Source organism: Opisthocomus hoazin, chromosome 23 (genome assembly GCF_030867145.1).
Source record: "Opisthocomus hoazin isolate bOpiHoa1 chromosome 23, bOpiHoa1.hap1, whole genome shotgun sequence".
Classification (NCBI taxonomy): domain Eukaryota; kingdom Metazoa; phylum Chordata; class Aves; order Opisthocomiformes; family Opisthocomidae; genus Opisthocomus; species Opisthocomus hoazin.
In genome coordinates, this window is record NC_134436.1 from 3787484 (window position 1) to 3857244 (window position 69761).

General features: G+C 59.7%; 1 protein-coding gene across 5 annotated transcripts; it reads right to left on the bottom strand.

The window, feature by feature from the left end:
- Positions 1-1001: 1001 nt before the first annotated feature.
- CXXC5 (CXXC finger protein 5) lies at positions 1002-40867 on the bottom strand. Of its 5 annotated transcripts, none has more exons than XM_075441944.1 (3): positions 40665-40867; positions 7207-8249; positions 1002-2020 (listed from the first exon to the last, which is right to left on the bottom strand). In XM_075441944.1, the coding sequence occupies exons 2-3, from the start codon at positions 7990-7992 to the stop codon at positions 1976-1978; spliced, it is 831 nt and encodes a 276-aa protein (XP_075298059.1). In that variant the 5' UTR covers positions 7993-8249; positions 40665-40867; the 3' UTR covers positions 1002-1975. The 5 variants fall into 5 exon arrangements, with proteins under 5 accessions (XP_075298059.1, XP_075298062.1, XP_075298058.1 ...); XM_075441947.1 differs by lacking the exon at positions 40665-40867 and adding an exon at positions 39881-39981 and having other exon boundaries at positions 1002-2017; XM_075441943.1 differs by lacking the exon at positions 40665-40867 and adding an exon at positions 39881-39981.
- Positions 40868-69761: the final 28894 nt, after the last annotated feature.

The window sequence follows — 69761 nt, forward strand, 5'->3', positions numbered from 1 at the left end:
CCCCGGGCCGGGCTCCAAACCACGCGTGAGCTGCTCGGGCGGCCGGGTGGAAGGCTGCTGGTGTTCCGGGCGGTTTTCCCCAGGGATCCTCAGAGCGCTTTCTGCTCAGTCCCAGCAGGTCGCTGCCCAGCAGGGATGGAGCCCATGCATGGCCGTCACAGCCCCCCTCCTCCAGGTGCACATCTGGTCAACAGATGCGGGCCCAAACGCTGGCTGGAGCCAGGGACAAAGGCTCTGGCTACCTCCTCCCAGCAAGGCAGAGCCGGTGCTGCCAGCTGCAGGCAGACCTGCCTCTTTCCTCAGGCTGGGATGACCCTGCCTGCGCAGCCAGAAGACCCTTCCGGGGGCTGGAAGGGGACATGCAGCCCACCTGCCTGGCACGATGCTGAGCACAGCACCCCAAGCACCAGCAGCAGCCCTGCTGGTTTGTCCACAGCTGAGCCCATCCAACAGCCCTTCCACCCCAGACGGCTCTCCCTTACCCAGAGCCAGCACGAGGCCAGCTTGGAAAACCCTCCATCGGCTGCACCAGACGCTCAGCCTCCTGAGCCCACTCACCTTTGGGAGCTCATTTTGGACTTGTCTTGATAAAACGAGCCCCACTGCGGTTCTTCACGGAACATTGATGATATTGTTTTACCAAAACAAATGGCGTTGTGCTACCCGGTAAAAGTCCAGGCAGGTCAAGCTGGGAAATATCCCTGGGAGGAGCCGGGGCTGGCTTAGCCCAGCCACTGCCGGGATTAACCATGCGGATTTAGCAGCCAGGGTGACTCCAGCTCGGCTCATCGCACAGTCCCGCCTGGGCCAGCTGCCGCCACGCTCCGGCATCGTCACCGGCGAGGTCCCCCGGCAGCTGGCAGGACCACATCTGGCAGCCGGTGGCAGCGGTGGGGACGGGGCGCGCGGGCAGGCGAAGGCAGGGGGGGACCGGCCGCTGTCGGCATTGGGTGCCCGGATGGCTGGAAAGAGGGGTGGGAGAGAAATAACAAAGCTGTAAATCATGACACAAAACATGCATTCATTTTATTCACAAAAACAGCCTGGATCGCTAAAACATTACAAACAGCATTTCAATTTAATGATGTAGAGAGAGCTGGAGACGGGGATTTGAACAGAAGAGAAATATCACTTTTCGTAACTGCTTCAGCACAGGTCCTGCAATATTATTTTTATTTTGATTTTAACTTCAGTAAGTTTACAAAAATTACTTCTAGGAGTAAACCATTGCAATTAGGAGGTTTTTCTTTACGCAGTGTTTCTTGTTCTATATTAATAAACTAACAATGACTTTTTTTTTCCTTTTTTTTTTCTTTTATTCTTTTTTCCTTTTTTGAAGACTGCCAGTTGTGTAGCAATTGTTTTCTTTCACCTTTTATACCAAACCTCTTGCGGGTTAAACTTACATGGGTGAATGGCTAGGAAAAGGGATACTACATCGCTTTAAACATATTCTCATTTATAAACATGAAGTTGAGGCATTCTAGAAACTATCCACTCTATTGTATGATGGGAAAGAATCAAATAAAAAGTATAAATGAGGGTGCAATTAAACAACTGTGCTAAATTACAGTAGTGCTTATTAGTAACTAGATTTTAAAAGGTTACTGTAAATTTACATTCCCTACACAAGTACTGCATCTTTCACACATAAACAACATCAACACCAAAACACAGAAAGAAACTGATTGTCCATACTCTGTCTATTAAGTCTTGGTACTTTACAGATCCATTGTTTTTTTCTTTTAATTATTTTTATTTGAAAAGCAGTTAAATGTCTGACTAGGACTTGAAGATGTTAAAACGAACGCAAAAAAAAAATTATAAAAACAGGAATGAGATTTGCGAGAAAATATTTTTGGTTCTAAAGAGACACAGGTGCATCCATTCATTTCAGCCAAAAATCCCTTGCCTGAGACAACACAAGCAAGCAGTGACATTGCACTTGGATGACAGAGCTTTGGGATTCCCGTTCCTACTGGAACCATCTGAACGCGGCTCCTGTAGGAAGCATCACCTTCTGGAAAGGAAGAGAGACAGGGAGGGGGGACAGAAGAAGAAGGGAGAAGGCATTAGGTCGGGTCCGGCACAGCTGCGCAGCACCAGGGTTGTGCACCCACGCTCGCCTCCCCGTCCCCATCCCAGCATCCCGGGCACCAGCCTCGGGATGGATCCAGCCCAGGCTCAGCATCCCCTGGACATGGCCGCGCATCCCAAGGTTTCCAGCCCACCAGCAAACGCTGGGATGCCAGTCGGAGGGAGATGGTGGAGCCCCCACCGCTGCCCCCCCCCCCCCCCCCAGCAGGGCACCCGGCACAGCAGCTCGGCCATTGTTCCCATGTCGCTGTGCCGCGCCGGCACAATGGCGCGGCCCCCGACTTCCCCTCCAGTCGATAGCGAGCACAATGGCCGGGCAGCAGTGAGCCGGCATGGCCCAGCGCGGTGGCCCCTCACTGCCAGGCCCCACCTCCCCTGTTACGGACAGAAGGACAGCGCAGCCAACAGATGGGTTTAGGAGGGCATCTGGGGGGAAAATGAGGCCGGGAGTGAGCTGGGCTGCTTGGGGACACCAGACCTGGGAGCTGCTTGGGACACAAGGGACATCACCCCACTGCCACCCAGCCATGATGAACAACATTGTCCCAAACAGAGCAGCCCCAGAGACGGCCCAGCAGGGACCTCTCAGCATCTCGCAGGAGAAGAGGGATGAGTCTCACCAGGCTGAATCACACACACAACAAAGTGCCTGACAATGGATGAGACCTCTCTGAAGCCATCTCCAGGAAAGGTGGTAGGGTAAAGGCCTCAACAGCTCTGCGGTCCTCTGGAAGGAGAACCTGGGATGTTTCCCAGCTGGATGGGGTGGGCAGCCCACACAATGTTGCTAAGACCATGGGTGGAGTATGCAAGGACCACAATGCATCTCGATGTCAACAGCCCCCATCAAGGCCAAGCTACGCTAGCCAGCAGATAGGGCCACACGATCACCAAGAGGACATGCCTCAGGGAGCCCTTCATCTTCTGCATCTCCAAAGCAAGGGACACCAATGGGAAGCAAGCCACAGGCTTTTGCGACGGGCATGGGGCAGCAGGCCAGGCTGCAACAGGGCTGTGGTGGGGACAGCCAGCCCCAGCACCAGCTCCCGGTGTTGAGCCCGTGTGTAGGGCTAGGGCACCTCATATGTTGTCCCAAGAGTCAAAGCCATGCCACATTCAGGTCCCTAACCCTGCACAGGAGCCAGCTGGCTTTCATCAGGTCATTCTCTTGGATCAAGACACCCACCAAGCTTCAATGAGTAGCCAGGGCAGCATTTCCCCCCTGCCCCTGAGGGAGGGTCCCCAATGTGTTCACTTCCACAGGTACCATGAGCCAAACATAGGCCTTGGGCAAGAGGAGGGGGACAAAAGGTGAGAATGAGCAAGAGATGGTGGTGCTCAGCTAGGCTGCTGACAGATTGCACCTTTTGCAGAATCGGTGGGGCAGAGCCTGGTGGGCTTGCCATCAAAGGCCGTCTACTCAGATACATCATTCCAGGAGAGAGAAACGAGGGGAGACCGGACTCCTAATGGATCTGGAAGGAGATGTCTGCCACAGGTCACCCTAAACACCTCTGCCCCTTCATTATTAAAGGAAGATGGACAACCAGCTCTAATGCGGTTGCCCTGGACAGATCTCCCCTTGTTCTCACAGTCATAGAATCACAGAATCACTTGGGTTGGAAAGGACCTTCACAGACCACCCAGTCCAACCCCTCTGCTGTGCGCAGGGAGATCTTTCACTAGATCAGGTTCCTCAAAGCCCCATCCAACCTGACCTTGAACCCTTCCAGTGATGGGGCATCCACAACTGCTCTGGGCAACCTGTCCCAGTGTCTCACCACCCTCATCACAAAACATTTCTTCCTTATGTCCAAAGTAACGCTGCCCTGCACCAGTTTAAAACCGTTGCTCCTGTCACAACAGGCCTTTGTGAAAAGTCTCTCTCCGTGAGACGTGAAGGTGGCAGTGGCTAGCTGAGGCACCAAGGCACTTCACCAGAGCTTCTCCAGATGGAAGAGAGCTCTGTTGAGTGAAATCGCGACTATTCATGACCTTCGTGTGACCTACAGCTCTAGAGACAAGCCCAGCGTGACCTGTCCAGGGCTGGCCACCAGTCCCCACGGTATTACCCAGTGTCATCGGGGCTGACAGAGCCCAGAGGAGCCTGGTCAGTGCAGGGACATGCTGCTGCCTGTTCTGACCATCCGATCTGCCTCATCAGCCTTAGAGCCTCAGCCAGCCACCACTGCACCAGGACACCAGTGGAAACTGGTTATTTGGGCTATGTAGATGTGCAGATAAAGCTTATCGATGGCAGAAGGATTTAGTCCTTTTTTTTTTTTGCTGCCATAAAGGTTTAATTGTATTTGTTTTTACTGCTTGTTTTTAGATCAACATTTAATCACAGCTGTAGCCCCGGACGGCCTCTCTGAGGACGTTCCTCTGGATACACCGGGCTGGCAGACCAGAGTCACTGCCAGCTGCTCTTCTCCTGGGCAATGGCACAGCTCCCTGCAGAGGGGGATGATGCTTCACAAAGCCCTGTGAATTTTTCAGCCCCATATAAAGTGTCACTGAATGGCCTCTCCTGTCCCAGTAACAAGCACTACGGTGTGATGGCACCCCACCAGGGCTAGTGGTCCATGGAGCTGCCAAGGGCAGCAGCTCTGCAACCTGGCCACCACCACCTCAAGACAGGTCTCCACCTCAAGGCAGGTGCTAGGGGTTGCCCTAGGGCTGGCCCAGTGCAACACATTACCAAGGCTGGTTGACATAGGGTGAGCTTTAACAACCCAGTCCTTGACCCAGTTGACTTTGGGACATCAGCCAGGGTCCCAGCGTCCCTGCCCCAGCCACATGTGGCCACACTCTTGTTCAACCCTATTAAGGTCAACACATGGCACAAGTGGATATCCTGAGAGAGGGGAGGATCTGCTCTGAAAAGGGGAATCATAGAATCATAGAATCACAGAATGCTTTGGGTTGGAAGGGACCTGTAGAGGTCATCTAGCCCACCCCCCCTGCAGTGAGCAGGGATATCTTTAACTAGACCAGGTTGCTCAGAGCCCCATCCAACCTGGCCTTGAATGTTTCCAGGGATGGGGCCTCCACTACCTCTCTGGGCAATCTGTTCCTGTGTTTCACTACCCTTATGGTAAAAAATTTCTTCCTTATATCCAGTCTAAATCTACCCTCCCTTAGTTTAAAGCCATTACTCCTTGTCCTATCACAACAAGCCCTGCTGAAAATATTTTCCCCATCTTTCCTGTAGGCCCCCTTCAGATGCTGAAAGGCTGCTATAAGGTCTCCCCTCACCCTTCTCTTCTCCAGGTGATACCCTGGAGCAACCCACATCTGCCCAGGCATTCGTTCCCCCCAGCACAACTTCTCTTTTCAGATTCAATGCATCTATGGTCACGCCCTGGAGGGATGAGGACCCACCTTTGGTGGGACCCAACTCTATTACATGGAGAGCCTTATTTCAGTGGCTCCAATTTCTCAGCCAGTCGCAGGATGGGGAAACCAATCAAGGGGGTGACTGTTTCATGGGTTCCTCATGCCATTTATCATCCACAGACACAGCACGGCGCTGGGAGAAGGGAGCGACTCCTCCTCCTGCTGCGAGCTCCGAGTCTATTGACCCGCTTTAGGACTCTTTGGAAGAGATGAACTTTTTTTTTTTTCCCTTTCTCCCTTTTTCCAGATCACTGACTCAGCAAATTAGAACAAGAATATAATTTAGCAATACAGCAGTTTTTGAAAGACACAGTCCCCCTCTCCTCATCCCCACCACCCAAACAGCTTTTTCTTTTCCCCTTCACTATTCGTTCAGAGCTGATGCTAATTGAAAAATCTAGAACTTGGCTGGATTGTCTCTTTGGGATGACCAGAGGATGGGCAATGCCATCGTGCCATGATGTGCAATCCAGCTGATGTTTGGGTCACTTTTCAGGCTTTGCTGGCTCTGGGGATGTGTTCACTGGCACAAGGAGCATGCCGGCACAGCTGACGGTGGGATCAGCCCCGGAAAAATCAAACCCGCATTAAGCACAACACGTGGGGGACCTGGCAGACAGGTGCCGGCCCAGAGCATCCATGGGTGTGCAGCAAGAGGTAGGCTCTGCTGGAGCAACATGCCCACGCACCACCCCGGCACCGCATCCTAGCACTGACGGCACCCAGCCCTCACCCACACCACGTCACGCCATGCCACACCATGCCACGCCAGCAGCAGCTGCCCGTGGGCTGAATTTCAGACCCAAACGATGACCCATCACCAGACTCTTCCTGCACTCCCCATGCAAATATCGCACCTTCCCGGCAGATTTGGCAAGGTGGCACCCCAGCCCAACGGCAGCCTGCAGCTGCTCTCCTCCGAGGCCAAGGGCAACACCCATGGGTGGACCGTGGTGGGCAGTAACAGCCCAAGTAGCACCCTAAAGCCTCACATCAAGGGGATCCGAGCATCCCCATGCTCAGCAGGAGCAGGGGTGCTCCCGGCTCAGTCGGGTGCCAAAGCACGCGCACTGCCTGTGAGGACTGCAGCTCAGCTGCCACCGGGAAATCTGGCTCATGCCTTATGGACTCATCCTGACCGCCCCAGACAGACGTTGGCCCAGGGAGATCCGGCATGGCCACAGCACATGAAACACTGCCCAGTGCACAGTGCAGCTGTTTACCACCCAAAACCAGGGACCGCTGTGCTCCTGCTCAGAGTGAAGAGTGAGCTAAGGGGCTGGGCTCCAGCTGCACCACAGCCATGGGTCTCACCATCATCGATTACCCCCAAGCTCTGCCCCGAAAAGCCACCTCCTGCCTCCCCATCCTCTGACCTGATCACTGGGTTAGAAGCCACTCCCTGGCTTGCGGAGCTGCAGCCCACCCAGGACAAGAGATGCTGGCACTGAAACTCAAGCAGAGACCCGCGGCTGCCTGTGCAGAGAGAACCCAGCCCTCCTCCCCAAACCAATCACCGTCAGTACATAAGGGGTACTGGGTGGGCACTGGGGGCACTGGGCCAAGCACACATCTTACAGTGAGAACTGTTAATGGAAAAGGGAAAAATAAAAAAGTAAGAAGTACCAGGTGTTTTATTATCTAGGGCAAGATCCAAACCCAGGAGCGCAGCCCGAGGAGGGGTTAGGGTGCCTGAGAGGGGCCGGTTACCTCCAGTGCTGCAGAAGGCTTCTTTTTGAGTTCTTCACATTTTCGGAATTTGCAAATCTGGTGGCCAGTTTTGCGATTCCTACAACTGCTGCACTGCTCGCAGTTTATCCGTCTTCGGCAGGGCGGGCACATGCCACATCTTTTCCGTTTCTTTTTCCCCGAATTGATGGCAGATGCCAACTCATTCTGCATGGGATACTCTGCCAAGCCAGCCATATGGAGCGCGCTCTCTGCCAGAAACACGCCGGCAGGGGTCATAATGAAAAGGCCTGGGTTGATGGGAAAAGCCCCCAGGTAAGGAAAATCAGAGGGGCCGTTCATTGTCTCTGCAGCTGAGACTGCCTCCATGTCAGAGATACCAGTCCCGTGGTCGCTTGCTAGAGGAAGATGCTCCTGTACCACTCTTTTGAGCATTTCTGTTGACTGAGCAAACTGTTGTAGGGCGGTCTGTCCTTCTGAGGAGATCTCCGACACCCGGTCTAATTTGCTCAGCATACTAGAGATGTTTTTGTGCTTTGAGGTAGAATGACTTTTATCCACAGTCGCTTCGCTGCCATTAGCTAAGTGGTTGCCTTTCTCCGAATGTTCGCTTACCGAGCTGCTGCTACCAAAGGTGGAATAGTGGGAGAGTGGACGGGACTTCTTAAGACTTTTGTTCAAAGGTTCACTTATTATTCCACTTTTGTTCCTCCTCTCGGAGTTGACAGGGGGTTGAGAGTCATCTTGGTTATTTTTTTCCGTCTCTGGCTTGTTCCCAGTGTCTTGATGGGAGCCCGAATTTGACATGGTGCCCGGAGCACAACAACAAGACCAAATCCAAAATTAAAAAAAAAAAAAAAAAACAACCCCCAAAAACCCACCCCCAACACCAAAGCAAAGGACCCCCAAAGCCCTTCTGGTAGCACCAGCCCGCCAGCCACCAGGAAAAGCTCAGACGGGAATGCTCATCAACGGGGCGTCTCCTCCAGTGTCGGCTGCAGAGGACTTCAGTCCGATCTCAGTGCAAAGACATACTCTGCGGCTCTGGTACACAACATGCGGCTCTGGAAGTAGAAAACAAAAGACAGTTAGCACTGGCAAGAGCCAACAGGCTTTTCGAAGCGGCTCCCCCTGCCATGAAAGTCTCAGTGCTGAGAACAAAGAAACTCCAGGGAACGGACCTTGGTGGAGATCCGTTCCACTGCTCTTTAAAAGGGTCACCATCCAGACAGAAACGGGGGGTCACTAGGGAAGTCCTGGCCTGGTAGCAACGGCACTCTGATGCTTAAAGGCTCTCTGTGCCTAGCTTTCCTCCCCCAGGGACTGCTGCCCCAAGGAAGTCATGGGGTTCATCTCCTGCTCCATTCTACCAGCATGCAGCCCCCACGCCGGATGGGACCATGGGCGCCCACAGGATGCCCCCTGTCCAGCAGCTGGAGCTCACACGAGGGGCACCCGGTCCCCAGGCTGCAGCCGCTCATGTCCCCCCAGCTGGGTGCCACGGAGGCAGCAGGTTGCAGGGCTGCGTCCCAGGTCCCACAGTTCCACATCCCTGGATGATGCTGCTCACCCAGCTCAGGCTAGGTTGCACCCCTCACCCTCCTCCTCCTCCTCGACCCTTGTCCCCAGGCCAGCACCGAACACCAGTGCTGGGCAGGGGAAGGAAGCCACACAGGCAGCTGCAAGCATCTACCTCCAAGCCACACAGGGAGCCACAGTGTCCACCTCCAAACCACACCAAGAGCTGCAGTGTCCACCTTCAAGTCCCATACAGAGCTGCAGCATCCACCTCTGAGCCCCTGTAGCATCCACCTCCAAACCCCACAGGGAGCTGCAACACCCACTTCCAAGCTCCATGAGGAGCCGCAGTGTCCACCTTTGGACCCCACAGGGAGCCACAGCCTCCACCTCCACAAGCCCCAGTGCTGACCTCCTGCCATGCCCTGGTATGCCCTGCCCTCACGCCCACCGCCTGCAGGCTCTGGCAGAGGCAGGGGCTCAGCAGCAATGGCAAGACACCCCCCTTGGCATCGTTCCCTGAAGAAGGGGCGATGCCACTGTCCCTGGGGCAGCTCTGGGGCAGCTGGGCCCAGTGTGGCTGCAACCACTTGTTGTGAAATTCCTCCTCCTCCCTCCTGAGCACGCACCCAGCACGCACGCACGCACAGGCACCGCCGGAGTAATCAGGCTTTAGAGGAGAAAAGCTGCAGGGCTTAGTGGAGCAGGAACCCGCGTCCCCACCCCAGCAGCAGCTGGGGGAGGGCAGTGCTGGGGGGACGCCCCTTGCCTACCCTGTCCCTCCAGCTCAGCTGTCCCGGCAGCCTCCTCTCCAACGTCCAGGCAGGGATGTGGCCACACGCAGAAAGCTCTGCTGGAACCCTTGCTCCTGCCCAGGGGTGACGCAGCGAGCGAGGGGCATCGCTGCACCCTCTGTACCCCGCTCCCGCCCATGCGCCACTGTTCATGTCCTCTTTGTCACAGCCAAGCCACGATGCAACCCCAGCAACCCCACTACAGCCCAGGACCCCTCCCCACAAACACATCTCTGCAGCCAAGCTGCGGGCATCGCTGCTAAAATGCTGACGGGGGCAAGGTCCCCGCGCCAACCACCACGGTACTGGCAGAGGAAGTCAGCCCGTCTCACCCCGGTGCCAGAGCCGGCTCGCCTGTGGAGAAACCCCCCCGCCCTCACGCTAAAAACCGCTTGCTTCAGCTGCTGCGGGATTTAAGATGCAGCGTGGATCGATGCAGGGCTCGGGTTCCAGCCTGGAGCTTGCCAGGCCACGTGGGGAGGGAGGGCTGCAGCAGCAGGACAGACTGCCCTTCCCTGACCATCGTGGTCCACACCAGGCAGGGTGATGTTGGGTGGTGGCGAGGCTGGGGTGCACCCTAAATGGGTGCTGGGGTGCTGGAAGGGTGGGTGAGCCGCTGTTGTGCAGCTGGGGCACCCATCCTCAGCTGCCAGAGAGGCCGGGGACCCATCCCTGGAGGCGTTAGGACAGGTCACACCTTAACGCCAAAAGCAACGGGTGCTGGGGCCGGAGCGGGGAGCGCGGCAGGAAAAGCACCGGACGGGAGGATGTGAGATAAAGCTGCCCGGCGGCATTATCTCGCGCCCGCCTGCGGCTGCCTTTCCTGCGGCCCTGCGCCTCTTCCGCCCCGCGGTGCAGCAGCCCTGCTCAGCCACCGAGCAGGGAGCCAAGCGCCGGGCTGCATCACCCCAGCCTCACGTCGCAACCCCTGAGCCGCAGTGCTGCTGTGGTGTTAACCGGGGGTCTCCAGACACGACCGGGACTGCGCCTCGCATCGCTCTGACAAAGAGCCCGAGTCGTGCCTGCGTGAGCTCGCTGCCACCCAAGGGGTCCCCCCCAGCCCCATGGCACAGGACATCAGAGTCCGGGTGCCGAAGAGGGGAGGACACCGGCTGGTGGCATGCCGTGACTGCCATCTCCATCAGTTCACATCTCCCTCCGTAACCAGCCACACCGGCCAGCCTTCCCCAGCTGGCTTGGGCAGGCAGCTTCCCACTGGTCCCACCCTGCCACATGAACTGGGTGCCAGCAGCCCCGAGCCCCTGCCAGTCACAGTCTCCTCCGACCGGGGCTAATGGCCACAGAGCCTGGAGCACGGACCCCCGGCACCCATTGCTGCGGGGGGTGGCACTGCGGGACAAGGCCACCCCGGCACACCCGGTGCAGCTGGGGTGTCAGCCATGGGGACAAGGGGCACACCACCGTGTCCTCTCTCAGCGCCAGTGGCGCAAGGCAGTGCCCAGCTGCCAGCACCGGGTGCTGTGCCGAGCCGTGCCGCCACCGCACAATCCCGCCATTGTCCCGGCCGCCGCTCTGCCTCCGCCAGCTCCCACCATCTGCAACCGCCCGGCGCTGCCCTCCGGCCCCCCGGGGCCACGCTCCGCCGCAGCGGCAGGTACCAGGCACCACTGCCACGCCAGGAGGGACGGGTCTGTCCCCACGCTGTCTTCCCTCCAGGGACTCCAGTACTTGCTTGCTGTGGGTTGCTGGGCTAATCTGCGCAAAGGGGGTGCCACCCCCCGACCCTGACACCGTGGGACCACGCAGCGCAGCAGACATCTCAGCTGCTCCTCGCCAGCCTCTGCCCGGCCGCGTCGCTAATTGCAAGCAGGGGGAGGAATTAATGATCTTAATCCCTTCTTTATGATTGACCTGAGTAAAGACCGTGAGGGCCCCCCCCGTCCCATTTCTGCCCCTTTTCCGGCCCCCATCCCCTGGGGAAGGCGCTGAGCAGCGTCACCTGGGTCCCTGTCAGAAGGTGCTTAGTCCCGGCCGTGGCATTACGGGGCACGTGATGGGCTCCCTCGCCCGGGTCTTTGCACCGGGCAGCTTAGCAGCCTGGAGGGATGCCAGGGTTCAAGGGGACACCACAAGGTCGGGAGGCCCCAACCCACACCCAAGGGGTTCCCAGCCCTTTACAGAACCCTGGTCCTCCCCCTGCAGCCTCCCTGGCAGGTACAGGCTGAGCCCACAGAGTCTGAAAGCTGGGTGCCCCAGGGGCTCAAGTGACCAGTGAGCTACAGCACACACGCAAGGGTGTCACCCGCTTCGCCCTTCCCGCTCCCACCAAGACCCATTTCCATGGGTCACCCTAAAAACCTGCCCCTGCCAGCCCGGGATGCTCAGCTGGGGAGAGGCAGCAGGGCTCTCCCGTGGTCTGGGGGGTAGAAAGGGAGCCCGACCCAGCCCCAGGGCTCTCCGCTTCCCAGTACCCCCCCCCAGGAGCTCAGCCCAGAACCGCCCTGCATCCCCCTTCTCTCTGCCCCGGGGCTCCCTGCATCCCAGCACACAGGCTGACCTCAGGGACCATGCTGCAATAGTCCTAACAACTCCAAAAACAACAAAGGTTGCAAAAGGATCTCTGGTGGTCCAGCACTTGCAGAAACCATTGCCAGCTGATGGACTGAGAGTCTCCCTGATTGCGGGCACCATTTACCGTCAGAGGGGAGCAGGAGAGAAGCTTTGCTTCTCGTAAAAAAATGACAAGCTGCGATTTCCAGCCCGCTCCTCTGTGTTATTTCACTGCATCGCTGGAAAGCCATCAGCTCCTGCCGACGTAAAAAGTCTCATCTTCGAGAAAGAACTTCTGCTTTCCTTTAATTTTAAATAAATCACCCTCCTCCCAGAAAAGCCGCCGGTCGGTCAGCCATGCACAGACACAGCCATAAAGGGAGAAGAAAGAAGCAAAGCCAAAGCTGAGCTGCTCCCAGGCTCCGAAGACAAAGGGAGAAAATAAAAGTTCAGCTTTTTTCTAATCCCTGGGTGCTGGGTGGGCACCGGGGGCAGTGGCTTTGTCTGCCCGGAGCAGACAGAGGACGAGGACGGAAGGGACCCCGGCATCTTTTCAGCCTCGAGAAAGGAGGTAATTGTCCCCTACTCTGGGTTTTTGTCCCTGCTTCCTCCTCCTCGCCACATGGCCGCCCACCCAGCACAGCCCCCCCCTCCCCAGCAAAGCCCTGGTGATGGACGGACAAACAGATGGACAGATGGACAGACTCAACTGCGCCACAGGCAGACCTAAGGAGGACACCCACCACTGGTACTTGCTCCTCTCCAAGGCATCCCAGGAAGGGTGTAGGTCAAGGGAGGCCGCAGCTGGATGTACCTTCCCAGCTGGAGGTACCACTCGCAGCTCCAGAGGGGGGCCAGAGGTGGGCCCCATGCTCCTCAACCACCCTGGCCAACAGCCATGGACAGGACCTCGGGATGGCCAGGACTGCAGGGCCATGGGTGGTGCGAGTGATGCCTGGGGAGTCCCAAGACACCCTCGAAGCATCCTGGTGTCTGAAACACACCCTGGGATGAGAAAAATCAGCAACTAGAACAGGACCACTGCCCTGTAAGCATCATCATGGGTCAGAGGGTCCAGCTGCAACCCAGGATAAAGGCTCAGGAGAACAAGCACCACCAGAACAGGGTTCAAAGCAGCTCCAACCCCAGGGCCACAACACCCAACTCTGCTCCCAGGTACCCAGTTTCCACAGCTCAGTCAAACCTGCTGCTCCCTCCACCAGGTGACACAGGTCAACTGAAAGTTGATGGTGATGTCTGATCACAGCCTCATGGACCAGCAGTCAGGCAGCAGGCATCAGACCAAAGGGCTACTGGACCTCTCCAACCATACAAGGAAGCACAATCAAGTCTTGAGCTGCTGGGGACTCAGCCAGGCAAGACAGGGACTGCTGGCAGGGCAGAGACCCATGGCACCATCACCCCTGGACTGCTGCTTCTGCCAAAGCCACATGGCGAAACAAGGTGAAACAAGACAGAAATCCAGCCACAACCTCCCAAGGCTGAATATCCCTGCAGGACACCCATTCAGTGAGAACACGGTGCCTGATAACCAGGCACAGGCACCCTGAGGCAAAGACAAGGACATCCTTCACCTATGTTGTTTGCAAGCCATCATCTCTGTCAACCCAACAGCCCCCAAGCTCTGCTCTTCGAATTCATCCTCCCCAAAACTGGTCCAGCCAGAAGATCGACTCCAGGATGATCCATGGAAGTTACCATCACCCACTACATTTTCTCCAGACATCAACAGAGGACGCCCAGGCCTGGGGGAGGTTCAGGCAGTGTTGTAAATGCTAAGCATCACCCTGGGCGTTTGCAGGTTAACAAGTCAGAGGAATGACGGGTCGCCAGATGGGCAACTCGCATGGAGATAGTTCATCTCCCGTGCTCCAGAACATCCTTCAAAGGGCCAGTTGTGGCAGCCGCTCTGCTCATCTCTGCTGCCGAGATGGCACTGAGGGACGTTAAGAAGCCAACTCCTGAATTAAAAAGGCTATGGAAGATTAAATCCAGCATCTGGAGTTAGCCCTGGAAGCAGATGGCGAATCATCATGGCACGCAGTGTGGCTTTCACCCGTCTCCTCCTTGCAGGCAGCCACTCTGCTCTGGTGGAGCAGCTCTGGACACACACACAGCCTGGCCAGCAAGGGCCAGAGCCAAGCCCTGCCAGGCACATCCTCCACGGACAGTGAGATGGGGCCATGCCACCATTCTGCAGACGTCCAACTGAGTAGGCAGAAGGTGATGGCACCTCCCCAGGTGGGCTCCCTATGCCAGGGCTGCAGCAAAGGCTGTGGGCTTCCCAACCCACCAGCACACCGTGCCAGCACGGCACAGCCATGCAGGGATGCCTGATTCGGGCAAACGCACCCATGCAAGGCAGAGCCTATCACCAACGTGCCCTGGACTTCCAAGGAGGTCACCACCGCAGAGAGGACAAGGATGTCCCCACGGACACCACCGCCTCCATGCATATTCTGAAACCTCACCCTGCAGCTGGCCCCGTGCACACCCTGCCTTGCTGGCGAGCTGCGGTGCCAGCACCGCCAGAGCCACCACCATGGGGACCAACCTGCGCCAGGCCATCCCACACCACCGAGCTGGGAAACGTGGCTGCGTCGTGCCTCCGCGGGGTGGTGGTGACGGATTAAGGAGTCTTAAATGTCAGACGACCAGGCGCTCCCTGGAAATCCACTTATCTCCGCTGCCACTCGGAGCGGCCGGAGCCGGGCGGTTATGGAGATAACGCGATTTGAAGCGTCCACCCGAGCATTGCAGCGCTGCGGGTGCCCTGCGGACAATGCCAGGCACCTCCTCCCCTCCTCCGCTCGCCCAGCTGCTGCCCAGAGAGCCGGGTGACGGCCACGCTGCTCAGCCCGGGGGCTGCACCCACCTGCGCCACCCCCACCCCCCCCCAGTTCGCCGGGACGAGGGAAGCTTGGCAGCGTCACCTCCCCGTGCTCATCCATCCCCCTTGTGCCAAAGCTGTGCCAATTCGCTGCCCAAATCCTAAAACGACTGTAACTAAAACCCACCAGATTGAGCCTCGGGAAGGCCCCCCCCTCCTCCCCGCTTCTCCCCCCCCCTCCAAATGGGATTGAACAGATCTGTGTTCGCACGAGCCCAGCTCGCAGCCAAGCAGCATCTGACATTCACGCGCCGTGGCATGGCTCTCTGCCGCTCGCCCACTCCCCCCCGGCTTGGCATCGCCCTGCCAAACGCTGCCCTCCTGTAGATGAGGTATCACTCACAGCCCAGCAGAATCCCCCTGCCCTCTCCAAAGCCCCCCCAGATCCTCCCGGAGGGACCCCAGCTCTTTGGGCCAGCCAGTCCCCAGTGTGTCTCCCACCGAGGGAGGTCCCCAAGGTGATTTCATGGCTGTGACGTTCGGGAGACAGGCTTAATGACCCAAGGGCATTGGGGCCAGGTGGACGGGGGGGCAGGAGCTGCCCAGGAGCACATGCCAGCAGCAACAGGCATCCCAGCAAGAGCCCTGAGAGCCACCACAAAAGGCTGCAGGGGACCCAGGCAAGGCTTTGCCCCAGAAGACCCACAGACAGCGTGCTGAGGCCGAGCTAAAGACGTGTGAATTGCTCCTGTTAACAGATGGGGCGATTACAGTGTAAATTACTTGGGGTCTAAGCAATAACCAGGTCATGGAGAGGCCGATCAACAGGCACAGAGCCCTGAGAAGTTAATTAAAAATAAGAAAAAAGTTGTAGGCACAACTGCATGGGAATATTTGATGGCGAAGAGCCCCAAATCCATCAGTGCCACCTCCAAGTGCCACCTCCAGTGGCGCACAAATCCATTAGTGCCACCTCCAGGAGCCGCCCCAGCTCAGAGAGTTCCCCTCGTGCTCCCAGCTCTCTCAAAGTGCCATCCCTCCACATCTCACCAAGCAACTCCGCGGTGGCAGAGCACAAACCAGGCGGCTGCCCCGGATCTCAGAAGAGCTGGCAGTGGGAAGGGCCAGTGCACCCATGCCAGCACTTATGTTGTCGTCACCACCGGTGAGTAAGAAGCACGCTGGCAGTGGGAGCGCGTACTCGAGAGCGCTGGTGCCAGCTCACTGCATTTGAGTTTGGTCATTAGTGGGTGCTGGGACCTCATGGTCCTTAGTGATGAGACCACCCCACCTGCAGGGTGGCTAGCACCTCGATGCCTGTGCCTCATGGACCAAGCGAGCGCAGGGAAGCAAGGTAGGACTGTGCAAGCGAGGGTGCGGCGAGAACCCAGCTTGGCCACTCACCCCTGTCCAGGCTGCAGAAGATACTGGCATGCGAGAAGCATCTTTGCTACTCACACCAAGAACACCCCAGAGGGCTGGGTCCCTGCTGCTTCCACACTGGTGGGATTAAGGTGTGTGATGCCCCCCAAGCCCCCCACGAGTGCCCGCTCCTGAAGGCAGCTGCTTTGAAGGAATCGCTTTTACTGCCAGAAAGGCAGCGGCACCATCGGAAAGCCGCTGGGGTCTGCAAATGGCAGCTATTGACAGATGTCTAAGAGGACAGCAAATAATCCCGTCTTCCTCTGGGAGGATTCGGGTCGCCCTCGCCCTCGCCAGGGGTTTATCCATTGTCTAGATCTGTCGGCGGTTGTTATTTTTGGTCAGCACCACATTTTTCTTGGCCTCATTGGTAGGGGAAAAATAGGAGGAAGAAGAAAAAGGGGAGGAAGGCTGCTTGGCCAGGGCTTGGCGGCGGGAAGAAGACCAGTTCACCTTTGGGAAGGGGCAGTGGGCAGCCCTCAGGACTCTGGGTCGATCTCCTCCCAGTCCCACAGCCTTGCTGAGCACAGCCAAAACTTGCCGCAGCGATGGCGCTTGCTGGCCCAGGCATCCCAGCCTCCTCTGGTGCCTAGGGGAACTGCTCCCACTAAGCCCAGTGGACCAGAGAGGTTTGAGAGGTTTTGAGGGACAGGTCTTGCTACCCAGCTGCCAGCACCCTCCTCTGCATGCAGCAGTCGGGGTTGTCTCCAGCAGCAAATGAAAGCACAGGGGAGTTCCGGCAGCAACGGGCAAACCCTCCCCGCTGCCAGCACCATCCCAAGCCCTGTCTGCAGACCCACACGTTCCTCAAGTCCATCTATATGGGCCGAAAAAACACTGAGGAGCCTCATAAAGGCAGGTGTGTGAACTGCCCTGACCCTCCTGGACTGTGGACCCCCATCCCTCACACTTCATCCCCAGCACTGTGGTATCCCAGGCAGCAGGCAATCCCCTCTGGCAGGTTCCATTCTCCTCGATGGCTTGGGCTCACCAGCGCGGCAGGACGCGGCTCAGCCAACCACCGGGATCCGCACCCATCCCTCCAAGCCGGGTACAACAGGAGGTGTGGGCAGAGCTGGGGTAAGAGACATTCAAGAGTTCCTAGGGAGAAGATGCACAGCCATGCCCACAGACTTTGCATGTCTCCCCATCTACCCGGCAGCGACTCGGGGAGCATCCCTGCTCACCGGCAAGGCAGGGCTTGCCATCCTTCTGTGCATCGCCTTTCCACCGACGCTCGGTCTGCCTGTGAAGCTCAAAGACAATAAAAAGCTGCCTCCCGCTCAACGAGCTTTCGCTCCTGCAAGAGATGGAGGGCATGTTGCACAAAACCACCTCTCCTGAGCTTTCCCCGCACTCAGCGCCGCTTGTCATTCAAGCAAACCCCGTGGCCTTTAAGCTGCCAAGGTACCAGAGCTGCTCCGGAATCGGAGTTCGCTCGGCTCCTGCCCTGGAGCAAGGAATCTGAAACACTGCCACTGGAAACGAAACAGAGCATCCGTCATTTTACTTGCCAGGAATATATCCAGCCCCCAAAAAAAGAAATACTGCCTGCTAAAGAGCCAGCAACAAAAACCCTCAATTTCACCGGTGAAGCAGAGCCCAGCATTTCCACTTGGGTCTGATTCTCTGCCGAATTCAAAATCACCCGAAATAAAGCAAGCAGCAGACTTGAGTCAAGGCCGGAGGGGCCGGAGCTGCATCGGGGCCAGGAGGAGGGCGCCGGGTCAGGATGGATGGTGGGGACCAGCGGAGCCTGCCCACGATGCTATGAGGAAAACCCATGGGTTGGGGAAAAAAGGAGGCAGGTGGCAGAGACAGGGCTGGAGGGGACAAGACCTCCCTTCTGCCATTGCCAAACCAGCGCATCCAAGCACAGCCAGCCCTGCTGCAGAGGGTGCCCTCGGGAAGCCACCCTGCCCGAGGCCGTTGCCAGCATCCTGCCCGCAAGCAGCCCCCAGCCAGGCGAGCCATCACCCCCCAGCCTTTCCCAGTCCATCCCCAGGAAAAGGAGCAGCGCGTTCCCAGCCAGCCCAGCCCCCAGCCCAGGCACGCCAACCCAAATATCTGCAAGAGGCGCTCCCCTCCATGGGAACGGCCACTCGACACAGAGTTCACATGCCCCAGCAATGCCTGATTAAACTCCCAAACTCCAAGGGAATACCCCTGAGGCTGTCTGAAGATAAGCAAGGAGCTAGACTGCTCTCAGGAAATGCAGGAACTGGGAAAGAGCAATCACTTTTTTCCTTTTAAATCCAGAATAATAAAGAGCAAACCCCAGCACACTCTAGCTCAGACAAAAGCACTCGCCCAAGCTTGCTGCCGTGCACCCCGGGTGCTTCCCATTTCCCGGCACGACCACGAGGTCATGGGTGACCCCAGCACCGAGCCAGATCCTGCCAGAGGCAGTGGGGATGGAACTGGAGAGCCCAGGACAACTCCAGGTAGCACAGGCAAGCTGAGCGTGACCTACCCAGCTCTGCATGCCAGGATGCCAGACGCTGAGCAAGAGGACATTGCTGGAGACCTGGGCAGAGGGAAGGCTGCCACCGCAAGGCCAGCAGGTACCAGAGGACTGGGACACTTGCTGCCGACACTTCCAGGACCTGTGATGCTCTGCAGGTGCTCTGTTATTTCGGTTCACCCTGGCGAACACCGCAGACACTGGTTCCATCAATCCTCAGGTCTCCTGTGACCCTCACCGTCTTTCTCCTTCCCTTTGGCTTCTCCATGACATGTAGTTGTAGCACTAGATCCAGATCTCCCAAGCCATCCGCATGCTCAAGAGCAATGGAAGTCAAGGAGACGATGCTGATGCAGCGCGTGATGCAATGGGCGAGCTGGAGCATTCCAGGACAAAGAATAAGGAGATGATGATGCTCCCTTTCATACCTGATGGAGCCCTGGGACCAACCAGCTCCTTGTCCTCTGGGAGAGCAGAGCCACAAGGAGGGTTTGCATCATGTCCTGGGTATCAGCGAGCCCTAGCGCTGGGGCACCCCAGGGCAAATGAGCAAGAACAGCCCTGTCCTGGCTGCCAGGGCTTCGATGGCAATCAAACGTGATGTCATAAGTGAGAAGTTCTACCTTCAACCAGGACCAGAGCCAGGAAAGCAATCTGTGCCGAATGCATGCCGTGCTCTCAAATGGGCAAAGGCGTCTGAGGTCAGAGGAGCACAAGTGATGCACCAACCCCACACCAAGCTCTCCTTCGGAGATGTTAAACGGCTCTCTTGGTTCTTGAAGCTTCTTCAAGAATCAGCCCAAGCGGAAGGGTGACTTCCTTCCCTGAGGAAGCATGGAGGAACAGCAGTCCTGGGCAAACTGATGGGAAGAGTCATCAGGAAAACAGTTCCCAGCAAACTGCTGGGAGAAGATGTCCTGCCTCAGACATGTGGTGGCAGGGTAGGGAGGGGTTGTACCAACAAGGCCCAGCTTCTGTCTGTGACTGGATACCATTTTGGCTGCAGAAAGCAACCAGATCACTACGAAACACATTTTCACTGGATGTCTTGCACACAGCCACAAGACCTTTCCATGTACGAAGGAGGCTTACAAGAAAGATGGGGACAGACTTTTACCAGGCCTGTCATGACAGGACAAGGGACAACGGTTTTAAATTGAAAGAGGGCAGGGTTAGGCTGGACATCAGGAAGAAATGTTTTACAATGAGGGTGATGAGACACTGGAACAGGTTGCCCAGAGAAGTTGGGGATGCCCCATCCCTGGAAGTGTTGAAGGTCATGCTGGATGGGGCTTTGAGCAACCTGATCCAGTGGAAGATGTCCCTGCTCACGACAGGGGGGTTGGACTGGATGATCTTTGAAAATCCCTTCCAACCCAAACTATTCGCTGATTCTATGGCAATTTAACCACCAGCACTGTGTCTTATCAAAAAAAGCACAAATGAGACAGGTGAAGCTCGAGATCTCAAAGAACCAGCCACAACACAGTTGGAAAGCAGAGCTGTGGCCCTGGGAAGGAGGAAGGGGCCACCACCACCACCAGCCATGACATGAGTCAGGACGGGGGAACCCTCAGATGAAAGAGCTGCAGGAGACACAGTAAGAAAGAGAGGGGTTTGCTCTGCATGTGGCCTCATGGAATAATCCATCTCTCAAGAAGTCGCAACATGGAAGAAGATGGGGAAGAGCCACAAGACTGAGCTTTGAGCACGAAGGAAACGCCACATGGTGTGAGCCAGAAAGGTCTTGATGTGCTTATCACACTGGAGACGTGCTTTGAGGATACTTGATTACAGGGTGTAAGGATCCTTCTGGAAACACTTGTCCTTTTTGGTCCGAAGCTCTGAGAGTCTACAACTAAAACTAGAGTTGCTTCTTCAATGCTTCTGCCTTTTCTCACTTCCCCAAAAGCTGAGGAACAAGGTGGTAAGCTGGAATGGCAGGGAACAATTTGGATGTGGTTGCCACAGCCAGCATCTGCCACATGGTTGTCCACCCCTTCCCCAGCCAGTCCAGGGAGAGTAAAGAGCCCCCAGCCTCTCTCCAGGGACCTGGCACTCGATTGGTGACCCCTGCAAGAGAACTGTCTTCCTTCACTCGTGCAGAATGTTTGATCCCATGCCCTCCTGAAACCCATCTCTGGACAGGTCCTCCTGCCACAGTGCCAGCAAGCCCCCAAGACGGGAGGAACGAGGCCTCCAGAGCACAGGGCACCAACCCAAAGGGTTGACGTCCCCACTGCCTGTTCTCAGCTTCCACGATGGACAACCTCCTCCAGCTGCTGCTTCCTCCAGCTGCTGCTTCCTCCAGCCTACTCCATCTCCTCCTCCTCCTCCTCCTTCTTCCTCACATTGGCACCTCCACACCACAGACTCACACACATTGCCCCTGGTGACTTGCTCCACGGCGGCAGAGCCAAAGGGAGCTTGGGAGTTGAGCAGGGACTGTGGGGGCAAGCTGGGCAGGGAGTCCCAACAGCCTCCATCTCTCAGCGAGCAGGATCAGTCCTGCAGGCGGTGGATTGGGCAGAAAGAAACTTGTCCCTGCCACTAGGATGAGCCACCAGCATTTTAAGGACTGTCCATGCCACCTTCCTTGAGTCTTCTGGCAGGTGGTCAGCAAATCCAAGGCATGACTGAGGACAGGGTGTGGGGAACACTGCACTCACAAAGCGAAGGAAGGCACATTACCATCCCAAGTGCTCCACAAAGACCCATCCTTGGGGTCTTAACATTCAGGTTAAGAGCAGGAAAAAATCCCCAGCACTTCCTGACCAGGTTCTCCTTGATCAGGGTGGTTTCCCCATCCTCACGTAGCCCAGATGGACCCATGTGGCCTCTCCACACCTTTCTCCTATGTGATATGAAGCTGAATCTCGATACTGGGAGGGGAAATATCCTCCTTAAGGATTCTGCAGAAAAAGAGGTAATTTTCTTACCCAAATGATGCATTTTAATGATGCATCAAAGCCAAAACCCCATGCCAGGGCACTCCCAGGGCTGCGGCCCACACCATCCCTCACGGCCGAGGGAAGCAGCCAGCACCCATGGGGGATTCGGGATGGGCATCTCCAGAGGATGACCATGGACATCCTCGTGTCCCCACAGCGGGCGGCCCCGCTTTGGCTCAAGGGGTTTAAGCTGAACTAGTGCAAGTCCCTCCTGCAGACCCCCGAGGCGTAAGGCTCCCTGAGCTCTTAATGGGCTTACAGAGCTGCTGGGACCAGAGCAGCTCCCCCAGCACAGGGGCTGGGGGGACTTAAAGGCGCCGCCAGCCAGCAGCCCCCTGCGGCACCGCCGACACCGGCTGTCCCTGGCACGGCGGGGGCCACCCGCCAGCCCCGACCGAGCGGGGCTATCGCCGACAGCGCCGAGCACTCAGCCTGCTCCCATCCCGCTCCAAATCCCACACTCCCTCCTCCAGGCAGGTGTCCCCTGCTCAGCCCAGGACAAAGGCAGATGCGTGTCCCCCCTGGCTGCCCTGCCCCTACAGCAGCTCCAGTCCCCCCCCAGTCCATGCCACATTTCACCCCACATCTCACCCCACTGCTGAGCCCATGCAGCAGGACCATGGGCTACCTGGCACTGGGACAGGATTGGGGCAGGACCACCTACAGGCTCCCCTCTGTCCAGGGGGCTCAGACCCCCCCCAAACTCAGGCCGGGGGTGAGAAGACCATGTGTCACCCACCACCCTGCCCAGTGAGGATGGAGGGGCCAGAACGTCATCCCACGCCGCCCCGGGGAAATCCCATTTTTCTGGGCTGGCATCAAGCACAGGGGACCGGGAATGACAACCAGCAGGAGTGGGGGTGTCCAGGGAAAATCCTGCTGGAAAGCAGCAAAACCCCATCCCCAACAAGCTGGACCAGCACTGCTACGGCAGCCCCTCGCCAGCCCCTCGTCAGCCCCTTGTCAGCCTGCCGTGCTCCAGCTCTGCCTTCCTGCTTCAACATATTTTGGGGGCTTGGACTCCAGCATGTAGGCTTATGCCTTCAGGTATTTTCAGAGGGGAAATATATAACAAAAAGGCAAAAAATTCCAAAAAATCTTGGCCACGCAACTGAGCTCCTGTGATTTCCATATCAGCTGCTGTACACGCACACGGCATAGAAAAATCCTTAGGAAATTTCTACAAAAAAAACAAACAAAAAAATAAAGGAAAACCCACAGAAGGCTGAGCTCACCGGACACAGCACGCCAGGAGGGGCTGACAGAGCTGTTATGGTCTATTGGGCCAATAATCCACAAACTAAGATGGATTTATTGTACATGGCAGATCGTAACAGCTCCAAAGAAACCATCACTGTCTCCCGGTGCTTAAAATTCACTTTCTTGGGGGAAAAAAAAGGGCCAAAATATGGCTTTACGAGATAAGATGCGTGGTTGTACCATCCTGTGACAGACAGAAGCCTGTGCAAACACATATATGAGGTTTTTTTCTTGATATATAAATAAATAAAATATCTCCTCTTCCAAGGCGTGCACGACTGCATTACCCGGCTTGGAGCGCTGTCGTTACCACCGGATTACCCAGCTTGGTTTCACCTCTGTTAGCAAGATGGATTTGCAGGGACCTTGTTTCCGCCCCAATATTACCACCCGAATGCATGAGAAGATAAAAATTAAATTAATTAAAGCCAACTTGAACCTCTGCATCCATCTAGCTTGCTGGGATCCATGCATTTGGGTCCTCTCTCTTTGGAAGGTGTAAGCCTCTGAGAAGCGAGATGCCAGAGCAGAAAGCAGGCTTTACCCACCGGCACGACACCGTGCTGGCAAGCCCGGGATAGGGGGATACTTAGGAACAAAAATAATAATAATGAAAAAAACCAACAATGAAGGATAGAGATAGTGCTCTCCTTCGCAGCTTTGTTTCTGGGCAGACAGGAGTCCCAGTCAGCACGGAGGAGCAGGACCAGGAGCGGGACCAGCCTGACCCCGGCGGTAATTGCGGCGTCTGTTCGAATCGCTGCGACGCTGGAAATCACGCTGGGCCCGGCTGAGAGCTTACCGGCCGGCTGATCATATCAGACGGGGATCAAAGAGGCTCAGCTAACGGGTTTAGTGCGCGGCTCGTCCCAGCCGGCGCTGCCGCCAAGGGGGAGGCCGGGCTCCTGCTCGCCCCGGGTGGGCTGCGCGCCCGGGATGCCCGCGGGAAGCCTGGAGGGTGTGCGTGGGAGCAAGCATCCCTCGGTGGGCGATGCCCAGGGGGATGCCTGGTGAGGCAGCCAGCCCTGAAGCCCCCCAGCATCGCGCCTGGATGATGGCAACGCCATGTGCTCGCACTGCCAGCACCCACCAGCCCCCCCAGCTGCACCCCAAAACCATCCCGGGGAGGGTGGGTGACCAGTGGGATGATGGAGCAGGCGACCAGGAGAGCAGCCTTCCGCTGTGCTCGGAGACTCGGAGCGATGCCCGGGGGCAGGGATGGGTGCAGGGAGGGAGTTTGCACGGGGTGCCTCGGCTCCAGCCCCCCCAGCAAGCAGAGCAGCCGGGCTGCGGGGAGCGATGTGCCAGGACTGGCCGGGCGGCTCCAGGGAGGGAGTCGAGCCGAGTAATTAGAGCAGGAGGCTGTGAGTCAGCAAACGATGCGTAACCTCGCTGAGGTTGACAATGAGGCAAAAGATGGCAGTTTCGACCGAGAGCGCCTGCTGAAAGGGCACATTTAGATATGCAAGAAGCAGCAACTCCCAACAATTGCAGGGCTGGCGACCCGCTCTGCAAACCACACTGCTCCACAGTCACCGTCTGGCTGCCAAATATTCGACGCCCTTCTCCAAAATCATTGCAAATAGAGACGCAGCTGGGCACAGCCCAAACCCTACAGGAGCTAGGTGTTGGGGACCGCTTCCAAAAAGCCAGTGTTCAAGAGGGAGAGGCTGGACAGCCTCTCCTCCAGCAGCCCAGGCTGCCTGGGGAGCGAGCTACGGCCGGGCTCCGCAGCTGACCCTGCTCCGGATGCCCTGGAGAGCAGAGCAGGCGGCAGCGGCGATGCTCCCGGCACATCCGCCACGCTCCACGACAGATGGGGCTGAGGTTTGGCTTGGAAGCAAACCCCAGCTCCAGCCACAAGCTCACCCCCTACTCTTTTGGGGGGGTCCGTCAGGGCTGCAGGCAGGTAGGGCCCTGCTGCACCGCAGCCCTCAGCGAGGAGAGTTTAATTAACCCCAGAAAGCAATCGTTAAACGGCCAGCCCGGGTAATCGATGCGGAAGGGGCAGCTTGCTGCCGAGGGACCATCTGCTCCGGGGAGGGATGGCAGCTCGTCACCACCCCCCACCCCCCACCATCCTTCGCCCCGCGCCTGTCGGGAAGCCGCCGCGGGGCAGCTGGTTTGGGTGCCCGATCCTGAGCTACACACTGGCCGAGCTGGCCCCGGGTGGGATGAGAGCTGCCCAGCGTGGGTCCCTCCGCCCCTCGCCTCGACCCTTGCTTCCAGTAAATCCCTAGGTCCCCGAGCCACGTGATTTCCTATGCATCACAGCCCCCTCAGCACAAAGCCCAGCCAGGGGCCCCCACCGGAGGGTCCCTCCAGAGTAAGGCAGCCCCTGTAGCCAGGATGCTGCTGAAGCAGAGCTGGGCAGGGATGCAGCCAAGCATCCCTCGCACGCCGCAGCTATTTTCACCCATGAGATGAATTTCGGGCAGTCTTAGCCTTGAGGGCACGGGGGAGGGGGTGTGTGTGTCTTCCAGATTGCCCGCCCCGCCACCCCCCACCCCCAACAGCCAGACTCCCAGGGGAGTACTCAAAGGGATGCTCTCGGTATCCCAGCATCACCCAGGGTACCAGCTGCCCTGCCCTGGGGCACTGCATTCCTTCCCATCCCTGCCTGCACAGGAGGCTGCAGGGAGACCCCTGCAAGAGCTGCACTGCTGGAGGGAAACTGAGGCAGGGAAGGGCTGGGATGCAGCCATGCTACGGGATCCAGATTCGGTTTCTCATGCTACTCCCCATCCCGTGGCCATCCCACTACAAGCGTGCACAGGGCGGGACATGGAAAAAAGAGGTTTTGCTCTGTCCAGCAAAAAAGCTGGTTGCATTGTGCCGTGCCTGCCTGCACTCCAGCAACAGCCTCCGGCCCCCCAGCACCCACCCGCACCTTCAAACTCCACGGGCAGCCCTGGGCCCTCCTCTAATCCTGTACTTCCAAGTTTCCCCTTAATTGCTTTTATCTCCACCTGATAAATGATGCCGCGTGCTCAGGGGCAGCAGGGCCAGGTGGGTGGCATCCACTCCTGAGTGACCCAGGAGCTGCTCCCCGCTCCAGGGCACTGACTCCAGCTCCAGGATGGGGTCCCTGGGCAAGTCTGGGATGGGCGCAGGGAGACCCCTGGCTTCTCACCCCATGGTTATCCCCCAGGAGAGCAGGGGCAGGGGGAGGTGCAGCCAACAGCATTGTCCCAGGGCAAAGCCAGCTGGAGGCGCAGAAGGGCAGCATTTTGTCCTGCAGAATGGGAACTTGGCAGGACCAGTGTCCCCAGCAGCATCATTCCTCCCTCTCCTATGAGGAGACCTTCTACAGTCATCACATCCCACCTAGCTCCCAGTGCCACCACATCCTGGGAAGCCCATGGGGACACGGCACTGGCATGACCCCTGTTGGGGGACACAGAGAGAGCCCAGCTCCACAGTGGGGAGCGCTGCTGATGCAGATGCTGGGCATGCAGCCACAGGCTCCTGGTCTGGATCTGTCCCCCACTCCTCAGGAGGAGAGGGGCCAACCCGGAGGAGGGTTGCATCCCACGGAAAGAAAGGAAAAGCCACGAGGAGCCCGACGGCGCTACCAGAGGAGATGCTGCAGCAGGGACAGCATGAGGGACAAGCCTTGGGACACAGCATGGCCCTGGCACCAGGACAAAGCCCTGCCCTTGTCCCCTGGCCTCACCTGTGGCAGAGAGGAAGGTGCAGCTCCTGCCATCCCAGGCACAGGCAGGGTGACAGATGGGTCCCCAGGATGGCTGGGACCAGCAGGGTTCAAGGTGCCCTGCAAAACACACAAAACACGGGCTTGCGCCCTTCCTTGCCCCAGGGCTGGGAGACACCTTGGGCTCCTCTTCACCACGTCCTCGTGCTGCCCCAGACCTGCAGACCCCTGGGGACGGGGACCATGTGTTCTTCCCCCCTCCAATGGCAGCAGCTGAGCTGGAAGGGGATGGTGCTCCCTGCACTCATGCACACACCCCCTCACACACCAGCACCACAGCGTGGGCATGAGTACCAGCTCAAGAGGCAGCTCTGCTCCATGAGAAGGTCCTGGTGGATTCAGTTCATGGCCAGCGACAGCTACCAGGATCACCAGGAGAGCAGGCTTGGATGCCAGCATGGAGTTGGCCAGGCAAGGGCTTGCCAGCACACCCCACTGCACCCAAGTGCCCAGGAGAATACTCAGAGGGATGCTCTTGGTGCCCCAGCATCACCCAGGGTACCAGCTGCCCTGCTGCAAGGCATGGAGATGAGGCCCTCCTTCCCATCTCTGCCTGCCCTGTCTGTCTGGGCAGCTATGCCCCATGGCAGCCCAGTGGGAGAGCAGCCAGACCGTCGTGGCCAGGAGGCAGTGGGTGAGACCCCCGAAAGAGCTCCGCTGCAAGAGGGAAACCGAGGCAGGTAAGGGCTGGAATGCGCCCAGCGCTTGGTGCCAGCAAAGGGACCCAGAGCCAGATTTTCCTGCTACTCCCCATCCCACAGCCACCCTGGTATGCGTGAGCACGGAGGAGGACAGGGAGCAAAGCGGGAGCTGGAACAACCCCTCCCAGCACCGCCAGCCCCCGGCCTTGCAGCATGGGGTGCGAGACAGGAGCACATCCTCTGCGGGATGCACCCACCCAGCACTCTCAGGAAGGATCCAGCCCCCGGCTGCCTGCTGGTCTTCACCGCCGCTGGATCCAACCCTGCAGGCTGTGAAACACGTGAGCAAGTGGTGGACAGACCTGCCCACATCACCCCAGGGTAGTATCTGCCTGCTCAGCTGCAGGGCCAGTGCTCAGCCCCTCAAGCCAGTGCTTGACCCCTGAGCTGATGCTCAGCCCCTCCAAGTGGGGCTTGACCCCACAATCAGCACTTAGACCCCCCAAACTGCTGCTCAACCCCCAAGCCAGTGCTCAGCCCTTGAAATGGCACTCAGCCCCCCAAAGTGGTGCTCGATGCCCAAACTGGTGTTCAGCTTCCCCAAATGGTCCTCAACCCTCAAGCCAGTGCTCAGCCCCCTCAAGCCAGCACTGAACCCGAGTGGGTGCTCAGCCCACTGGACTGGTGCTTGACACCTGAGATGGTACTCAGCCCCCTAAAATGATGCTCGACCCCCACGATGGTGTTCAGCCTCTCAGAACAGTGCGTGACCCTTGAGCCAGTGCTCAGCCTCTCAAAATGGTGTTCAGTCCCCCAAACCAGCGCTTGACCCCTCAAACCACCGCTTGACCCCCAAGCCAGTGCTGAGCCCTCCACAATGATGCTTGACCATCGAGCCAGTTCTCCGGTCTCCAAAATGGTGCTCAATCCCTATGCTGGTCCTCAGCCCTCTGAAATGGTGCTCGACCTCCAAGCCGGTGCTCAGCCCCCCAGCTCAACATCCCAAACCACTGCCTGACCCCCAAGCCAGTGTTCAGTCCCCCAACATGGTGCTCAACCCCCAAGCTGGTTCTTAGCCCCCTAAAAAAGACGGTTGACCCCCAAGCCAGTGCTCAGCCCCCCCAAACAGTGTTTTACCACCGAGCCAGTGCTCAGGCTCAGCTCTCCAAAAAGGCTCAGTCACAACGGAGGGGTCAACCCTACCAGGAGGTGCCCGAAGCAGGGCCGGCTCCGCTTCAGCCCCTGGAGCACACATGGACCCAGGGGAGATGTCCACACTCCCCTGAGAGGAATTCCCCCGGGGCCAGCCCTGCCCTGGGCAGACAGGAAGGAGAATAGACCAGGACATGGCTGCACTGGGGTCACTGCTGCCCATCCTCCCCAGAGATGGCCACTCCAGCTTCCTCCCAGTACACACCCTGCCGGACAGCCCACAGGGGCTCTCCGCAATATTTTTTGCCCCCAGTCTCAGCATCTCCCCCTTCCATCACCAAAGGGATGTGGAAGTACCATGGCAGGGATGTCGGTCCTCTCCCACCGCCTCTCTTGGCTGCGGAAGCGGACGGGTCCCCAGCATGGCAGGGACCCTCTTGGGTCCCGGAGAGGACCCCCTTGTCCCCCCAGGAGCATCGTCACCAGGGAAGACAAGATTGTCGGGGCTCTGACGGGAGCCCCCATGGCTCCATGGCCCCGGAGCCACCGAGGGAGGGAGGCCCAGCTAAAGGTGAGGAGCTTTATTGCCTGAATATTCAGCACCAAGTCCTCAGTTATCCTTGGAGGCAGCTGCATGGCGGGATGGTTTGCGGGATGCGGCCCGGGGAGCTCAGGGGGGACAAGAGCACGTCCCACCTCTAATGGGGGCAGCTGCAGGCAGGGGGGAACTTCTTCCCCTCTGCCAGGGGTGTTTCCCATTCCTATCTGTTGAGCTAGGAGCCTTTGGGACGAGCTGCTGAAGCTGCCACCCCACACCCCACTCCCAGTTATTTCCAGGATTAGGCTGACAGTGGTTATCAGTATGTCCTCCTGGCAAAAATCCCCTCCCCATCAACTGCTGCCTGCAGTCAGCACCAGCCATGGCCAGCCCGGCCCCTGGGGACCCCCAGGGACCTGCTGCTGGCCCCGTAGGTCCCCCATGCCCCCCGCCGGCTCTGGCATCTCTGGACCTGCTGACAGAGCCCCCATCACTGCCCTGTCTTCCCATCCCTCCCTGTCACCCGCCCATCCCTAAACAAACTGCCAGCTGCGGCACAAATTCATTCCATTTTAATCTTCACGGTGCATCAGCATGGGAGGGGGGAAAAAAACACCTTTTTTCTTTTTTTTGGGGGGGTCTTAATCTTTACCTGAGGTCATATTTACTAATCCTCTCGCTAATCCCCCAACGCCTTCGCAAAGAAAAAAAGCTCCGTCCGCCACCAGCCTGAGATGCTGTGACTGCCGGCTGCTCCCAGCAGGAGCGGGGCCGGGGAGCACTCAGAGCCCGGCGAGCGCACGCTGAGGCCTCTGGGCCCCACGGGTTTTGCGCTCAAGGTGACTCCTTTTCTCCCAGCGAGACGGCCAGTATGTGTTTTTAAAGGCTTTTTTATTTAAGGAACCCGAACGTGAGGATGGGGAGAAGAGAGGCGACACGGCAGCAGGGAGATGCGGGCACGCCAGGCAAGAGAGACACAGCCCACGGGTCTTCCCTCAACTGACGGGCTCAAACATTTAGGAACTATGCAGGGAAAGGAGAGAAAACCACCTCCTAGAAAGGATTCAGTGGAAAACCATCTGCTCCCAGTCTGCACACTCCCACAGCCGAGGTGCATGAGGACCCCCGAGAGCATCCCCCGCCACTGGCCCCCAGCCTGCTGGACACACAGGGTCCCAAACCACAACGGAGCTGGGGGTGTGGGCAGCAGTGCTGCCGTTCCATGCCTCAGTTTCCCCATGTGTAAGGATGCTGGGTCACCCCCTCTCTCCAGGGATTCATATGGCACAGGCTGCCCTTGAACTGCCTCCTGGTCATCATCGCTGCTGGGGAGCCACGCTCGGGAACCACTCCAGGGCTCTGCTGATGGGGGGACAGGGGGACAAGAGTTCCTGTGGATGGTGGGGACAGGGGTCCCTGTGGATGGCAGGGGGACAGGGCTCTGAAGATGGAGGGACAGGGTTCCCTGCAGAAGGTGAGGACAGGGATGCCTGAAGACAGGGGAGAGCATGGGGCTCTGAGATGGGGGGACAGGGGTCCCTATAGATGTGGGAGCAGGGGGCTTTGTAGAAGCGGGACAGGGACCTTAGGAGACAAGGAGGGAACAAGGGGGACGGGGTTCCCTGCAAAAGAAGGGGACGTGGTCCTTGAAGACAGTGGGACAGAGGTCCCTGCAGAAAGGTGAGCCAGATGTCCCTGCAGACGGGAGGGGACAGAGGTCTCTGCAGACGGTGGGACATCGGTCCCTGCAGATCTGCCCTTCTCAGGCCAACCTCCCGCTGTGCCACCACCACACCGGGGCTGCCCCCACCTCTGCTGCAGTGGGGGCTGCGCAGACCCCCCCCGGCACAGCGGGAGGCAGGGGCCGCCCGCAGCCCTGCCCCGGCCCCCAGCTCCCCGCAGGCCCTCGCACCCCGCTGGCGGCCGGCGAGCTCACCGGTTATGGCAGCTCACCGGTTATGGCAGCTCACCGGTTATGGCAGCTCACCCGTTATGGCAGCTCACCGGTTATGGCAGCTCACCGGTTATGGCAGCTCACCCGTTATGGCAGCTCACCGGTTATGGCAGCGCAGCCCTCTCAGCTGCGAGACAGCGCACGCTCAACCGCGGCCGGCACCTTGCCGCGCCAGGCTGGAATTTGCAAGCTGTCCTGATGCATTAAAGCGCAAACGCCTGGCGTCCGGCTCCCAACCCTGCTGGGGCCACGCCGGGCCGTGCCACGCCATGGCATCCCCTCCTCAGGGATGCCGACACTGGGCCACCTGTCCCCAAGGGCGGCTGGAGCCACCCTCATCATCTTCATCTTCTACATTTATTTTTCTCTCCCCCCCCGCCCCGGCTTTAAATAGCTCCTTCAGCGGAGTGGGGAGACGCTGCCAGGCTCCTGCTGCCGCCACAGCAAGGCGGGGGACACTGGGGACATCAAAAGCGGAGGGTCCCTGGCCAGGCAGAAGCACGTCAGCACCGTCAGCAGTGGGGCCCCGTGTGCCGATTCAGTGACGTGCACGGGGGCACAGAGGAGATGGGCAGGCACAGACGGCCACAGATGGACAGGCGGACAGGGTGCTCTGCCTGCCAAACCAGGGGAGTGGCTCAGGCAGAGGCACAGGACACCGAGGTGGGTGCCACAGCACCCTGATGGGCACAGCACCGCGAGGACCACCCCGGAGAGCCAGCTGGAGACGGGCTGCAGTCCCCTTGGTGAGCACCCATTCCCCGGGGATCCCAGGGCCTTGCCCCCCCTGCACCCAGAGCCGCACCACGCCTCCCTCCCAGGTCCACTCCCCACGCTGGGTGCTTCCCACCGGGGCCAGCACCCACCATCCCACATCCCCCACTCCAGTGCCTTTCAGAGAGCCCCCTGCTCCCAGGGGACTCCCTGGGACCCCCCCAAGGCCACCCATCGTGCGTGCTCTGGGCTGCCCCTCCAGGTCCTTCCAGTGGGCTGGGCATGATGCAGGAGGCTTGGGCACCGGCCAAGGCTGCGGGCAGAGGGGACATCCTGTTCCGCAGCATCAGCACACGCTCGCCCCTCGCCCACACGCCCAGCAACGCTCTCAAATCGCCGCGGGACCCAACGCCCACCCACAGCCGCTGGTGCAGCCGAGAGCTGTCCCGCAAAGGGACACGTCCATCCCGCGGCCAGGCGGGATGGGCTCAACCAGCCGCGCCAGTCCCAGCCAGCGCAGGGCAAACGGCGGCGAGATGCCCATGGGAGGAGGGAACAGCAACAGCCGGCTGGAATCGGAGTGTGAAGAAACGCCTCTTGCGTGCTCTGTCCGGAGCCAGCTAACGAGGCCATATTTGAAATGCTTCGCATACCTCCGGTCATCAGATTAGTGAGATGCAGAAGGTAAAGCAGAGGGCAAGGGGAGCACTCCCAGAGCCAGCAATCCTCGGCCGCTGGCTCCCACAGGCTGCAGGAACTGGGGGAAAAGTCCCCAGCTGGCAGCAGGGCGCAGGGACGGAGAGCGGCCGCAGGAACCCTGGGAGTGATGGGTGCCTGGGACCTACCTCCCTGCTGTGAAACCAGCTGAACACGGCACGGATGCAGGATGGGAAGGGGGGAAGAACAACCCAGGCTGGCACTCGCAGCCCCAGGCTCGGCCACCCTGGCTGTCTGTAAGCCTGCTGCCACATCCCGGCCACCAGCCCTTCCCACCCCTCACCTCCCCATGGCCCAGTCAAGACCTGGACCTGATGAAAGACCTTTCAGCATATAAAGGGGGCTTACAAGCAAGACAGAAAAAGACCTTCTGCCAAGCCCTGTAGTGACAGGACAAGGGGCAACAGTTTTAAACTGAAAGAGGACAGGGTTAGGCTGGACATCAGGAAGAAATGTTTTATGATGAGGGTGGTGAGACACTGGGACAGATTGCCCAGAATTGTGGATGCGCCATCATTGGAAGTATTCAAAGCCACCGGATAGGGCTTTGAGGAACCGGATCTAGTGGAAGACGTCCCTACAACTTCTGAGGGGGGCACTGGGCTACATGATCTTTGAAGGTCCCTTCCAACCCAAACTATTCTATGAGTCTGTGAAAGGAGGCAAGACCCCACACAGCCTCCAAGCAACATCTGTGGGCACAGTTTGTTTGCCCTCCCTTGACCTGGACCCAAACCCAAACAGACTCCCGCAAAGCAGAGGGCAGAGTGCTGGTCTGCACCTCCCATGGATGTGGACCTCCCTCCATCAGGCTTTGAACCAGCATCAAAAGTTCTTAAGCCATCCTCAAGACATCAATGCTCCTTAGGCATGAATGGTCCTCCCTGGCCATGCTCCAGCTGCAGAAGAGGCTGGAGAACAGGAACCTGCCTGTGAGCAGCAAGCGGGCACAGTGGAGAAGTGCCTAAGGGGCACAGAGGCAGCAGAGCTGAGAGTACTTGGATCTGCAAATGCCTGGGACCCTTCAGTGTCAGGATGTTCCACTGAGAACCCCTCAGCCGTCAGGATGTTGAAGTGAGAGATTCAGGAGTCAGACTTGGACCCCAGACTTCTTTTCCCAGCCAGCCTGTGAGGCACCAAAGCCACATGGGCGAGTACCAGCAAAAATAAGTGAAAACTGATGACCCCAGGACCCTTGAGGACACCAAGAGGTCACCTGGGGTCTGAGCGGATGGAGCTGCATTGCTCCTCTGCGCACAGCCAAAGACTCCCCTAAGGAAGATCATGGGAGATGGGTATCGCCCAAACATCCCTACGAAGAGATGGAGCAGAGGCATGAACTCAAGAAGGGTTTGCAAAGCCAAAAATTAAACATCCATCAAGCCACAGCCACAGATGAGACCAGGGCTGCCTTCTAACAGTGGGCAACCACCAGTAAGCCAAGAGATGACCAGAGACAGCAGCATCAGAGGACACTGGAGGTGACCATGCCCCTCATCTCATCACACCAGGGCACAAACCCAACCCTCGCTCAAGCCTGGGCCATCCCCAGGAAGCCCCACAAGTGCTAAGTGAACGTATGCTGGGGTCAGTCAGGGTCTCATGGGTGGCAGCAGCCACACAAAACCCACTGGAGTCATCCAGATGCACCTCAGAGCCTGCAGAGCTAGGACAGCACTGTTCCTCAGCCCTGTCACCACCCAGTGTCCAGTGCCACGAAGGTGACAATCAGACCCTTGGGATGAAGTCCATCTCAGAAGTGACCCCAAAATAACAGGCTACGTCTTTCACCGTGGCGCAGGTCCCATCCATCACCCACATCGTGCCCCCACTGAAGAAGTGTATGACAGCGTTGACATGGGGCAGAGCCAGTGACCTAAGCCATTTTCCAGCTCCCACCTTTCTGAGCCAGGAGAATGGAGATGGAAAATCACATCCCGCATGGAAAATCAGAAAACAGCATTTTCTTCCTTTGCCACCAGTTCCAGAGTCGAGGCCAACATGTACCTTCCCACGCCTGGGCCAACACGCCACAGGCATCACTCTGTGGAGGTGACAGGTCCTCATCCTCCCAGCATAAAGGATGTCCAGGTTCAGGCGATGGAAGATGCTTTGGTATGAGCAGCACTGTTCGAGTACGAGGACATAGAACCAGACCCACAAACCCCAAGGGAATACCACAGCTTGAGAGCCAAGCCTTCACAAGGTGGACACAGCAGGACCATTATTCCTGTTTTCCATGCCATAACGATGGATGTGTGGAAACCAGAGACACCAAGGCAGCCTCTTGAAAACCCTGTGACCTTAAAAATCCTTTCATTCACATAATAACAGGCTGCCACCCATGTGTGGCAAGGGCTGTCATCTCAGACCCTCAATGCCCTCCACCTGCTTGCAACACAGAATGAGACCACTCCAAAGACATTATCAATGCACCCCCAAAGCCCTGCAGTGCCCTGAAAGCAGAGAATACTGGGCACTATGAGGACCTGCTCCACGGCACGTTTGCACCATCAGCGCTGAGATGTTGATGAACCCAAACGCTTCTTTCAACCCTGGTCTTCAGGCACCCAAGGGCCATGGGACAGGGTGAAACATGCCCTTTGGCCTCTCCCAAAGGTGACGGGACCTACAGGTCACCCTCAGCCACTCACTGGGGTCACACCGTCCTGCTGCCTGGCTCTCCCTGGAGCTCTGCTAAGGCTCCAACACTGCAGACATGCCAAGCAACACGGGGCATGGATGGGGATGGAGGCTGCTGCTCACCCCCAAGCCCTGATGCTCACCCAGTGGTTTCCCCAGCACAAGGAGTCACAGCCCACCTCCCCACCAGGGCAGGTCCCTCTGGTGAAGGCAAAGTCTGCTGCAGGCCTGATCCTGCCCCGTTCCCCATGGCAGAGCCACTCCTGAGCGTAAGCAAACTCACGAATTTCCTCCCCACTGGTCTGGGCCCAGGCTTTCCTGGCCGGTTTGTCCCAGAGGTGGTTCCTCCTCCGGTCATCCCTTTACTCCTCCCTCCTGCCCATCCTATGCCACTGCCCCCCTTCATCAGATCACAGAATGGTTTGGGTTGGAAGAGATCTCCAAAGACCATCCAGTCCAACCCCGTTGCCACAGGCAGGGACATCTTCCACTAGACCAGGTAGCTCAAAGACCCGTCCAGCCTGACTTTGAACACTTCCAGGTAAGGGCATCCACAGCTTCTTCTGGCAACCTGTCCCAGTGCCTCACCACCCTCACCATAAAATATTTATTCCCTGTGTCCAATCTAAATCTTCCTTTTTCCAGTTTAAAACCGTTGCCCCTCATCCCATCACTACAGACCCTGGAGAAAAGCCTCTCTCCATCTTTCTTACCAGCCCCCTTTAAGTAGTGAAAGGTCTCCCCGGAGCCTTCTCTTCTCCAGGCTGAACACCCCCAACCCTCTCAGCCTCTCTCCATAGCAGAGCTGTCTCAGCCCTCGGACCATTTCAGCAGCCTCCTCCGGCCCCGCTCCCACAGGTCCATGTCTGTCTTGTGCTGGTGACCCCAGAGCTGGACGCAGTGCCCCAGGGGGTCTCACCAAAGTGGAGCAGAGGGAGAGCATCCCCTCCCTCACCCTGCTGGCCACGCTGCCGGTGATGCAGCCCGGGATGCAATTGGCTTTCTGGGCTGCGAGCGCACAAACCCAGCTCATGTCGCATTTGTCACCCACCAGTACCCCCTAGTCCTCTACAGGGCTGCTCCCAGTCCAACCGTCCCCAGGCGGTGCTGGGGCTGGGGGTTGCCCCAACCCACCTGCAGGACCTTGGCACTTGGCATGGCTGAACCTCTCACTGTTTCTCCTGCCCCATCGCCTACCAAAAAGGCAATCCCACCCACTAGCTACCACCAGCATCCCCAGCCACCGCAGCCCAGCCCCGTGTACCCACCAGCGCGGGTGGACACTGTTTTCCTGGGATGGTGGTTCCCATTCTCCTCCCCAGCCTGGCTGGGGCTCAAGAGCCCCGTTCCCTGGGGTGTCACCGGGCCAGGAGAGTCCCCCAACCTCCCTGCCCGGGCTTTTCTCAGAGGGATGGCTGCGAGGGGCAGCGAGGACAACGGGGGGTGTTCACTGGGCGGGGGAGCCCTGCAAGACCCCCCACGCTCCCAGAAGTCGAGTCAGGGGAAAAGGAGAGGAAAAGAAAAAAAAAACCAACCCTTTTGAGTGTAATATTTTAGTTGAGCAACAGAGCATGAGTAAAGGAGGGAGCTTTTCGTGGTCTGGTGAGTTTAAGCTATGAGCTGAAAGTTTAACTATTAATACACTTAATCAAGAGGCTGTCCCTGCGCCCGGGGTTTGGGAAAACAAGCGCACCGGCAGGGCGAGGAGAGGCAGGGGAGTGCAGCACCTGCTCCCAGCACCCCAGAGAACGGCCCGGCTGGGGGGGATGGAGCTGGGGGGTCTGGGACCAGCCGGGACTGGATCCAGCCTCAGCTGAGCCTTGAACAGCCATGGCAGGAGGTGCCGGGGGGATGCTGGCTGCCAGGGCCAAGTGCCCAGGCTTTGGCCCTCCTCCCAGCCCCCCAAGCAGGAGATTCAGCAGAGGGGACAATTTTGGGGAAGCAATGCCACCCCCAAGTCCTGCAGCATCCTTGGGTCCCAGCACCTGCACCGCCAACACCTGCCTGACCCCAGCACCAGCCCCGGTGCCAGCGGGAGACGCCAGCGGGTGAGGGACCCCCAGGGTGGGGGATCCCTGAAACACACACTCCCCCCCCCCCCCCCCCGTGCCCTCACGGCACCTCCCCCCCAGCCCGCCTTGGAAGCGGAGGGACTGGCTGACTGCCGGGCGGGGGGGCCCGGAGCCCCCCCTCGCCCCCCGGGCAGGCGCCTGGCAGTGCGGCGCCGGCTGCCCGCATCTCCGCCGCCAAACCCGCGGCGAGGACGGCCCGGCCGCCTCCCGCCTTCCTCCCGGCGAGGAGGATGGAGGCACCCCCTGCCTGCACTGCCCCGGCCGGCAAAGCGGCGACCCCCCCGCCCAGGAGCCCCCCGCATCCCCGCACGGCGCCGGGCGGCCGCGGCGGGGGGCCGGGGCCAACTTCGGAGCGCCACCGGCCGGGCCTTTGTTACTTTGCTTTTGTTGTCACACGCCGGCGCGTCCCCGTCCCCATCGTCCCGTCATCCTGCCCCCCACACACACCCCACCCCCATCCCCCCCGACCCCCGACCCCGGCCCCAGCACTGGGCGCGACATCTGCCCGCTCGCCGGGCGGCTCCGCCGGGGCTAGGACGGTACCGGGGACCCGGGGACCCGCCGCGCGCGGTGACACCCCGGGCTCCGAGGGGCTGGGTGCCGGCAGCGGGGGTGCCGCGAACGAAGCCGCTTCTGCGAAGCTTTTTCCGGATAGAAATGCTAAGGAGGGACGGACGGACAGACGGACGGGGAAAGGTTTCCATGCCTACGAGCGCTCCCGCTGAGCAGTACCTTGGGGTGGGGGGGGGGTCACCACCTCGCCCCCCCTACTCCCCCCCCCGCGTTCCCATCCGACCCCTCCGCCTCAACCCGCTGCCCCCCGGGGAGGGGAATGCAGACCAGCCCCCGGGGAGCAAGGGGGGAAGGGGAGCGCGGGGCGGGGGGGGGCGGGGGTGTCCGTCCCTCCGCAGCCCCAGGTGCGGCCCCGCCGCCGGGCGAAGGGGCCGGGGGGGAACGGACAAAGCGGCACAAAGGGGCTGCTGACACAGCAAGGGCCCGTTTCCAGAGAAACAAAACTTCCGCCGGCTCCGGCCCTGCGCCCCAGGTAGCCGGGGCTTGTGCATCCCCCCCTTTCCCAAAATCCCGCCTCAACCCCCCCCCCTCCATCCCCGCAGCGCCCCAGCCCCCCCTCCCCGCCCCCCCCGCCCGGGGTCGTTGGCGGAGCGGGCGGCGGGGAGTAAAGGTTGCCGGGCCGGGGTCAGGGGCGACGGCGCGGCGCACACATGTGATCCGTTATCGCAGGATGTGCGCGCAGCTTTGTTTATGAGTGGGACGCGGAGCGGGGCGGGCGGCGGGGCTCGGCCCCCCCCCCCCCCCATCCCCATCCCACCCACAGCCCCCCTCTCCTCTCCCCAATCAATCAGCCCAGCAAAGAATAAACTGACCCAAAGCAAACACGGGCCCGCAAGAAGGACGTCGCCGTTTGCGGGATGCGGCGGAAAAAAAAAAAAATAGTAATAATAAAAATAAAATGGGGAGAGGGGGGAGACGAACCACCGTGGGGCCTGCGGGGCCGCGATTCAGCGGAGTTTGGTGCCATAATCCCAGGGTTCAGGCACAAATCCCGAAACCCACGATGGCTCCGGGGCTGGCAGCACCAGCGGCGGGCGCCAACGCGGGGCATTGCGCGGCGGACGCGGGGATCCGGCTGGATCTCTGGGTGCGGAGTGCGCCGGGTGCCTTCCCGGCGGGAGGCGGGGGGCAGCGGGAGGTTCGGGAATCCCATCCGACGGCGAAGCGGGGGGGAGGGGGGGAGATTACTTGGGAAGTGGGGGGGGGGGGGGGGTAATAAAGTTGGGTTAGTTGTTGCACATGGCTGGGCGATGGCGAGCGGCGCCGCTCCCACGGCCACCCCGCTGCCGGTCACCGGCGGAGGAGCCGAACTGCCGCCGCAGCCCGACGCGCCCCCGGGGGAGGCGAGAGCGACCCACGCGGGGAACCCGAGCGCGGAGCGGCCGCTCCAAGCCACAGGCGCCGGGCGGGGGCTCCCCCCCCCCACACACACACACGCACACACACCCCCCCCCCACGCGAGAACCCCCGCGGGTGGCAGTGGCCGGCCCCGCGCTGCCCGGGCCGCGCCGCCTCCCCCCGGCGCCGCGGCGCTGCCGGAGCGGCCGCCCCCGCCGCCACCATTGTCACCCGGGAAACCACCGGGCGATGCCGGGGCGGCGGGGGGGGGGCTCGCCCCCATCCCTCCCCCCTCTGAGCTCCCAGCGCATCCCCGCCGCGCCGCGGGGTACCGGGAAAGGGAGGGGGGTGCGGGGGGGCGGACACAGGGGGATCGGCCGCACCGAGACAAACTTTGCTCGTTACCCCGCCGCCCCCCCCCGGGAAGCGGCGGGGCCGCCCGGGCGCCGCGCAGGCAGCACCGGCCGGGCCCCGGCGCGGGCAGGCGGCCAGCTCCGCGCCCCGCCGCCGCCGCGGGCAGCCCGGTAACGGCGCCGGGCGGAGCGGGGCGAACCGCAGCCGCCCCCCGCCAAACTTTTTCTTCTCCCCTCCTCCCCTTTCCCCCCCCCACCCCCCCGCCACACGCACACCCCAACTCCGCCGCTGCCCGCCGGAGCGGCCCCGGGGGCCGGCACCTACCGGCGGTCCGGGAGCCGCCGCCGCTGCGGGCAGCGCTGCCGGGAGCGGCGGGGGCTGCCCGGGAGCCGGGGGAGGGAAAGGGAAAGGGGGGGTCGGGGGGGGCCAGCACCTGCCCGGCGCCGGGAGGGGGGGGCCCGGCGAGAGGGGAGCCGAGGCGGGCACGGTGCCTCGCCGCCGCCGCACACCCACCTCCACATCGCCGCTCGCTCTGGGAGTGCACAGCCCCCGAATCGCGCTGCACGGCGCTGCCGCCGCTGCCCGCGGCTGCCGGCAAAACCCGGACCGGACCGGACCGCCCCGCGCCACGCGCCGCGCCGCGCCGCGCGCGCCCCCCGCCGCCCCGCGCGCGCGCCGCCCGCCGCACCCCCCCGGCCCGGCGCGCCCGACCCCCGCCCCGCGTACAGCCCCCCCCACTCCCCAATGTGGTGGTCCCCCCCGCGGGTGTCACCCCGCGCGCCCCGCCGTGTCCCATCCCCCCCCCGTGGGTGTCCCCGTGGCGTGCCCCTCCCGTCCCACCTGCCCGCATGGGTGTCACCCGGCCACGGCCCCCGTGGGCCGCCCACCCCCCACGGATGTCCCTGTGGTGTGCCCCCCCCATCCCCGGGTCCTGGCCGCCCCCACCAGTGTCACCGTGGTGTGCCCGCCCCGTGTCCCATCAGCACCCCCGGGACGTCACCACGGTGTGCCCCCCCCCGTGTCCCGTCCACCTCCACGCTTTATGCACCCTACACCCCATCCACCCCCACTGCGGTGTGGCCCCCATGTCCCATCACCCCCCAACGGGTGGGCCCCCCGTAAGCCCCATGCCCTGCCTGTCCCCCACGGGTTTCACCCCACTGTGCACCCCATGTCCCATCCCCCCCCACGGGTGTCACACCGCCGTGACCCCCCCAGTCTGCAGCCACCCCCAACGGGGTGTCACCCCCTTGTCGTCCCCCCCATCCCTCCCTGTGGGGTGTCCCCCCGCACGTACCCCATTCCTCTGTCCCCCCAGGGGGTGCGGGTCGCAGCGAGGCGCAGCAGTGAGGGTCACTCCCCGGGTGCCCGGGATGCAGAGGGGGGGTCCCCAGAGTGCAGAGCCTCCCCCATCGCACCACCGCACCGGGGGGGGCAGGGAGCATCGCGTTGGTCGGGGGGTGAGGGCCCCAACCACGGAGCCCCACCGCAGCCACCGCCACCGGGAGGGACCAAGCAGCCCTTGAAATCCCCCTGAACAAACAGCAAATAATCGATGGTACCGATAAGTCACCCGGAGGGAGGGGACAAATATCCCCCCCCCCGAGGTCTGGCCCCCGCAGGGGGGGACACGCTTGGCCCACAAGTTTCCTGCTCAACTTTTTGGCAGGATTTTTTGCTGCTGGGGGGGATGATTTCTTTCCTTTTTTTTTTTTTTTTCCCTTTGAGGGTGGGCACTGAAATATTGGAAGTTTAAAAAATTCAGTAAACCCCCACTCCTCAGCCGAGAGCAGCTTTCCAGGGACAAACAGCCCAAAAAAAACCCACCACCCCCAATTCCTGCAGCCTCTTCGGTTGCCAGCAAAATACCCAAAACCTCCCGAAAGCAAAAACCCTGACAAAAATGAAACTGGGTTTGTGTTGCCGTTGATTTTTTTTTTCGCAGGAATGCGAAATCGCTTCCCACCCCGCTCCCGCCTCGAAATGAAACAAAAAATGTAAGATGGGGAGTGTGGGGGGGAGGCAGCGCGGATGGGCTGTTTGTATTTGATCCACGTCCCGTTAATTATGCCTTTTGCATATTTAGCAATTGGGATTTTCAAACACGGGTGCTGTGACGGTGCTCTGGCTTCCAAAAAATCTCCCCCCGGGCTGGCAGCGACGGGGAGGCACAGCTCCGTCCTCCTGGGGCACCCCTTGTGCCTGGTCCCCCGCTGGCATCGCCGCTGGCCCTGGCTCTTCGCCCCCGGCTCCCCAGCTCGCCCTCCCCGCCGCGCTCCTCGCCTGCCCACCTCCGCCATTTGGCCTCCCGCACCCAAAAAAGGCGGGGGAAGAGCCTCGTGCCAGGCGCGTGGGATGCGGGTGGCACCGATGACGCGGGAGAGGGGACCACTTCCCACCAGCACCACACCCCAGCTGCCACATTCTGGCCACGGTGACGCTGGCGATGCTGCCCAGCCTACACCACCTTCCCACCTGCGTTGGCTTCACCAAGGGCGTTTGCTTTGCCCTTTCTTTGCTATTTTTAAGGACCTGACCCGACCCCCTGACGCCCTGGAGAGCTGCAGGGTGCTGATGTTCCCCAAGCAAACGTGGGGCCAGCAGCGATTGCACCTGGAGTTTGCCGCCCACCGAAGGTCCTTTCCCGGCTGCAGCAAGATTTCACCTCTCAGCGTGTCTGGAAAACTGACATGAACAAAAATCACCTTTATTGAGGGCTGAAGTCCTCTGAGAGAGGGGAAACTGAGGCACGGAGCCAAGCGGGGACTTGCTCACTGTGGCAGCAGCAAAGCTGGGGCTCCAGCCCCGCAGTCCCCAGCAAAGCTCCGGGCTCCCCAGCACCCCCGAGGTGGTACCTGCCACCCAGCACCCGGTACTCCAGCCCCAGGGAGGACAGAGTTCCCCAGTGCCCCCAGACCGGCACATCCCCAGGGCATGGGGACAAGGGCGTCCTCCTGGGGACAACAGTCCACAAGCCTCCATCCTGCTACTGGACTCTTCTCCCATGGCGTGCTGGGGGCTGTGGGGGACAGGGATGGAGGTTGAGGAGGTCAGGGATGGAGGGCAAGGTGGATGGGGGATGGAGGCCCCAGGGGACGGGGGTGGAAGGCGCAGGGGACAGGGAGGGGTGGTGAGGGCACAGGGTGGAAAGCCTGCCTGCGAACAGCAGTGCTGCCTCCGGTCTCTGCCTGCTGGAACCAGCGCCAAAATCCCCCCCGCCATGCCCAGGCTCCTGCAGCGGGGTCTGTGCTGCCTCCTCCCCGGCCGGGCAGAGAATCCGGGACCTCTGCCCGGCTTTACGGGACTGGGAATAACTGGGGGGGGACGACGGGGGACACAGGACGTGGAGGTGAAGCTGGGCAGCCTGACCCTGCGGCAGTGGGGGGGGGGGGGGGGGGTGTCACGCAGGTCCATGCCCCCCCGGGTGGCAGCGGGGCACGACGGGATAGCAGCTGGAGGGCTGCCAAGGCTGCGTGAGTGGAAGACGCGTCCCAACAGCCTCTGGAGTACAAACAGGCTCCAAAATACCCGACCCCAACCCAAACTCCCCCCCCCCCCATCCCAGCCGCTGCCATCCAAGTGGGTTGCAGGGCTGGCACCCTCTTGTCACCTCCTCCGTGCAGGGCGCGGGGTGTCTGCTGGCAAGGGGGACCAAACCTGGCCAGGCTGGGAGCCCCAGACCTCGGTGGTGTCCCTGCCTTGCGGGGGCTGGATTTCTTTGGCCGTTGAAAGCGTCTTGAACTGAGCTTCGCCAAGTAACCTCCCAGAGCCAGGATGGGTGAATCCGGTGGGACCCAGCACTGGGAGGACAGACAGCCTCCTCTGGATGATGCTCCGGGAGACCCCTCGCCCCAGCAAGTTGGGGTCAGGCTGGCATAAACCCTTTGGTATTTTATGAACCAATTTGCTCACCTTGGCCCTGACGGCACCGGAAAGCCGAGCTGGAGCGGCCGGCGTTTTTGGGGCACCAACCTCCAAGCGCACGCCCACTGCGCCAGGGTTGGAGTGACCCACCACCACGCTCGGCTGGCTGCCAGGGGCTGCCCCAGGGACACGGGGCTCTGCCTGTCCCCAGCCAAGCCCAGGGGACGTGGCACCTCTTTGTCCCCCAGCTGGGGGGCTGCGGGACTCCCCACTTTCCCAGCTGCAAAAGCCTCGAGTCCTCGGAAAGGGGTGCCCCAAGCAGCACGTAGCCCTCCATCAGCCCCGGCCACCCACTGATTGAGGCTCTGTCTGTGTTAATTTTTAACCCCAGCTGTCTCCCACATGGCAGGCGCTGGCCGCAGTGGCTCACGCTGGCCCCGCTTCCCGGGGATGTGCCGCAGCAGCGCAGGGACCGGCCACCCCTTCCTGGGAAGGGCTTGGGGGGCCACACGAGCCCCCACCGCCCACGGGGTTGCTGGATGGTTTGTCTCCCTCGTGGGAGCCCAGCCTGGGTCCCCAGCGGTCTCGGGGAGGGGGACACGGGTGCGGGGCAGGCGTGCGGCGCTGGCCTTTGCAGCTGGGGGGGCCGCGGTCCGGGCTGTCGCCCTGGCTCCTCTGCAAACGGCAGCAGCCGCTGCCCGGGAATGTCCTGGCAGGAGGGACCCGGGCCTCTAAGCAAACAGACGCCGCGTCGGCGGTTGGGAGAAGGGGAGGAAGCCGGTTTCCCTCTGCCCTCTCCCACCCCGGTGCGGTGAAGCGAGGGGGGAGCGCAGCACGGAGAGCCTCGGGAGCCGGCAAGCATCCCCCAGCCCGCGACGGGAGGCAAGGCAAGAGCCCCCCACGAACCAGCCCTTTCCGGGGGCTGAGGAGCTGCTCATATGGTGCCAAGGGACACCACGGCCACCCGCGTGCCCCGGACACGCAGGCTTTGCGGGGAGCAGGGCGAGTTGGCGCCATGGGTGCCTGCCGCAGGGCCGGGAGCCGGCTGGGCTGCTGGGCGAGCAGGCATAGCTGCACGCACGCCTACGTGCCAGGCGGCAGGAGAGCCACGAGGACACCCGAGCTGCAGCGTTTCCACCTCCGGGGACCCTGGCAGGCGTTGGGGTTTTTTTTTTTTTTTTTGAGCCGGGGATTCGCCTGGAATTCAGACGCCCACGTGGTCCAAAATAGGCTCGCTCCAACATCCGGAGCGCCCTGCAAAAGCCATCTGCCTGCGCAAGCAGGGCAGGCAGCCGCGGGGCTGGGGCACGTCGGCGCAGCTCAGATCCCTTCCTGGTGGCTCCTGCTGCCTACGTCTGCTGCTGGGGGTTCATGGAAGCGTTGCCCGGGCCCTGCCAAAGCGAGAGGGACAGGCAAGCGCCGCGATGCATGGCCAGGCAGGGGACGCCAGTTCTAGGTCACGTTAACGCAGGAGCTTTCCTAGCGCCTGCAGATTCTTGGCTCGCCCCAAGCTGCTGCTCAGCAGCCGGGTCTGGGAAGACACTGGCGGCATGAAAATGCCTGTTCTCGGACCAGGGTGGTTGTCCTTCAGGTGGGAGCTGAAATGCAGAGCAAGTCAGACTCAGGGGGAAAATTACTTCTGCTCCACTCATGCCTCCCCGCGTTTTGTCTCCTGGACAGCCCTGTGTCGCAATCTCGAATCCAGCATCAGTCCTGTGGTAGGAGAGGACGCTTCAGGCCCAGCACCTGGGGCAAGAGGACACCTGCTCGATGTGGTCCCTACTTGCAAGCCGCCACGGCGGGGACTGAGGGGCTAGATGGGGCTTTCCAAGTCGCTTCTGCCTGTAGCAGCCGTCCACCCAAACAAGAAAACATTGATGGGTCAGGGCAACCACAATATTAGAAAAAGTCGTGCAAGTTAAATGATTTCACTGGGAAATACCAGAAGTTACTTACGGCAAGAGCTAATCTGGGCAAGAGTGGAGAAACAACTGTGAAAGCCACAGTGGCCTCCTCCTCGCCAGTATGGCAGCCAGGACGTCACCTTCTGCCCAGCAGACCAACCTCTATGCTGCCTGCAGCCCAGGTCTTGCCTGTACACCTTCCCGGCAGGCAGCCTCAGCAGGCAGCCTCTGGGACTGGAGTTCCTGAGGATGATGGTGAGGCTCATCTGAGCACACCTGTGCTTTACTGAAGGCCACAGAGAAGCAAGGGACTGGAGCTTGTAGCATAAGACCTGGTTCACAGCAGCATACCTCCGGACACGTTGGTGTACATGGGCCAGCAGCCAGCAATGTCCATCGGCACAGGAGAAGGAGATGATCTCTGGGTTGCCTAATCAGGGAACCATCCTCATGTTACAGGCAACCTTTTGCACCACAGCAGGGCCCACTTTTGGGGAGCTAGCCCACCAGGAGCCCTGGGACCAGACCCCCTTGCCAGCGAGGACACCAACCTGGAGGCGTGCTCTGCAGAAGCGAATCTCTTGGGAGCCCCAGAAGCATGGTCACCTCTAAGCAGAGTTTAATCCTAAGGGTTATGAGGCTCCCCACGAAACGGGTCACCCCAGTGAGTGCCCAGGCTGCACCTCGTTTGGCAGAGAGAAAGTCTAAGTGAGGCTGAGACGGTCTGGCAGACAACGGATGCTTTGTCACCTTCCATGGTCACGAGGGCTCTGAGAAAATGTGCACAGTAGGTCCCTCCGCTGTGAGATCCCACACAGATGCATTTGCCTCCATTACACATCCCCTCTTCCCAGCAGTGCCGCTGCAGCTGAGCCTTGACTGAGACACCATTCTCCCCAGTTCAAGAAAGATGAGGAGCTACTGGAGAGAGTCCAGCAGAGGGCTACGAGGATGGTGAGGGGACTGGAATATCTCTCCTACGAGGAGAGGCTGAGGGAGCTGGGCTTGTTCAGCCTGGAGAAGAGAAGGCTGCAAGGGGACCTAATAAATGCTTATAAATATCTGAAGGTTGGATGTCAGGAGGATGGGACCAAGCTCTTTTCAGTGGTGCCCAGCGACAGGACAAGGGGCAATGGGCACAAACTGAAGCACAGGAAGTTCCGTCTGAACATGAGGAAGAACTTCGTCCCTCTGAGGGTGACGGAGCACTGGAACAGGCTGCCCAGGGAGGCTGTGGAGTCTCCTTCTCTGGAGATATTCAAGACCCGCCTGGACAAGGTCCTGTGCAGCCTGCTGTGGGTGACCCTGCTTCGGCAGGAGGGTTGGACTAGATGACCCACAGAGGTCCCTTCCAACCCCTACTATTCTGTGATTCTGTGATTCTGTGACAGAGGGGCCATGGACGTAAGCCATGCACACCCTTCCTTTCAGAAAGGACTCTCAAACACTACCTTCTCAGCTTGCGTTGGTCTCCTTTGCCCAGCTCCACTAACTTAGACCTGAGGAGCAACCACCTTCTGACTCTTACATGCTGGAGCAATGCCCCAAACCCACCACACTCCTCTCTGCTCCCATTTACTGCCCATGAAAGACGTCAGCAGCAACATGCGATCAATGCTATTGAAAAAAGCTGATAGATCTGACTCTATGGGTATAGGAAGCTGCCTCCCCTTGATTACCTAAGCACTATTCATCATCCAGGCTGATGCCACCTCTGAACTGATCTGCAGCCTGTAATGGATTGGAAGACGTCAGAAAGACCAGTTGCGTCCAGGTGAATCTTCCTCCAGAAAGGAAGCTTAAGGGCTAAGCAATAACTGCCTGTCTCTCACATCACATCCTTAACCACCCAATAAACCTCAAAAATACCTCTCCTCGCTTCGCCTTCAAGAGACCCTTCAACATCAGAGTTCAACTACAAGGGCAGCACCAAATTCTTGGGCAAGCTGAGACATGCAAGGATCCCATGAAGGTCTTCTGGGAGACACCTTGTGCAGCCACCTGAAACGGAGGAGCACACGGGTGCACTCACCCTTTGCTCCTGCTGTCATAGAGGCCACCTCTTCATCAGGAAGCCCTCTGTGACCTGGCTGGAAACATGGGTGCTTACCGAGGACCAGCCAGCAGCTCCTTCCCACCACCCCATCTCACCTCACTGTTCACCTCCGCTGAAGGCTTCCCTGCACTCAGCCACTCACCTTGCTCAGGAAGAACCTATGCAGCTCCCTAGGGATGTCTGCCAACAAAAGCCCCAGTGGGTGGAGAAGAGCTAGGCCTGAAACTGTGACTTGTAGCTCCATTTCTTCCGGGGCAAACACAATACAAGAAATCGCGGCAAAGAGCCAGCCTAGAGTTGGATGGGAACAGACCACCATCTCCTTACCTAGGAAGACCAACTGGACTTGTCAAGAGGAAAGAAATTCATCTACATCTCACACATATGGTCTCATCCTAATGGATATGTATGAGCATAAGGGAAGAAGAATAACCTTCTGGTTAGGCTAAGGGCTTGGCAGTTGAGATTTCACGATGCTATTCTCAGCGCTGTCCACACCTTGCTCCAAAGCCTTGGAAAACTCTTTATCCATCCTCAGGCCTCACATTTCCATCTGGAAACGTGGCCGATACCTATTTTGCACTCGCCATGAAGGAGAGAGGAGGGAGATTTGAGATGCGTCTCCCTCCTCGGGTGACTCTTGTTTTGAGTTAAAGAGAACAGGCAGGAGAGACGGGAAGAATAAAGAGCCACGAGGCTCCACCGGGAAAGCTCCAGCGCTGCTCCTGGCATCCCAAGGCTGCCTGAAAAACTCAAATCCTAGGTGGAAAGAGGGAAAACATCCTTTCCCAGCAGTCTGGGGCAGCACAGCTCATCACCTCTGATAGCCTAGAGCAAGCTGGAGCTATCAGAGATCGTTTTTGTCCACGTCATCCATCCCCAGATGCTTCCTGGGCTTGATGTGTTCAGAAGGGATGCACAGATGACCACCGTCCGAGGTGGGGGGTGCCCCTGGGACCACCCACTGGGCTGCCAGCCAGGCAGGAGGCAACGGGCCGGTGGTGGAAACCCATTGGCTGTCAGCAAATGTGCCTAGAAGTGCGCTGCTGCCTGCTTGAGAAGGACGGTGCTCGCCACCAGGACCCGTGGCAGCTGGTGGCCTTGCCCGAGGTGCTCCAGGGGATGAGTTGCTCCAGGTGCCCCACGGAGCTCCAGGGTCCATGGCAAGTGGCCAGGCTGGAGCTGGCAGATTTCAATGGCTTCCCGGAGGTGGACAAGGTGTCTCCCCACCAATTCCCCGTTGCTGGGAGACTTAGCGTCTAGCCATGCCCGTGCTGGGCAGCTTCACTCACCTCTAGCCTGGCACGGGGGTACCAACCCTGCCCTGGTGCTCCCAGCCCAATGTTCACCACAGACCAGTGGGCGGACCAAGGATGTTCCTTCTCATCCTGCCTCCTCCAGTCCCCGTGATCCCCTGATCTGGTTGGGACCCCATTCCCCAGACGGATGCCAGCACGGGCTCCCTCCTCCACCTCCTCCTCCTCCACCTCCTCCTCCAGTGGGGCATTTCTACAGGAGCCCCAGCCCTGCAAGGAGAACACAGAGCAGCCAGAGCAGCCATAAATCCTTCCCTGCAGACCAGGGCTCTGCCAAACTCTCCCTTCCACCCAAATTTATGGAAAAGCAGGTCCCTGCCAGCAAAGCACAGTACAATCATGAGGTAGAACAGGCAGTGCTCACTGGCTGCAGAAAGGGCTCCTGCAGCCTTCTCCGCTGACAGCGCATCTCCTTCTCTTCCTCAGGCTGTCACCCTCGCTGGCTTGGGGACAGACACGTCCCCACACAGCCAAAGCACCCATGGCACAGCTTGCCTCCCCCCATCTCACTCCACTGGGAACCTCAAAGCCCTGGGAGAACCCCAAGCCACAGGTATGAGGATGGGGTCCCAAAGCAAGGGAGACCCTCCATGGATGGGCACAGATGAGCCCAGCCACCACCTCGTGCCACTCTGTTGCACCCTGTGCCCCCAGGGCTGGCAGAGGAGGGAACACAGAGGTAGGTGGGGGAAGACAAAGGGTTCGGGGAGGGAGGTGAGAGCCAGAAGCAGAGCATCACCATGGATTTCATCACGGTAGCAAAGGTCAGCCACGTGCCAGCCCCTTCCTCCACTGCCACGGCAGAGGCAGAGCTGACAGTAGACCCGAGTATTTGCATTTCCTGATGTCTGCGTGCCGAAATTTGCAGTCTTAATCGTGCATTAATGCTGGCTCCTGCATTTCATTACTTCTGAGAGCGAGAAAACACACAGAGAGAAAATAAAAATTCCCCTCAACTCGGCCAGGTGAGCTTGGCCACTGAGTGCCTGCTCCTGCCGGCCACCCACGCACACGGTTGCAAGCCGGACCCAGTCACAAGCCACATGTCTGCAGAAATCCCATCGCAAAACATCATCTTTCCTTTGTTTATTCTTCACCCCGGCGTGCCCCTTCACAGGAGCAGTGAAGCCCAGAGCCCACACATCTCCCACCCAGCCACTGTCCCAGCTGGGCTCCCTGGGGACACCCCTGCAAATGCAGAGATGCTTTGGAGAGGTGACTCCTCGGCCACCTTCCCATCTCATGTCCTGCACTGCACAGGTCAGAGAATTCAGTACACTTTTTGCCCAAATCAACCTTGTCTGCTGCTTCTTTGCTGCAGCCTGGACACAGATTTCTGGGCCTGAGCTTAAGCATAAAGATCTTGGAAAGTTCTCTGGCCTAAAAGCACAGGGAGCTTGCACAGGAGAGCAGGAGGGAGCAAGCGTGGTGCAAGTGCAAGTGCTGGAGGTGCATGAAAGGACGGGTCAGGCAGGGGGAACCTCCTGGATGCTCGACATGGGCCACAGCAAAGCTTGTCTGCTGACCACGTTCTCTGTAACGTGCTTTTTGGGGTAATTTTGGAGATGTCCGGCATGCCAATGGCCAGCACTCTCTGTGTCCCTCAGGACACTGCCTCCCACCCTTGTCCAAGCCCAACCCAAGGGCACACCAATGAAGTCAAATAGCCCAGGGCACACAGATGAGAGCACCCAGGCAGCATCATAGCATCTCCTGTGGCCTTCAGATCTGCAAACTTCTGTGTCTCTACCCCCTTCAGCTTTGAGATCCACCATCAGCAGGGTGTGGTTCCTCTCCATTGTCTCGCTTGTTTGAGACTCTCGAAGGTCTCAGCCACCAATACAGGCTGAGAGAGGTCTCAGCCACCAACAAGGGCTGGAGAATAAGGCTGGCTGAATGTGACTCCATAAGCCCCCAAAAAACAACCCCATCCACAGGCTCTTCAGACGCTCCATAACCCTAGTTGAAAGCAACTGGACAAAGCTGACCCCAGCACCTCCGCCTGAGCAGCCTCACACTGTCCCCCAAGCCAGGGAGGACTATTTGTCACCCCCATGGCATCTGGGGTGCATCAATGGGGGAAGTCCCTTCCTGCATCCACCCCCCACCGCTGGGTGACTTTCCCGATGCCCAGCCTGAAATTCCCACTTGCTCTCCCAAACCTGGTTTCCATCTGCACGGCCAGCCGGCAGCTCCCTCCTGCCCAGGCAGGCCTGCCCTGCCTTTCCTGGCCGTAAAAACAACAGGGCAGTGGAAATATTTCGGAAACACCTTTTACAGTTCTCTAGACAAGGCTGCAGTTAACCCCCGAAGGAGCTGGCTGCCATCAGGAAAAACAATTTCATTCCAGCCAAATTATTTCACAGGAAAAGGCTGATTTTGGTGCCATTTTTAATGCGGATGACTTCAGCATCGTTCCCTCGGACTTTGCCATATTTTCCTGCTCTCGCATAGTGCAACAACCCAGGGCTCTGGTGTTATCTGGATCAAATGTTTTCCCTCGCTCCGCTTTCAGCAATTCCAGTTCCTCGGGATTTCTCCGTCGCACTGCCCTGTTTTGCTGGACTGTGGTGTTGCTCCGTCACGGCTCAGGTTCGGGAGCGCTGCTGAAGCCCAGCCCCTGCAGCCACCCTCCAGCTATTTTCAAAGGCACCTACAGAGCGTTAGGTCACAGAGACTAAAATAGCAGATTCCGGTCCAAATCGGGGTGATGAGCACATTTTGCCCAGCCCTTGCCCAGGTCCCAGGCATCCGAGCTCCTCCTTGCCAGGATCAGTGTCACAGCTGAGAGCAGGGACACCAGCCACCCATGGGTGCTGGTGCCACCCAACCATGGGGTAGCTCATGAAACCTCTCACTTTCATGAGCACTTCTTCCCCACTTCAGACCAGCTGGAAATGTCCAGCGCCCAGTCAGGGTGAGACTCTCTGCAGCCAGATGGGGACATCCACTGAGCACAGCAGGACAGACGGATCCAACCCTCCACCGTGGGGGAAACAGGAGGGTTTGGGGCTCAGACACTCCTGGGGTCCTTTTGCTCTGCATGAACCACACAGACAATGGTTGAGAGGGGTGAAGCTGGTAAACTCGGCCCAGCACAGGTCCTTGTGCTGCTCGGGCACCAGTGGCTCTGACCTCCGGCGCGGTCCCAGCCCCCTCGGCCGCTTCTGGAGACGGCAGCGCCAGGACGTGACATTCCCTTCATTTTGTCTTCACACATGGGCAGCTCTCAACAAGGGCTTCGCTCTGCCCGCAGCAAAGGCCAAACTCTTCCACCAGCTGGCACGTAAGCCAGGACAGGAGCAAAGCTGGGCTGAGCACACACATGTCCCACAAGCAGCTGGGAGAAGGGACACCCCATCCCCAGCACCTGGCTCAAGCCCACCAGCAAGGTCCCTGGGAAGGGACAAACGCTGCCCAGAGTTAGAAACCAGGTTCCTTCAAGCAATGCCCCTGCTGTGGGGTGAGATTCAGTAGTCCCAGAGCAGCCAGGTCCTGAGCACAGCGACAGTGCTTTAGTGCTGCTTTGGCCACTGCAATCTCCTGGGTCAGTCCGGGGACAGGCACAGGGACTGTCCCAGCAAGGACCCCATCTACATGTGGCACTGGTAGGTTGTACAAGCTATTCCGAACTCTCCAGGCACGAATGGCCTCCAGGAAGCGGACCACCATGTGCCCTAGCAGATGCTCCACGGAGATTTGGCTGCGGATACTCATTCCAATTCATGGGTGATCTCAAATATCCATCTTCAGGAGAGCAGCACAGTCCTGAGGAGGACATTACCTCCATCCTCTGCTACCCCTGGCTGGTCTCGGCACTCAGGTTAGTTCCCCAGGAGACTTTCCTCTAACCCCTCCCTCTTTCCTGAGGGCTCAGCATCCTCAATGGGTACTTCAGACGCAATCAAAATCACTGTTTTTTGCCTCTGGGAAAATTCAGCAGCTATTCAGATAGGAGTCTGGGATTTGGGCCATCTGCATTTGACCACTCATGTCACACACGACTTGACTGAGTCCCTAAATCATCCCATGCCTCAGTTTCCCACCTTTATAGAACAGAGAAGCTGTTCCTTTTGTTGTCCCACTCTTTATCCTCCCTTTGCAAACTCTTTGGGTAGAGGCAGCCTCTCGTCATGGGGACTGGCAGCATCCTGGCCGCAGAAATGAAACCTTTGGGCATCCTGCCATAGTGGGGCAATCTGCAGTTGAGAAATGGCCCTACCCTCACCCAGAGTGAGGGCTGGGCTTCCCTCATTCTATTACTTGACACTGCAATTTCCTTTCCCTGTTTAAAAATGCATGGACTATGGGTTTCCAGCAGCTGATGGGTTGCCTAAATGCCCTGTTTGGGAAAGGCGCTCAGTGAGCAGGCAAGGGATGGAGGCAGTGTCCCCTGGGGCTTGGCTGTCCCAGGAAGGAGGAGAAAAGGTGCCACCAGCCAGGCTGGGGCTGGGTGGCAGGTGGCCGGAGAGTCTGGTGGGACTGGTCGCCTTCAGAGAAGCAGGGTTATCCCCCAGCATCCCAGTCACTGCTGGAACCAGGAGAGGGTTTGCAAGGCACTGAGTCACTCCAGCCATTCAAAAAAACCCAGTATTTCCATCTTTGCATTTGTGTGTTCGTAAAAGGCAGGGCCAGATAATGTGTGGAAAATCTCCGTAGCCCTCACAAATGCCGCTTCCAGTTTCATTTCCCTCCCTTTCCTCTCCAGTCTTGGCTGAAAACCATCTCGTCCCATCTCCTCTGTGGCCCCTTCCAGCATCCACAGCTCATGGAGTCCGGACCCACAGTCCCTCAGAGAGCCCCTGCAGCAAGGGGAGAGCAAGATGATGGGTGCTCAGGGTTTGTGGGAGCTGGCTGAAGGTGCTCATCCTGCTCAGCTTCCTAATGGACACCAGACAGGTAAGCACCTCCACGCCCAAGAAAGCATCTTCCATCTCTTCTCCTGAACCTGTACAAGGCGAGGGGAGATGCTGGGGGTCCACATGACAGTCAGTAACCCCCATCAGGAGTCCCAGGGGAGGGTGCCCAAACAAGTGGCGTGAACTTTGCACCCTGTAGCTGGGCTCGCTGCTAGCTCCAAGCTCAGGAGCCCTGCCCTCATGGGACCTCATGTCACCTCCCCAAAATTCCCACCCCTACTTTGGAAAGGACAAAGGTCTCAACTCTGCCTGAAGTACAGGGAGGTTTGGAGTGTCCTGATGGGGTGTGTCTGGGGATATGGGAAACCATCCGCCCTCCCTGAAGCTGGGAGCAAAGTGGGGAACTGCCCCCTAAACGTGGTGAAGCCCAGCTCTCACCTCCCATCGCTGGTGGTCTGGGACCTGCAGCCCCCACAGGGAGGGATCAGCAGGTTTCGATGGCAAGGGGCTGCCCTACAGCAAAGCCTTTCTTTCCCAGCAGCTGATCTCCCAGGGCACCGGTGGCCTGTCCCTACCATGGGGACATCCCGGCTGAGTGGAGGGAGGCAGAGGCAGAGCCCCGTGTCCCCCTTGGAACACGGATGGAGGAACCGGCAGAGTTGCCATGGAGATTTTCTCCCTAGCAGATGCTCTGGGCAGGTGCAAGAAGAGGCTCTGCCCCCCTCGCTGTGCGGCACAATGCCAGCCAGATCCTGCAGCAACAGGAAGCCTCTGCAACCGCCCGCCTGACAGCCCAACGGCCACCACCACTGCCACCACCGCCACCAGCCTCCCAGCGAGCAGGCGGGGGCAGCCGGGCCCCCTGCCAGCGTCAGGGTAGAGAAACTGAGTCACACCCAAAGCTACCTCGAGGTCCTGGCTTCACCTCCCCTGGCCCCAGACACATGTGCTGGTGGCAAATCTGGGGTGCTCTGACCCACCCTTGGGACCCACCAGACCCCCTCGCTGCCTGCTGCTGCTGTCACCCATTGCCTTCTCACTGAGAAGACTGATTGCACGCCGCACTCACCCAACAGACTGTGTGATCTGTAGGGACCCCCCCCACGCTGCCAGGGCACTGGCATGGTCCTGCATAGGCGATCAACCTCAGCCAGCTTCTCCAGCCTGTCCCCGGACCGGAGGGGCACTGCTGGCCTTGGCCAGTGGCACGGGGCATCCCAGCAGGAGATGGGTGATGCCAGCCCAGGGCTGAGGTCCAGTCAGTGGGGACAGGTGCTCCACGGCTCTGAACCCATCCTCTGAGCCCTCAGCTTCCCACCTTTCCTGCTGCTCCCAACACTTCTCCCTCTCCCAGTCCCTCCAGCTCCTCACTGCTTCTTAAAACCATCCTCTGAAGTTTAGCGCCGTGGCACTAGGTGCCTAAAAATCCCCCTTCCTCAGCTTTTTCACTAAGGATGCCTCGAAAAACGTGTCGCCGGTGCTCTCATCTTAACATACTGTTGAAGCACAACTCCTCCAGTGGGACCTTTATTAGGAGCTTATTTCAAATCAGGCTCTGGCCAGCCTTGTTTTTCAACTGTTTGCATTGCTGGTTGTAAAGCGGTTGAGGCGAGCAGCGGGAGGGTTTCGAAAGCGTTACCCACACAATCAAAAGCTGCTCTATTAAGTCGGCGGCGAGCGTTTCCGTGGTAAGCAAAAGTCGCTGGTTTGTGTACCTAGCGCAAAGGCTGCGTTTCAAAACATGCTTGGGTCGCTCTCCCGCTTGCGCCGAGAACTGAGGAGGAGATAATGGAGGCAGTGTTTGGACATATTTCGGCGCTATCACGGAAATAACGCAAGCCGGCAATCCTCCTGCAGCTGCATGACGGCCGCAGCACCCTCCCGGCGCCGCGGGCACTTGGGTGGGAATGCAGGCCTGGCCGCTGCAGGGACCACTGGGATAAAGCCGGGCAAAGCCCCCAGCTCCATGGGTCAGTCACCTTCCCCAAATCCCAAAGGTATTAAGGGTGACGGGGTACTGCTGCGCCCATCCTGGCAGTCCGGGGACGGCGGACCTGTTGCTGCGGCACCCAGCTAACCATGGGCAGAGGGTGGCACTCGCACCCTTGGGACAGGCTCCCGGGGTGGCAGCACTGGCTGGGTGCAGGAGGAGTCCCTCACAAGCGCTAAGGGGACAGAGCTGCAGTGCCAGTGTCCTGGGGGGCAGATGTGCACCTTCCCAGGGGTCTGCTGGCACAGGGAGCAAGTGTGAAGAGCAGCAGGGTGCAGGGTGAGGACCCGGCACAGTGTCACACTGGGTGGCAGGGTGGGGTGCTGGGGTGGGATTGGAGGGGGGGTGCAGTGTGGGAGCAGCGGTGTAGGGTGCTGGGTGCTGGTGTAGGGTGATGCTGTGGGGCAGTGCTGCAGTGCAGGGTGGCAGTGCAGTGCCTGGTGCAGCGGTGCCCACTGTGGTGCCTGCTGCGCCCAGTGCGATGTGGTGGTCGTGCCCAGTGTGGTTACACATGGCGCAGTGCAGCCTTCCGCAGTGCCTGCTGCCATGATGCCCGGTGCGCTGCTCGGTGTCACGGTGCCCAGCGCAATGCCCAGTGTGACAGTGCCCAGCACAGCGCTGCCCAGTTTGGTGCTGGTGTGGTGCTGCCTGGCACTGTGCCTGGTTCAGTACCCGGTTCAGTGCCCGGTGCAGCAGCACCATTTGGTGCTGCCCAGTTAGGTTTTGTGCCTGGTTAAGCATCTGGTTCAGCGCTGCCTGGTTCCATGCCAGCATGGCTCTGCCTGGTTCGGTGCCTGGCATGGTGCTGCCCAGCCTGACGCGCTGTTCAGTGCCCGCTTCAGTGATGCCAGGTTCGGTGCCTGGTTCGATGCCCATCCCAGCACAGCCTGCAGCAGTGCCTGGTTCTTAGCCTGATTTGAATGCCCAGTTCGATGCCCAGTTTGGTACTTGGTGAGCACCCAGCAGCGCCCAGTTCGTTGCCTGGTACAGTGCTGCCCAGCCTGGTGCCCAGGCTCAGTACCTGGGTCAGTGCCCACTGCAGCAGTCCCCAGTCTGGTGCCAAGCACGGTGCGGGTTCAGTGCCCGCTCCAGTGCCCGATTATTTGCCCAGTCCGCTGCCCGGTTCGGTGCCCAGTTTGGTGCCTGCTCCACTCCCTGGCTGTTTGCCCAGTCTGGTACCCGGTTCGGTGGCCGGTACGGTGCCCGGTTTGGTGCTCGGTTGTTTGCCCGGTGCGGTGCCTGGCACGGTGCCCAGCCCGGTGCCTGGTTGTTTGCCCAGTCTGGTACCCGGTTCAGTGCCCGGTTCAGCACCCGGTTCGGTGTCCAGTTCGGTGCCCGGTTCGGTGCCCGGTACGGTGCTCGGTTTGGTGCTCGGTTGTTTGCTCGGTGCGGTGCCTGGATCAGTGCTCGGTTCAGTGCCCGGTCCGGTGCCCGGCACGGTGCCCAGCCCAGTGCCCGGTAGTTTGCTCATCCTGGTACCCGGTCCGGTGCCCGGTTCGGTGCCCAGTACTGTGCCCGGTTTGGTGCTCGGTTGTTTGCCCGGTGCGGTGCCTGGATCAGTGCCCGGTCCGGTGCCCGGCACGGTGCCCAGCCCGGTGCCCGGTAGTCTGCCCAGCCTGGTCCCCGGTTCGGGTCCCGGTTCAGGGCCCGGCGCGGAGCCCGTCCTGGTGCCCGCCCGCCCGCCGCTGCCGGCCCGGCGGTGCGGCTCCGCGGCGCGGCGCGGTCCAGGCCGGCTCTTCGGGGCAGCGCGGGCGGGCGGCGCGCCAGGCGGGGTGTGCGGTGCCACCGGCGGGGCTCCCCGGGCCGCCGCCGCCGCCGCCTGACATTGGCTGGAAAGTGGAGCAGCGCGGCGGGGACGGTCGATGCGGATCGATCGCGGCGCGGGCGGCACCGCGGCTCGGCACCCGGCACCCCGGCTCCCCCCCCCCCGGTCCCCCGGGTCCGCGTCGCCCCGGAGCCCGCCGGGGGCTCCCCGCGTCCTGCCCCCTGCGCCCCCGCCGAAGGGGCCGCGCTGGCGGCGCGGGGGGGGAGCGAGAAGCCGCCCCGGGGGGGGATATGCAGCCCCCGGGACTGCCGAGAGCCCAGCCCCGGGGATGTCCTGCCGGGCCCGGGAGGAGCCGCCGGGGGGGCTGGCGGGGGGCACACGGTCCCCCGGGACTCCGGCAGCCGGCAGCGAGTTTTGCTGGGGTGACGCTGCCCCGTCACCGTGCCCAGCGGGACACAGGCAGGACCAGCCCCGTACCCCAGCCCCAGCCTGGGCTGTCCCCTCGCCCTCCCAGGTCCTTCCTCCCACGTTTCGCTCGCGGTCTCTCCCTCCCCCGATTCCCGGAGCCGTTTCGGACGCGATGGCAGGATCCGGCCCTCCAGCTGGTCTCCTCCTATAACCCTGGGCCTGGAAGCTCCTTGCAGGTGTCTCCACCACCGGGTACAAAGAGCTCCACGAGCGGCCACCAGCGCTGGGACAAGGATCGGAGCGGTTGTGCCCCCGCAGACCCCCACGCTCGCCCCATCCCTGCCAGCGCTGAGCATCTGCCATCCCCGGAGCTGGCAAGGGCTTTGCTCCGGCTGCTGCTTTCAGGCTGCTGCACAGGGGACGTTGCCCAGAGTTTCCTTCCTGGCGGCAGGGAAACCTTTTTTAATATAGGAAACCAAAGAGGCTGGCTCGCAATGCACATGCGCCACGGCCAGCGCAGCCCAGCTCGCCGCTCGCAGCCACCCGGGAGCGATGGCTGCGTCTCTGCCCTTTATCTTTCCCAGCCAGCACCGGATTTTCAGGGCCAGGGACACGGCAGCGGTGTAAAACGGCGGTGTTGGACATCACGGCAGCATCCCCCTGTCTGCCTCGGGGTAGGGGGATGCGTCGAAATCATGCGGTGTGGGATGACAGCTGTCCCCCAACGCTGGAGTGGGGAGAGCTACTTTTTCTGAGAGTGCCCTTAATTAATGGCAGAAGGAGATGGCGGGGTGGCTCAGCGGCGCTTACGAAGGGTTTTAGCCTGGGAGTTGGCAGTTCCCCGCGGACACCCGCTCCTCTGCCTGATCTGAAGTCACTGGGTGACGGCAGGACCAAAGTTTCACCAGGTTTTGCTCTTGTTTGTCAGTGATTTTAATAATAATGCTGAAGGATCCTCTTGCAGCAGGCACCCTGGGGAAGACTGATCATCCGCGGGATGGGGGGGCATTTAAAATCAGGGGACTGAAAAGACTTGGCAAGAAAGAAAAAATTCTGCTGAATAAAATGATAAATCACGCTCCTGGGTTTGGTCTCCTTCGCTTTTTGCCCCCGTAGCATCAGCAGGTGGGCTGGGGAGGAGGTCATGCTGTATCTATGGCGCTTTGCATCAGGGGAAGCATAGGTCCATCTTTCCCTAATTCTATTTTTTTAAAAAAGGAAAAGAAAAATTCCCTTATTTGGCAACTCCTGCATGAGTCAAGTTAGAATTTCACAGCTATTTAACACCTGGTTGCAGCTTTTGCAGCAGAACCGATGATGCTCCACGCTCTGTGCCCGCTTTGCGTCGCGGGGTTCTCGCCCCTTCCCGCAGCTGGGGGCGAGCCTTCTTTATTTCTCCTTTACTGGGGGGGTTAAGGCAGGAGGTGCTTTGTGTGACTTCGGCGAGGGGTTTCCCCTGCCTCTGCCCGGCAGCCTGAAGCCCCAGCTCTCCTCTTAGCTTGCACCCAGCGCTGCCGCTAACCGCGTCCAGCTGCCATTACGGTCGGGTGGGAATCGACTCAAGTCCTTAAACCCCAAGAGTTAATCAAAGTGCTTTGAATATGTAAATGCTGAGTATTGTTTATCATTGCCTAGAGCTGATACAGCAGTTTTCCTGCTCAAAGCCCCGTTCAGATGGTAGCTCATGAAAATTCACAACAGCCTCGCGAATAGGTGATGGGTATTATTACCCCCTGTCTTCCAAATGAGCAAACGGAGGAAGAGCCACCAAATGATGTTCCCCATGGCAGCAGGAATCCGCAAGGAAGGCCGGTGCGGTGCTCAGGAGGAGGTCGTGGTCTGCCCCGCCGGGTGTAAATCAGCGCTCTCCCCTCCACCGCTTGCTTCATTTCCTCTGGCCTAACATTTGTCCCTCGCTGCCCAGCCTCCAGACGGCATTTGGTAATGCAGCCAGCGATGGCTGGGTGTGACGCTTGCTTAAATATACACGCTGCAGGCTCTGGGCAGATAAATCTGCTCAGGCAAAATGCAATTTTCCATGAGGCTCTTCTGCAAGGCCTCCAGCAGCAAGCACTCTATAAATTAATAAAACAACGCGCTTGACCAGGAATGTATAGTGTATGCAGGGGTCCAGAGGAGCGAGGGCAAGCGAGAGGACCACACACCCCTCGAGGAGCCCGGTGCCTGCGGAGGTGGATCACTGCATCGGTGTTGGCAGGGCTCCTGGGGCACCTGCATCCTCGGCAGGCAGGGCAGGGGCAGGTAGCCCCAGGGCTGGCTCTCTGCCCTCGCCCTGGCAGTGGGCTGGCCTGGATGGAGGGGTGAAAACATGGGCCCACTCCATCACTCACCTCCCCCAGTAAGGGCACTGGTGCCTGCAGAGGGGACTGTGGGGCTGGAGACCTCGGCTCACTTCAAACCGATCTGTATCACCAGGGTTTATCCATCAGTGCTTCCCACCAGGTTCCCACAGGTCAGCCCTTGACTCTGACACCTGGAAGAGCTTTTGCCATCAACCCGAGCTGGGTGCCTCTGCGGCTGAGAAGATGCCCCAGTTTTGGGTTCCCCTTGTGCAGGGCAGCCAACCCTGGAGGTCCAGGGCAGCCTCCTGCATCATAAGCCATGCCTGCAGCAAAGCTGCCAACCTCAGGGGAGGCTGGGGGACAGCTGGGAGCAGGACGTGTCTCAGCCAGCCAAATTTAATCCTCCTACGTTAGCAAGGCTTAAAATAGGCTCCCTGCAGCATCGATGAGGGTGGTGGAGTTGGCCTACTCCAGCCCTCCCAAGTATTTTGGGGAAGCAGGGATGGCTGTGTTGCAGACAAGCACAGCTGGGAGAAACTGCGCCGTGCTGCTAGGGCGTCCTTTGCTGAAGCCATCCAGGGAATTAAACACATCTTGCGGCATCTTCACCCCTCCAACCTCCCACCAGTGCGGGCTCATCCTGTCAGGGTGCCACCTCCTCCCTTGCCATCCCTCCACAGCCCTCTCCCACTGTCTTCTGTGGTCAGAGGACTCCCACCCCAGCTCATTTTTCCCTGTACCTCACTGAGACGATTCCTTTAGGTCAAGCCCAGCTCACAGTTCGATCTCATTCCACCCTTCACTGGATGCTGCCCCCAGGAGATGTAGTCCTGAGAAGTGGTTGCTCATGTCATGACCCAGCTATCAGCACTTCAGGACCTCTTGGGGGTAGCTGCCCCAGCGGACTGGCTCCTCCATGGGCAGAAGGCCATACAGATGGCATGAAGCAAGGAAGGTGTGGTGACACACTTGAGAAGTCAAGCTGGCAACTCTGAAGACATGAAGATATGACCAGGGCTACAAGGATGATGAGGGGACTGGAGCATCTCTCCTACGAGGAGAGGCTGAGGGAGCTGGGCTTGTTCAGCCTGAAGAAGAGAAGGCTGAGAGGGGACCTAATAAATGCTTATAAATATCTGAAGGGTGGGTGTCAGGAGGATGGGGCCAAGCTCTTTTCAGTGGTGCCCAGTGACAGGACAAGGGGCAATGGGCACAAACTGAGGCACAGGAAGTTCCGTCTGAACATGAGGAAGAATTTCTTCCCTCTGAGGGTGACAGAGCACTGGAACAGTCTGCCCAGGGAGGTTGTGGAGTCTCCTTCTCTGGAGATAATCAAGACCCACCTGGACAAGGTCCTGTGCAGCCTGCTCTGGGTGACCCTGCTTCGGCAGGAGGGTTGGACTAGATGACCCACAGAGGTCCCTTCCAACCCCGACCATTCTGTGATTCTGTGATTCTGTGACCAAGTGGTCATCTTGTAGTGGGACTCTCTCCGTGTCCCAAGTACGCTGGATGTCTTCTCAGTAGTGGATGTCTTCTCAACACAAAGTGCAAGCCCACAGGCCACTGAGGGACCAGCTCCACCTTTCGAGCACCATCTCACTGTAAGGAGCACCAGGACTTCCCTGGGCTTCTGGCTTTGCTTCCAAGGCAGCCAAAGAGGTGCTCCTTGGACAGAGCTGAGCTCTTGTGGTCAGCAGCAAGCTGGCTGTGCTTCCTCACGGGTACTCCTGTCCCCTTGCAAATCGGTATTGGCACTCACGAGGCAATGGAGGAGACTATCACTGGCCATCACCTGCAATCAGAGGAACGAATGGTGCTGAACAGGAGGGGAAGGATGGATAGGTGGGTGTAAGTGGATGTGTAAAAGAACAGATCCAGATTAGCAACGTGCCCCCCCACCCAGGGCCATAAACATATGATCCCAGCATGTACCCAATGGTATGAAAGAGATCTCCCACTGCAGCCCTGCAGAGCTGCAGCTCTGCCCCGCCGCCCCCCGAGCCACAGGGCCCGTCAGGAGTCAGGATCCAAGCCCAGAAGGTCTGAAGGTGCTGGAGTGGGAGCCAGTTCCCTAGGGCAGGTCGCAGCACCTCCCTGGGCAGGGCAGGACGATGTCTCCAGCACAAAGGGCTCCTGCCTGCCCCTCGTCCCTCAGGACCCCACCCTGGGCTGTGGAGGGGTGCTGGGGCTTAGTCTGTGTGTTGGTGGCTCCCAGGGACCAAGCTTCAGTGGGGTTTGTGGGCTACTGGGAGAGTCCTGCTGGTAGCCTGGCGGCTGCGTTGGCAATGCAATGGTCACCGGTGGAGCTGGGTCACTGGAGCTGGATCCAGCCCCAGTGGCTCTGCCTGCCTCCTGCCCAGCTCCCTGCCTGGACACTGGCTCTCCACCCCCTCCCGGGCCAGAGGCAGGGGCTCCCCTCAGGCTCTGCCCTCCCCGCTTTGCCCCTCTGCTGCCTTCCCACGGCAGCCAGAGCCTGGGGATTTAGAGAAGCCGTTTTCTCGTTTCTCCTTCCTCTGTGCAGGCTCTCTGTGGGCCCACGCACCAGATGGGCCCCCCACCATGCTACTCCCACCGCCCCTGCTGTGCTCCTGCCTGCACAGCCGGCGTGGCTGCCTGCCGCCTTCCTGCCTTCACCTGGCGCGGCCGAGCCGTGCTCGGGAAGGCAGCAAGCACAGAAGAGGCAGGAGAAGCCCCGTCTCCCTTTTTGATCTCTGCCAGGCTCCAGAGCTGGTCTCCACCTACCTGGTGGAGCCCCCCGTGAGCTGCCCCTCTTCCCAGTGAACCACCACCACTGCTGTGGGCGTCCTCTCCGGGGCATCCCTGCCTCGTCTGAGCCCCCCTTCCCCAGGCTTTCCCTTGGCTCCTTGCAGGAGCAAAACTTCCTCAGGAAGCAGTGCCGGGGCAGGTCCCCATGTTCTCCTGAGCTTTGCTGGGCTACCCCAGCCAGCTGAGCAGCGAGCTGGCAGCATTACGGGGTTGCTTCCCAGCCAGTGGACACCCCAGTGTTTGCCACTTTGCAAGGCTTTGCTTTTTCCTCCAAATCCCCAAAGGAGGCTTCTTGACCACTAAACATGTTGCCCACACCCAACCACATTGCACCTCCTCACGTGTGCGTCCATCGCTGCCAGGTTGCTGCGGGTCCTGCAGCTGGGACCTGCCTATGCCGCTCTGTCTGCCCGGTGTCGCTGCGTGGATGTGGCTGGCTCTAAAGGAAAATTAAAAACCCAATAAAAACCTCTGATTGTGCATATACATATGGGGAGGAAGGGTTTTACTGCTGAGAAGCGGCAGCACGTCCGTTGTTCGAGCCGGCAGGGATGGCTAGCAGGCAGCCAGGCTGAGCACCACGCCAAGAGGTGTCAGGTCTGCTCCTCACCAACTGCACAGCATCCGTGGTGTCTGTTCATCCGTCCCTCCTCCGGCCCCCTGCCCCGGCCCCATGGGGCTCCCTTTCTCATGGACCTGAAGGCCATTATCAGGGGATGAGGGAGGAAAAGGAGTCTGCAGGAGCTAGAAAAAATTGTTGAGGGAAGCCAAGGGATGCAGGCGCTCCTCAAACCATGAAGAAAAGGAGAAGGGCAAAGGTTTCCCCCTAGCAGCAATAAGGAAGAGGTGATCGGGGCATTAGTGCATTGCTAAGGAGAACCTGTGATGGTGGATATCCACATTTGTGTTCAGAAACCCCACTGGGACAGGACAGTCACTATCCCAGGACAATGACAAAACGTCCCCACAGGCACCAGGAAGACTTGGTCTGGCGATGGGTAACAGAATATCGGGAGAGCTTGGGCTCTCACAGGTGCCTTGAAATCCATTGAATACTGATGGCACAGGAAAAAAACGAGTATTTTTCTGGTATTATTACAGGAGGGTGTGGGACAGCCTCTTTTGCAACCTTGCTAAATGTAAAGTCGGAGGATGCCCGGGGCCCTGTTCAGTCAAGAAGAGAAAGAGGGCTGCGTGGTTTATGCTGGTCCAAAGACACAAACTAGGCCTTGTCCAGCGCCGAGGAAATCACGTTCTGTCAGAGCCGATGCGAGGGCTGGTAGCAGCAAGATTGTTGCCAGGACAGGCTTCCGCAAGACTTCCTCTCTCATGGCCCTTCGTTAGAGAATTAGGACGTAACGAGACGAATGCAGCGGAGAGGAAACGAATGCCAGGGGAGCCGCCGCTGAGGACGTTTCGGGGGCTCTGCCCTGGCCGTGTTTACTCTTGTTAGGGAGGTGGAAGGAAACGCAGGCAGACTCTGGCGGGCGACCCATGGCTTGGGGGAAAGTGTGACAGCGCAGATGCTCGGAACAGCCCTGCGCCCCAGGGACGGTGCCCAACCAAGGGGACACCAGGCTGCCCAACAGGCCAAGACGGCCCCAGCCGGGGAGGGGCTGAGCCATGAGGCTGGTGGTGGGGAAGGGGGGGGGATCATGGAGCTGGGCATGCAGTGGCAGCTGGGACTCTCGGGCTTGTGGTCTCCACACCAGCATGATGGAGGGTTGACCAAAGAGGTGACAGGCTTGGCACGGGGCGTCGGGTGAGTGCCACGGGCTTAGACCCGCACGGGGCCATCTCCAGCCTCAGCGCGGGCAGGGGAACAGAGCCATCCCACCCACGGGCACCCACAGGAGTGGTGGGGCTGAGCCCCGAAGAGGATGGGCTGGAGCCCGTGTAGGTTGCTCAGAACCCCCTGCCTGGCCTCACAGCTGCCCTCCCACCCCAGCCGGCTGGAGGGGGGCTGCAGGAGGTTGCTCTATCCAAGCCCCCAGGGACAGCCTGGCCTCTGCCCTTCTGGGCTCCAGCCTGAATGTGGCCCAGCTGCATGCCAGCTCCGGCTCAAGTGTGCTGGCAACCGGCTGGGGAAAAGGCTGGAACAGCCACAGCGACTCTCCCGGGGGGGACTCTGGCCTCGCTGCACCCCTTCTCCTGGGATCGGGGAGGCTGAATCCCCCCATGACACTCCTCCAGCCCTGTCTCCGTTGCTCCAGGCCCTGCTGGTCTTTCCAAGCCGAGCAAGAGGAAATGCCTGCCCTGCAAACCCGGCTCTCCGTGTCCTCCCCAGGCAGGGAGAGGACGGGCGGCAGGGACACCGCTTTCAGTCCTTCGCTATTTTTAATTGCTCTTTCCCAGAAAGGCTGGTGTAGGCTTCGAAAGCTGCTTCCAGCTGGGAGTTTGGAAAGCTGGTTCCAGTTAGGCGCCCGGCACTCGCCGCGCTCCAAGCTGTTATTTTTAGAAGCTCTGAAAGCCACGGCCCCTCTCCCCGGGCTGCCGCTCGGCTCCGGCCACAGCTCACCGTATCCAGCACCTCTCCGGACCCTCGTCTGGGGATGTCTCGGCAGCATGATTTTATGACTGCCTTTTTTCTGGAACATTTTGGCGGAGGGGACTTTCATCTCCCCACGTCAAGCTGTGCAGCCAGGAAGACCAAAGGCGGAGGATGTGAGCAGTGGTCATCCCTGAAGGGCTGGGGCACGGAGCAACGTCTTCTGGTTTTAATTAAAAACCATCCGCTGGCAAAGTCTGAAGGCGTGAGTGGTGCCTGGGCCAGGACAGGGCCAGCAGGGAACAGCTCCAGGGGGAGCGACCGACAGCAGGGCTGCCAGCCGCCTGCGGTGCTGCCAGGGCCTCCTGCCCCACGCCTGGCTCCTGCCCCACGCCTGGGCTCTGTCCTTGCCCCTTCCTCTGCTCCCTCCTGCCTTGTTCTCTCTCCTTAGGGACCCCCCAGAGCCACTGCTCCGCCATCCCCTCGTCATCCATTCGACGGCCATGCCACCATGGGGAGCCCTCCCCATGCCCAGCCTCACTGAGGTGCCCCTGGGCTTCCCAGCTCTGGGGGGCAGAGACCGGGTGTGCCTCTTGGCTGCCCAGCCCCAGGCAGGGCTCCCACCCTGCCCCCAGAGCAGGACACCCCAAGGGACCACCTGCTCCCAGCCGCCTGCCATGGTCCCCAGCCCTTTGCCGTGGGCCCTGTCCCCACACTGTGACCCCACCCCTTTGCCGTGAGTCTCGTCCCATCGCTGTGACCCCCCCCCAACACTCTCCTATGAGGCTCATCCTGTCACCATGACCCCCAACCCTCTGCTGTGGGACTCCTATCGATGTGACACACCCCCCCTAAACCTCTTCCATGAGGTTCATCCCATCACCATGACCCCCAACGCTCTTCTGTAGGGCTCACCCCTCTGCCACAACCCCCAGCCCTCTGGTGTGGGGCTCCACCATCCACTCTGCACACCCCACCCCCCGCCCCAGAGGCAGGCTCACTTCACACTGGCAGAGATTTTTATCCCCACAGCATGAACCCCCCCCCCCGAGACTGGCTCAGCGTCTCCTCGCAATAGCCCCCTCTAATCAGCTATATTATCTTCGACCCCATTATTCACGCGCTCGCTGCTGTCGGCCTTCCCAGCCCCGCTGCCCCCCACTCTGCCCCGGCGTGGGGGCTCATCCCACCTCCCCCCACCTCCCGCAGCAGCCTCCTCCATCCTTCCTCCAGCCTGACCGTCCCCCCCGGCTGGCACTCGGCACCCCTGCTCGCCGAGCCGCGGCCAGTCGGCTTTGCCCGCGTTTCATCTTCAGCCTCCCCCTAGGATTCCTAAATCTGATAACAGAGAGGGGGGGTGCTGCTTTCAAAGGAGCAGGGCTGACCTTTGCCGCTGCAATGAGAGCCGCATGGAGGAAAAAATTGGCTGCGGTGAGAGAGAGGGAGCGAGCGAGTCGCTGTGGTTTTACAATCCCTAAATAACGCCGGGAGCGGAGCTGTAAACACATGGCGGTATTGCCTGAGCGTGTCCGTGCCCCCCCCGCTCCCCCCCGCTTGAAACCTGGCTTGGAAAATACTACGACCTTAAGGAAAAAAAAGACAAGAAAACAGCTTTCTCAAAAAAAAAAAAAAAAAGAAGAAAGAAAGAAAGAAAGAAAGAAAGAAAGAAAGAAAGAAATCTCCTGAATTATTTAGCAAAAGGTTCCGATATGAGAGCTAATTCTGCCGGCAGACACCGGCTGCCGGAGGCTGGCGTTGGGAGATGGCTATCGGCGAGGGCTGACGTGGCGGGCGCTGGTGGTGGGAGTCGGGTGGTCCCAGCAGTGGGACCCACCAGTGCCGCAGCAGTTAGGGAAGAGCTGGAGTCCCTGCCTGATTTTCACCCTGGCTGCTGGGTTCTTCACGTCCCCTCTCGCTGCTGGCTGGCCACGGCAGAGGACAGAGCCGCCTCACCCAGCAGAAGGAGAGATGTTCACAACGCAGCCCCTCTCCTCCGCTCACGCACCCCTGCGATGCACAGACCCGGAGAACAAAATCCCGTCGAGGAGAGCTGCCGGGCGGTACAGCCGCGCTTCTCCATCGCCAGCAAAGAGGCACAGCCCGCATGCTCCTTCCTCCAGCAGCCCCAGCCCCAGATGGGCATCCCGAAAGGTCACATCTGCCCCGCCAAAGCCCCACCGCTGGCTCCCCTGCAGCGTCCCAGCAGCCAGGGAGGAGCCACCCCTTTCCCTCTCACCTGTTTCTTCCCAATTTTTTTTTTTCGGAAGCAACTAACACTTTTCTTTGAAGAGCAACAGATGAGCGAGACCCTCCCAGTGCCTTTTATGATGTTAAATTTATTGCCTTGCTTCGCAATTGCCTTTTTAATGATGAACACTCCCGCAGCTTTAATGCGTCTCGAGTGCTGGCATTAAAAAAAGAAGCGGAGGGGACACGTTGTCTCCAGTCTTCTGGAGGAGAATGAACTCCAGCCCATTTCCTGGTCGTTGCACAAAGTTTTGCCAAACAGATCATGCATTTTATAATTTCGAGGCGGCGCAGTGCTCTGTTTGGTAAGGGAGGCCCTCTGCTGGCACTGGGCTGGCCGGGGAGCCCGCCCGGAGAGCCGCCTGGGAAACCACCAAGGAGACACCAAGCCTCCAGAGACGCTCCAGAAAGTGGTACCAGGAGAGCCGAGCCTGGAGAGTCACCTGGGAAACCACCAAGGAGACACCAAGCCTCCAGAGACACTCCAGAAAGTGGTACCTGGAGGGTCGAGCCTGGAGAGCCACCGCCAGGCAGCCGTGCCTGGAGAGCTGAGCCCACAGGGCTAAGCCTGAAGAACTGTACCCTGGGGGCCAAGCCTGGAGATCCACCTCCAACAAGCCATGACTGGAGCTCCAAGCCTGGACACCCATACCCTGGGAGCCAAGCTTGGAGAGCCATACCCAGCAAGCCATGCCCAAGGAACCAAGCTTGGAGAGCTTGCAGAGGTGAGCACAGGGAACACAGCCCAAAGAAAGGAGCCTGGGAAATTGAGTCTGGAGAACCAAGCTCAGAGAGCTGAATCTGGGGAGCCATGGTCAGAGACCTGGAGAGGCATTCCTGGCTGGACAGGCCTGGAGATCCAAACCTGGACGGCCATGCCTGGGCAGACAACCCCATCTCCAGTCCCACTTCATCCAAAGGTGAAGTCCATCCCTGTTGCCCATGCTGGGCCATCGCCACGGCTAGCAGACGTGCTCGGCACTGTGCAAATTCCACAGGCGCATCCCAGCCCTTCCTCTGCATCTGCCCCGGGGTGAGGGCTGGATGGGATCGCACAGGGACAGCCAGGATGCCAAGGGAAGAGACGGCGGCTTCACCATGGGGTGGGCTGGAGCTGCAACAGCTCCCACCTCATCCTAGATGGGGCCAGTGACCATTCCCCCTCCACTGGGCACAGAGCCCAGGAGCGATGGCCCCCGTGCCAGGATCCCCCACAGCCCCGCTCACCTCTCCAGGAGGGCATCAGGTCCCTGGCTGGGGGGAACCTGCTCCCTGCCAGAGGAGAAGGACAGGCCCAGGACTGGAGATGGGCAGCGCTGGCCAGCCACGGCATGGGGCCAGCCTTGCACACTCACACCTGGGGGCTTCAACTGAGGACATACATTTTGTCAGCAGATGCCTCCTGATTTTTTTTTAACGGTGCCTGAAACACAGCCTGGGTTATCAGGGAGATATTAAATTGCTGTTGGAAGCAACACCAGCGGGGCGGAAAAGCTGTGATGTGCTCTTACCTCTTCCCACAAGGTCGAGCCAGCCAGCCCCGGGGGACAACGCGCTTGCCGCGTCCTTCCTGTAACGAGGATCACATGTCAGAGCTGAAGGAAGCCTTGAGAAAATTAAACCCCTGAGCTCACCACCTTCCTGAGCGCAGGCACCAGCCACCCCTGTAGTCTCTGAGCCTGGCCTGTCTTCAGTGCCAGCTCCAGGGGGGATGCCCACCTCCCAGGGGGACGGCAGCGGTACCCACCAGTGTGCCTGCAGCTGGTGTGGGCACAGGATGGAGGAGCTTTGAACCCCAGCGTGCATCACTGGGGGACGATGAAGGACCATCCCACGGGGAGAAGCTGTCAACCCTGGCAGGACATGGCTGGCAAAGTCCCCTGAAGGCCTTCAGGAGATCTCCTCCTCGGACCCAAGTGCTTGCCTGGGCAAAGGGACAGACAGATGGGTTTGACTCCAGTGGGACAGACACATGGGCAGTCACTTCTTGTCCTTGCCAGAGCTGTTCCCTGCGCTTGGAGATGGCCAGGCACATGGGTTTGGATTCTTCCAGGGCAAGGTGAGTCCTGCTCCACCATTCCTCTGTAACACAGGGGCTGGACAATGGACAGAGTCAGCAAGAGACATGCAACACTGTCCCCAGCAGAGCCTGGGGGGGGGGGGGGGGGGTGGGGTCACTTGGACAGTCCCCAGGGACCCCAGCAAGGACCCCAAGCAGCCCACACCTCTTGGTGACCTGGGGCTGGCACCACAATCAGTGCTTGCTGGAGAAGACAAGAGGAGCTGGGCCTGCAAGTGTGGGAGCTGGGGACAGCCTGGCACCAGCTGAGCTGGGGTGAGGACCAAGGAGAGGTTCAAGAGATGACCATCCTTGGGGCACGGCTGGAAAAATCCTCAGGGCTGAGCTGGACCTGCTCTCCCAGCT

Excerpts from the sequence above, each read along its gene's own strand:
- CXXC5 (XM_075441944.1), bottom strand. The coding sequence starts at position 7,992 with ATGTCAAATTCGGGCTCCCATCAAGACACTGGGAACAAGCCAGAGACG. Across the intron at positions 2,021-7,206 it reads AGCCTTCTGCAGCACTGGAG|AAGGTGATGCTTCCTACAGG; the intron begins GTAACCGGCCCC and ends CTTCCTTTCCAG.